Genomic DNA, 72,089 nt, shown 5'->3' on the forward strand with positions numbered 1-72,089 from the left:
AGGAACATGTTCTATTACTGATACCGTATATAGGACACATGTTTTAACTCACACAAAATCTAAATAAGCTACACTGGTGTAAAAGGCTAAACACTCTCATCTCTGAATCGCTAGTCAAAACTATAAACACAGAAAGAGGCCATGTCAGTAAATGAACAAGATGTCACAATGAACAAATAAAGTCAATAACAGGCTTTGAGCACTATCTGCTATAAACTCTAACACAAGATATTTCGTTTAATTTCAGTTACAGTCCGTTAGGGTGGTAAACATATTGCAAAATACATATCAACAGCATGCCCTACTGCTGAACACAGACCTTCTGTACTGTGCGGCCTTGGTTTTTATAACCCAGTGTACACGACAAGATAAAGAAGAGTTCATCCTAGCATCCATCAAAGAGGTCTAGGCAGTCATGTCTTTAGGTTGCTCAACTGATACATTTTGCATCCTCAGCAACAGATCTCTGGAAAGTTCTAAGACTGTGGCATGCAGTAAGAGAACGGAGTGAATATGGGTCAGCAAGGACCAACTCTGTGGTCTCCTAAGAAATCAGACAGGAAAGAGGGCAGTTTCTACTGCTGATACAGGGATATATGGAGGAGAACAGGGGTGTTTGAGCTTAAAAAGCAACATATACACCTTGTGACTATCAGAAGAATATTTGTACATATTTTAGTATTTCAAATTCAGAATGTGACAAGGGACTACAATGTTCACTCTTTCAAAGTTAGCAAGATGGAAAAAAATACGTATACTAGGTGACCGGTAGGAATTTATGACCAGTTTTACACTTTGGGTAAAAAGATCTTTATTTTACATGAATGAAAAACACTTACAGGTTGATTTTTTGTTCAGCAAGAAGCACATGAAAACTATCCTTTCAAATAATGGCCACCATCAGTGAATTCATGCTGTCATGAAATCAGCAGTCCTTTCTGACACATCCATTGATATAAACATCATGACAAAACGAACAGAAGGCTGGAAAACAAACCCCATGCCACTTTAAGATGTGTCCCAGTAAACGTGCGGAAGAGAACTTCAAGATATGAGTACAAGTTTCAGATTATTTTCGAAGTGTTTCAAGAGAATTCATAGACGTAAACATGAGTATGATCACTTCTGCTGTAACATGCGCTTTAACTACACCATTTGGATATAATACCATAAATAAACGGGACCGCAATTTACATAGTGCAGACTTTTGCGGCCACAGTTAGGGAATAATTGGATGGCATCCTAAAAATTTTAACTCGTGCTTTTCATTTTTGACATTTAGTGTTTAATTTTGATCTACACATATTGGCCAAAGTGATAAGAGTGTAAAGGAGCATTATGGTGGTCAAAGGGCTGTAAAAGAGAGGCTGTGACACTGGAACAGAAAGTAGATGTCATAAAGTGCTTTGAAAGAGACAAAAGAATGTGTCCCAAACTGCATATTCTTTCATTGTTTTCATGTGCTTTATCATTTACAACAGACTTCTCTCACTGCGACCCTTATTTTTAGTATGTGATTTATCGATTTGGTGTTTCATAGGAACACATCTATCGCGTTATAGCAGAAATGACCTTAACATAATTTGTAGCATATCTTCATGTAACGCACTTTCACAGAAGAACTCCCTCAATCTTCAACTGCGGGATTTATGGCTGTACAACGATTGTTCTATGAAATTACCTTGCATTAAAGTACAGTCTGCAAAAAACGAGCCATGTGTATTATCCTGCAGAAAATCAGCAAAAAACTGTTTTTGTATGAATTTCACAGAGTCAAAGAACTTGACCTAGCCCCAATCCAAAACATCATTTATAGTGTCCTCTTGATGGTCCATTAGGATGTAGAATTATAGCATGTACATTTTTAGAGATGCAATTAAAAAGCGTATGTCCTGCAGAGAGAACAATAATAAATGGCTGGGTTTCAGGAAGTTCAAGTTACTGTGCATTTTCTAGTTTTAAGCTCACAAATAGGAGGAAGAATTTCATTCACAAAATTTTGGAGTAAAGATTTTATAAGGAGAAGACAAACCCTCAACATGGTCAAATCAAGTGCTTCCAACAAAATACATTCCACATCTTGGAGACTTATTATTATTGATTTTTTTTTTCTTTTGTTTTCCTGTTATCCATATGATCATGGGTATAAGAGGGTGTGGCAAATTTGCAGCCACTTTTAAAATCCTTTAGAAAAATGTACAAACAGGTAACAAACATGAAACACCACTTGAGGATCAATACAAAACGCACAAACAACACCGCGTCTGTAGAACCATGCATAACAAAGAGAAGTCTTTCGAAAATAAAACTGTAGTAAAACTTGGCAAAGATTCAATATATGCACGTGACTGGGGGACCTGTCACCAACCACCAGCTCTGAGGGTCCACGTCAATCGCCCACCTGTATCAATGTGAACTACCCTCCAGTGCTCAGTGCAATTGTCATATAAATGTTTTTATTTTCTCTAAAAAATAGCATTCATTACATGTGCCAGACTGCAACAACAGCTGGTTTAACAAACGTTTAATCATTATTGCAACAAAATTACTTTTAAATACATCTTCAGTTACTTATGCAGAGAGTTTGGAACATGGCAAGATTTCCACCTCAATGATTTACTTGATGATTTTCTTTAATTAACTTAAGTTATCATTAAGCCATTACAAAATACCGAAAGAAAATCTGTACTGCACAGATGGCTCCAGGACACTCTATGTGCAAGTGAATTATATTTTTTGTTTAATTTCCTACAAAAATATGGACATTTTGTATATACACAATGTGTTTTGAAATGTGACTTTCAATACAATGTACAATATATTGGTTACTGCATTATGATAATGTATAGAAAAAAAACAATTAATAAGACTGTACAACCTTCAAGCAGTAACATCTTCAAATCCCTGCAAAACGCCTTTGCAGCTTTTTCTCCACTGCTTAACGGCCTCTTCTTTGGGCCAAAAAACAACTAAATGTATCTAAACTAAAATATCACATTAGCAAACTTCATCTTCCATACAACAGCAGCGCTCACCAAAATGAAACAAATTAAATCAAAACATTTAATTTGTTATGATATAACTGTTAAATGTGTACAATTAATTACTGGTGTAATGAGACTATGCTGAGTTAAATTATGATATGGAAGTAGGTTAAAAAGTAACTAAAACAGTGCACTACAATCCAGTAACAGGTTACCAAATCTTAAATTTACATTCAGTTGCATGCCAGAAGACATAGAGGCTACATTATGGAAATTTAATAAAGTGTCATTAATGGTGAAGCTCAGCTCACATTTTACCATCATACTAACAAAAATTCGCTGCACAGTAACAAAGCAAGACTTACATTACTTTATGGGCCATTATTGTGTCCTTATCTGTAATTTCTCATCATTTATGTTACTAAAATTACTCAAACATACAGAATTGAAACTTCGGTAAATACCAGAACACACATGCTATGCTTTCATCAGCCAATGACTCGATTGAATACTCAGAGAGTGCAGAACAAAATATCAGTAATATATAAACCATCAGTTCATTCCCAAGCTTTCAATGAAGTTACAGCTTATCATAAAATGTCAGTAAGTGTCAAAAAGATCAGTATTTTCACCTTACCCTTAACTGTGATAAAATTCATGATATTTTATGGGAAGAAATAAGTAAACATTTCAATGCCAGTAAAAGTTTTATGTACTTTTGACAAAAATAAAAAAAAATATGGAACATTTTACATATAGCAGCACTCTAGAAACAGACACAAAACTTTGGAACACTATGAATTAGTGCAAAATAATTTTGAGAACATCTGAGAATCTGCATCACGTTTGTAAAATGTATCACAGCTTGATATGAATGCAACCAGGCAAAACCTGATCGAAAAACTCAGATATGAAATAACATATTCGATGGCATTTCTTCTTTGTAAAACCACTTCAATTATCACTTTGCTGCTTTCTCAACAGACAAATTGAGGAAATTTTTGGATATTTTCTATATTGAACTGTAAAATATGACTCAGTGACAACCTATCAGAATCATTCGTTCAGTGAGGAATAAGAGACCCTATCCCAGTACGTTATGGCATCTCCATTTACAATGAACATATTGAACATACTACACATACAGTATATGCTTTCTCCAACTGCAAGCATACCGACAAATTATACCGCAAACAAATGTTAATAATATGTCCTATTTCACGTAAACTTAGACTTAACACTCGTTACTGTAAAACACAGAAAAGCGTGAAACACAGATATGAATTAAGGGAACAATAAACAATTTTTCACATCAGGCATGTCATGTCCCTGCTGTCCTTACAGCATACGACTCGGCTAAAGTACACGGGATGATACCTATGAAGACTTGAAGACTCCTATTAAATGATATACAACCCACCCCTCAAAACATGGATACAAAAGCTGGCGTGAAGAACCATCTGAGCCTCAGTGGTGGAGCTGTTCCAACATCCGCATTGCTTCATATGCTGGTGATGACCCCCCTACCCACACGCCCGGGCACCGGCTCAGCTCCGGCGCTACCCTCAAAGCCTTTTTGAGCATCTGAGCCATGGAAACCACGCGGCGTGGAAAGTAGACCCTGCCATGAGGTGCGAGAGAAGAGACAGCCGTGGCGGCAGTGAGGGTGGGAGAACGGCCTGGAATGCTGTGGGGGTCTGAGACGCCTCCTCCTCCTCGATGTCCTCTCAGGAGCTCAGGGTCATATTCCGCAGCAGCCACTGCTGGGAGCGACTGCCACTGCAGTCCCGCAGGGTTGGCGCCATCTTGTCCTCCTCAGATGGCATGTCCAGGCACTGGTTACTGTTGACGTGCAGAAGAGTCAGACGCTGAGGGGAAAAAAAAAACAGACACAACGTAAGCTCATTTGGAAAGAAGTAAGAGCTCCCAAGTTCTGCTTTTCCATTAAAGAAATAAGTGGCAAATACATAGAAATATCCAAAATTATTAAGACCCTAAAATATGATAGCTTGGGCTTTATAAGCCTGCGAGACGTGGGTTGGTCATGCATTTTTTTTTTTCTCTCACTACCTAGTGTTTCCCAGGACAAGCACCTGTACATGTAGCTGTGATGTGAACAAAAGCTGGCATGATTTTCAGACACGGGCTGAAGCTTTGGACAGAAACTTGCTAAGCAGAGCGGCAGTCAGACAATGCATGGAGGTGTCACCCTCTTTCCCAAACTAATTCACAGCTTTTTATGATGAATACATAAAACATCGAAGTGGGTGGAGGAAACCCCTGCCACAGAAAATGGAAAAGACACTCACACTCACGCAAAATTTCTGATACTCATCAAAAATCCACAAGATAGAAGGTCACTCAAAAGACCCAAAGGAGCACTCACTGCCCACCAAATACTGAGGAAATACAAAGCGTCTAAAGGTTTGTAAAAGCAACGATTCAGCAATAGTAATACAACCCCTAAAATAACTTCAGTTTAATTTCAACCAAATTTAATTAAGAGTGAAAGCAGTGATGTAATGTATTATGAGTTATGCGTTTACAGAACAGTGAAAACTATACTAAACTACTAAATGATTGTTTAAAGGGATATGGCTGTTTATACTAAGTGGCTGTTTACAGGGATCTGTTCCGTAACTCTTATCTATAAATGAACATATTAGAGCAGGTAGGAGTTAAAGCTGAATAAATGTTTTTCTTTTTTTCTGTGATGATGCAGCCCAGTCTCCAATAAAAATATGATTGTGCTCTGCTTGAATAAATAATGTTTTTACTGTAAAATGAGTGCACTAAGATATGGACTGACACATTTAGATCTGCGCTTTTCTCAAACAGCAAAGAACTTTAATGAACACAGACCATGTTTGTATATACAGTGGTTAAAATGTCCTGTTGGGCAAAGAGCAGCAAAAATCCATGTAAATGACATCAGAATCCAATACAGACTGAAAACACTGAAAACAATTGAATTCAAATGCTTCTCAAATGCATTTATATCTGGACCATAAAATTAACTAAAGGATCTATGTTACCTGCTTGCTGATTATTTTAACATTTCAGTTTCAAGGACTACACGAAACAAGATTCCGAAAGTATTGAAAAAGAGAAACACATGTCAGATGCAACAGCATTTTAACTGTGTCTGACCATGTAAGGTCTGTAAATGGGATTGCAATATGCACTACGTCACATAAATACGAGTATCATTTTATGATTTTCATTAGGTTACTGGCTATTTTCTGTTCCTGCTCTGTTGTTATGTAATTATGGAAGACAACACTAACGACTGAAGGGGTCATGTAATTCCATGTCAATCCATGCACACAGTTTCAATAACTGCTAAACACTGGGCACAAGGCTGGGGGGTACACACTAGATGGGACGCCAGCCCACTGCATGGTTTATTCCATGTTAAACCAATTATTTCATTCAAGAATACCTATAGCAATGTTAAAAAACCGGATTTTTAAAGAATAGTGTGGCTATTATTTTATTACAGTATCTGACTAATTATTAGACGTTTTTTAAGTATTTGTACAATTTACTGATTAATCTAAATGAGATTCAGTTTGCTTGGTTTCAAAAAAAAGCAAGCCAAACATGTTTATTGACACATACAAATACATCATACAACAAACAAACATACCATCTACAATATATTGTAGATGCCAAGAGCACATCTACAATCAACAGCAAAATCATAAAAAAAAAAAAATTAAGGTCTCAGCTCCATCCAGGACATAGGTAGGGACCCACCAGGACTAGGGCTGAGAACCAGTGATCAGAATCAGTCACTCAATCAATCAATCGATCGATCAATCCTCTGGCTCCTAGAAATCACGCACATCTAGGACTATGAATCAGAGACTACAGAGTATAGTTATAGTGTGTGATCACAGCTCACACATAAGAGATAGCTAGTTAGCCAAAGTCTCCAGATGATTTCATGTGAGCAACACAACAAGTTAAAGTAGCCAGCAGAAAAGTACATGTTTTTACAGTCATTCCCATTTCTTGCCCTTCGACACGATCATCCTGTCGTGATGATCGCAACCATTTAGAAATTCCAGAATTAGAACAAACCTGCAATAAATTTAATGCAAAAATGTAACCTGTGATGAAAAAATATAATAGGAATATTTGCAAATGAAAGCCATGTCAGTTTTGTGGTTCTTTTTCACGGCAAAAAAGCACTCCACCTTAAAATTTTTGGTCGTCCATCTCCTCAACCTACAAGACTAAGAGTCATATTAAACTGCAGATTCCTCCTGAGTGTAGAAACAATATCTCATGTAAAACTGAAATCAGAAATGATCAAGTGATTTTCTTTATTTTTTTTAATTTATTTATTTATTTTCTTTTTTTTTTCTTTTTTTAATCAGGGCTCGGTGCGATGCTGCTTCCCGTTGACGGCAGTAAAAACCCTCTCATTCGCAATAAGTGGCTTATGAGGTATTCGGTGTGTGCACACAGCTGAGACCCACTAATTAAATGACAACAACTTCCAACAGTGGGCCCCACCATGTCAGCTACTTATCCCGTGACTGTACAGAAAGGGGCTGCTGACAAAGATGAGAAACGTCGTAGCGGCTCCAAACTCGTGGCCGACGCGGCGTCTTAGGGCAGCCGCAGGCAATGCAGCGAAACATCTGCATCTCCGTTAATGAAACCAAGATGCATCCTATACTGAAACTTATTTGCACAAGTTACTTTAATTAAGAAGCTTTCGGGAGGAGTTATACCTGCTAGCTGTGACACTATTTTTTTTGTTTGCAGGCTTTTAAAAGCGAGCTTAAACTGACTCGTGTGAAAGGAGGCTCATGTCCTAATAAATGACGAAGCCTCGGCTGACCTTCTCCACACGAGGGTATGATGGACGCTTTTCGGCCGAGCTCTCGCCACCCCGCCTGAACTGGCGGAGGAAGCGCTGATCCTGAATAGGCCACCCTTACATTCCAGTATCTCCGGGGCCACAGAAGGCCACGCAGAATACAAATGGCCCCAGCAGACAGGCCACGCACATCTCACACTCGCCTGCACAAGGTTTAAAATAAGAAGCACTGAAAGGTTGCTGTACTGAAAGGGCTGGAGACGGACAAGCGGACAGTTTGGTATTGACAGCAAGAGAAAGGCAAAATGGTTAAAGATAAAGAGACTGGCAGGCAGGAAGGCCAGACTGGAGAGATACACACATGCATATGCAAGGGCAGCGAGGCAGGTACTGACAAGGGCTGACAGACTTTTTTTGAAAATTTTTTCCAGTAAACAGATGTGGTCAGACAAAGATACAAATGAAGGCGGGTTATTGAAATTCAGTGCGTAGAGAATAAAAGCCTGTCTACGGTATAGGGAACACAGCTGTCCAGGGCGAAGAGGACATTTTCAAAAGCGGCTCTCGCTTTCTGAGGACCAAAAAAAAAAAAAAAAAAAAAAACCACACCATGAAAGCCCTTATTTTTTTTCCTACAATGACGGCACACTTCAAAAGGACTTGTAAACAAAAGCAGGCACATTTCAGTCCGGTACATAAATTATCTGTTAAAAATAAAACACACTTCTCTAGGGCTCATTCAAGTCAAAACGGTGTGTGGGATGAGCTACTGAACCTTCATATGAAATTAAAATATTTACGTAGCTATGCAGCATAAATGCCCAGCAGGACTTCGGATTTCGAGTCGGAGATCAATAAAGATCTTGCTTATGCACAACGATATTTCAGGGAGGCATCGATTGGGTTTATCTGTACTCCCGTCTTCAAAAAATATATTATGAAGTCACTTATATTTAGTATTAAAATTGTCTCATCATTCATTATCAATAACTGCTTGGCCAATGCAAGGCAGCAGTGGCCTGGAGTCTATGGCAGAAGCACGGGGTTTGAGGGGAGTGTACAGCAATCACACACACACACACACACACACACAGACTTACTACAAGCAATTTAGAGTCACCAATTCCCCTGAAACATATTTTTGGACTGTGGGAGGAAACTGGAGCACCCAGTGGAAATACATGGAAAGTCGACAGACTGAACAGGATTTGAACCGCCAGCCAAACCCTTGGAGCGGTGAGGCATCACCACTATCAGTCGTGCCACTGCGCTGCCCTACTATTATAATGTATGTAGTTTACACACTGTGTCCAGCAAAGGTTGACTCCAGCAGATTCCTACAAGCAGGGCACCAACCCGTGCTGATGCGAACAGCTAAAATGTTCAGCAAAACAGCCTTTTAGGACTGTTGAAGTTCTTAAGGCTCCCGGCCTGTAGGATACTACGGTACACTGCAGAGTATGCAGTGATTTATGCAGTGTATGCAGTGCTCCACAGCAGGCTCAGAACCCAGGCACTCCAGCTTCCACCATGAGACAAAGAGAAGCGCTAACACACACCGACATCAGTTGGCTCACAGACGCAGCTCTGCAGCCACGGGTCAAATGCTTCACACTGCGGTCTACGTGCAGAGCACTGAAGCGCTGCTGCACTTCTACAGCCACTTAAAGCACACAGCACACAGAATGCCTTTTACTGTTTGGGAGGAAGGTTGCCAAGCAAAATGTGCACTATAACAATATGCCGAATCTATGAAAAAAGGAGGAAAAGTCAATACCGTGTGGGTTCCTACCTCTGTGTCAATCACCAAGTAATTTGGAAAGTCAGACGATGTTAAATAATGACCACGTTGAATATTAATGTGATAAAACTCAGCGGAGGTGCCAATCAGACAGGAACATTGCCTCCAGAAATAGTGCGATTGAGACCAATGGCAAGCTGCTGCTGTCCACTCAAATACGTGAACCATTAATAGTCCGTTTTTTCATATTTTATGAAAGACTGAACAAAAAACTTATTGCAAAAGCTAAAGACAGGACAAGACATCGACTAACTGTCTAATTCTAACTTATGCATTCTGCTGACTAATTCCAGTACTCTAGTTTCCCAATACTTCATTGTTGTCCACAGATTTTAGAAGTCCTTCAACATAACGGTAGTACAACTAAGTAAACTGTATCAAAATATTAAACTGGAATAAGCTATAAGCAACAGAAAATACAGCAACTAAACTATATGAATCAAGGTACACATACTAGGAGAATTACATTTGCATTACATGAACAGGCTTACCTTGAACACAGATTTATCCCCACTTCCCGAAATACTAAATAAAGAAAATTACATGCAAGTTTGTACAGATATGTAAACTGTGAATAAACTACTGTGAATTGCTCCCATGTAGAGGATGAATAAATAATACATAATTATAGTGAATTATGATCAATATTGTGCTTTTGATGAAAAAGACGCCAATGTTCACTCAAGGAAAGCAGTAATATTTTGATTAAGCTGCCTATGATGCAAATGGTGCAAGAGACGCCACTAGGCAGATTTATCCAGATTCAGGGGGATAATTAGCTCAGATTTAAAACTGACTGCAGTACAAACCATGAATGGGGAGTGAAATGATCAGAAAATAGCCAAGTGCTGTGATTTGTTTAGGATAATTTAGGGGATATGTAACTGTGCTGCTGAACATGAAGAGGACTCATAATAAATAGGTGTGAGGAGGTCAAAGGTGCAGTGTACACACCTCCGTGTCATACTCAAACATCTGGTTCCCCTTCATATGGTGGCACTTGAGCATGACGATGGGGCCGTTCAGCCGGGAGACGTCCAGGCACAGGTCGTCCGTGCGAATCTCCTTATCCGCAGTGTAAGAGAATACCTGCGATGAGGGGAAGGTAGCAGGATGACGAACTGGTCAAGATTCCAGACACCGCCTTTGCAGCCCTAAAGGGCACAAAGCACCTGGCTGGAATGAGCGGTGCACAACATCTGGCCTCAGTGTTTCACAAGACTGCTCACCTGGTTCCCGCCCATCCCGTGACAGTTAAAGAATCCGACCTTCTCATTCTCCTTCCTGCCCATGTTATCCAGGCACTGGTTTGTCTCCACGTTTCTGATCTGAAAGCAGAACAGAAATCACACTGGAAAGTCGGCTGACCGGGCCAACCTCATTAATGTTTACAACCACACCAAGCAAGAAAACAAATCAGCCACCTGGTGAATACATCTGCTTAACCTGCAAATGAACGATGGCATGCCAAAAGAGCAGTCTGGTCAACACAAAGAGCAAGTGAGAAAGAAGTATTTAAAAAAAAAAAAAAAAAAAAAGGAGCGCAAGTGAAACATGCATCATCAACATGACCATTATTACAGTTGGTACTGTACTCCAAGCATAAACTGGTAACTTCCAAATATGTAGTATAACGCCAGCGTCTTCCGCAAAACACCAGAACAGTCAAAACCATTGAACATAATGCTTCTAGCTCTTTAAAAAAAAAAAAAAAAAAAAAAAATCACTATACGGGAAAGTAAATGGGGATAGCCCATCTTTAGTGTATTTTCAAAACAGTCTTAAGCACTTTATTCTCTGATGAGAGCCTCTCTTTTCAACAAATTACCCCCGAGACATGACATTCACATCTCGCCAGTATTACGCAGTTTCACAATTATAAACGGAAAAACACTTTTCACTCCGAACTAACAATTCAATTTCACTAGCAACACTGTGACTGAAAACACTTAATTAGAACCGCTGCTCAGCAATGCAAATGAGTGCATGAATCAGTGACTGTCTCTCACAAGGCCTCTCCCAAGTCACACAAATTCCTATTTAAGGATTTCCGAAATGAACACAGACCTGCCAAAGTAATATACTTCCAAGAATTGGGCACACCTGAGAGTATAATTGTAATAATCAGAACATTGGGAAATACCTGAATATTATGACACCATAATTAAAGAAAATCAAGGTAAGAATGAATAAAGATCTACCAGTTAGGGACTGTAGGCCAGATATTCTGCTGACCTGTAGGAGACTGCTGTACATGTCTGCTGAAATGAAGTCATATCTGAAGAAAATATTATTTCTTACAACTCTCCCCTTCTGATGTCCATGATACCGTGAAAGGTTCCCGCTCTCTCATGGGCTGAATTAGTTTCTTTGCTGTTGAACTTTCAACAACCAATTGGTGCTGGTTCTCTTTTTTAAACAGCTGTAGGCCTTAAAATGTTCACTTGTTACCTAAGAAACAGTTTAGCTTGGCAAAAAATGCAGACTTTGAATCAAATGGAGTGATTTGGACAGTCATAAAAATAACATCTCTAAGGTATCTGGTTAAGGTATTGAGTACAGGATACTCCATTTCACCTGTCAAACACAATATTTTTTCCTTTCACTTTTTCCACTGATAACACAACTGGAAAAGTGAAACAGCTTTCTACTTAATGTATAAATAGGGCCAAAGCCTTGTCTGTTGCAATTTATGGAAATACATTTTGCTCTACTGTATTACTCTAGTGGGGGGCACAGTAGTGCAGCAGGTTTGGCCTGTGCCTGCTCTGCTCTCCAGTGGGTCTGGGGTTCAAGACCCACTTGGGGTGCCTTGCAGCAGACTGGCATCCTGTCCTGGGTGTGTCCCCTCCTGCTCCAGCCTTGCACCCTGTGTTGCCCGGTTTGGCTCCGTTTCATCACAACCCCGCTTGAGACAAGTGGTTTCAGACAATGTGTGTATTACTCTAGTATTAATTATTTTTAATATCTCTGATGCTTTTTTTTCAAAGTAACTTACAATGTTAAGGCTACAATTATTTACCCATTTACAGAGCTGGGTAATTTTAAGGTAAGAACCTTGCTCAACAGTACTACAGGCAGAGGTGGGGATCAAACCTACAACCTTTGGGTCCAAAGGCAGTAGCTCTAACCACTACAGTAGCAGCTGTCCCTTTTTGTTACTACATACTGTTTAGCCCTCAAAAAGACAACTCCTATTCTTCAGTTTTACAAAGTAAAAGTTTTACTCGGCTTACTTTTCACAATTTAAATTATATTATAATACACAATATGTTATAATATGCGTTATCTGTGACAATATGAAGTTTTCCTCAGAGTAAGCGCAGATATTTTATCAGAAGTATCACTCCAGGCAGGTAACATAAACTTATACCCATTGATTATTAAACTGCCACGCAGATTCCGTTTAACTTTACATTATATTTGCTAAAGCTGTTCAGGGTTAGTTTTCTTCTCCCAGCCCCAGGAACCTGCCCCAGTTCCTGCGTCACTAATCCCCAGAGCAGCGAGTAAAATATATCATACTTCACCAAGCGAGAAGTATCTTCTCGGGATCTGGGAGTCGGGGTAGATATTTTCCAGGTACCAGGAGAAGGGTTTGCACTGCAGCGCCTCTCGCAGGGTTTTGCGGGACGAGACATCTCCGTACTCCACCTTGACCACACCTGACGCAAAAAAGAAGGGAGGATACTTTAAAAACACGCAGATTCCTTCAGCAGGAAGCTCCTCTTTAATAACCGAAGCAATCGAAATAGCAGCTGACGCATACCGTGGATGTATGAAACAGTAAGTGAGCGCTTCGCCACACATTTCACAAGCTCTCATAAAGCCACAGAGTTAATAACTGAAAATGGTTTGTAATCTTAAAATGTCACATTTTCCTGATCAGTTGGAGGGAATCAGTTTTCTACATGAATTACCTAATACGAGATAAAAATCATATTACGTTGCTGAATAAATTGGGGAAAATCTGTAAATTGTTCAGAGTAAGTCAGTAAAAGCATCAGCAAAGAAATACTACTACTATTACTACAACTACAATAATAATAATAATAATAATAATAATATAATAATGAAAAAACCAGTGGACTTAGAAATCTTTTACAGTATTTCATTGAAGTGAGAGTGAATGAGAAATCATTAAAAAGACGGAAATAAACCTGTGTGTGTGTGTGTGTGTGAGAGAGAGAGAGAGAGTGAGCCTGCATTGCCCCCTGTCCATTACACTAGGTGTAAAAGCAGACAATTTCAAACAGTCAGGTCACATCAGCAGATGAATAATGTATCATATTACCACACCTCCAAACTTCAAAAAGCCATTAAAGGTGGCTTGCAGGAGGCCACCAGGCCCCTGTGCGGGAAATCACAGGGAATTAAATGCCTGTTACTCACACCACCTGGCTTTTGCCCCATGCGGCATCTCTCCGGCCTAGATCCCAAAATGCCCTGCCTCAACTCCTGTGAAGAATGTAGATGCCAGCACTTTGGTTGTGTAGCACGGGACAATGGAACGGCCGTATTGACGGAACGCACTTGGCACCCAGTCCGGCATGCGTGATATACCGCAGTGCTGCAGAGTAAAGGAGGAGCACATGCACTGCTGAACGTGGACACCAGGGGGAACCACTCTAACACAACATTGCATTTCACAGCATTTCAGCACTGATGCTGCTGATGCTGCTGATGCTCAGGTTCTCATACTAGGACCTCTTTCCAATCTCATGGAAGTCCTGGAAAAGGTTAAATTACACATTTTCGACTTTTCTTTTTTAATTACAATAGGGATGTTAAGAATAAAGGAACAGTGGAAGCGGCACTGCCCATTCAAATTGACTTACCAAATAAATATGGAAATATTGAATATTAAAATATTACAATAGTTTGTTGAAATAATTTGTTTTCATTTTTCACAGGAGGCATTTGAGACAAAATCTTCCCTCAAAAAAAAAAAAAAAAAAAAACATTCAGGGTAATACCAGCATAGAATTAAGTTCCTACCTATCTGTATGGTAAAGATTCCAACAGAAGACTTTCTTAGTCTCTTAATCATAACTCTCATAACGCACTTCCAAAAAAGATAAAGTGTTTAGCATAATTGTGTCATAATCTTTCTGCTTGATTTTGAAATTCCTTACGGTGGACAATCAAAAAGCGGTACAAGTATCCATGTAGCAGAACTCTTTTGAAATAATTGCTCTTACTGCAATTAAAACCAATTACCTAAGGGACTGTGAGATATTACGCCTACATGGATTTCATACTACAGCAGGATTCGTGTGCCAATAGAAGGAGTAACTGGAATCAATACTAATTTCTATCCATTTGGTAATTTAGCAAAATTTGACTGCAAACGCATTATATGAAGAAGTATTCCAGAAAGTGACGATGATTCTTGGCACGCAGCTTTATAATGACTTTTCTACTTTGCGGAGAAGACAATGACAGATTATGAGAAAGGCTCAGAAGCAGACTACAACATCCATCATGTATGAGAACTTGAATTTCACCATAACAAAGAATCATTTGAATGTCTGGTAATAGACTTTGCGCACTGCTTTCCCTGGACTCCACTTGCACAATGTTGTAGTGTTCAGCTGGCGATTCAGATGTAAATATCCCCTTCACTTCGCAAAATATGCTTGGCATCAAGGCTACAGAACAGAATCTAAATGAGTGAGCGAGCCCTTTATTAAAGCCATTCAGCTGCAACTCCCATAAATCCACGAAAATAAATGCACTGCTAAAGAAACCAGTGAGTAATTAATTATAGAAAATCGTGTTTGAAAAGGTCATTTTACACAATTATGCAATTACATCACTGAACAGAGCAATGAAAATCTCACTCTTGTCAGTCACACTAGAACTAATAGAAAAGTTTGTAACACAGTGTGCTTAAATCGAACATGGTCAAAGGACTGACAGACAATATATATAATAAAAACATATATAATACTATATACACTGCATAATGTGTGTATATATACACACACACACACACACACACACACACACACACACACACACACACACACACACACACACACGTCTGCATTTTAAGCTATGCTACTCATTATTTACCCCTTCATACAGTTGGGTATTTTGTTCACTGGAGCAGATCAGGTTAATTGCCTTTTCGAATAGTAATACAGCAGGAGCAGTGTTTCCAACCCGGGCCTTTTGATTTCAAAGCAACAGCTCGCTGCCCTATTTTTACATGTTCACGTACAAGTGCCAAGGTAAGCTAAGTCTGCGCAACTAATGATCAGACAGCACTGTGTTTTATGGATACGGCGCCAGGGACGGCCAAAGAGGCTGCTTCTATGATGGCATTGTGACTATTTTAGTAAATGCATCCAAAGACAAACACATACTGCCCAATCACAGAGTGCAGTATAAAATATTTAAGTGACACATTTCAGCAACTGTGAGTTCACAGAACTAAAAAATAAACAGTTCAGTACTAACAAACTAAAGCATTCCATACTTAAGAGAATTTAAATAGAAGAGATCCAGTCTACGGTGATTCATTAAAAGAAGCAATTTCTCAAATAAGAACTTAATTGTTTAAAGCAGCTCTTAAAACTGCCTTGACAAATACAGTAAGCATGCTACTACTGAGGAGGTTTACCACCAGAAAATGTACAGGAATTACAAAAAAAGATTTAGTGTGACTTCTTTGCATTAATCCCGATGATTAAACTGGCAACACTTACCTTAGCACATTATTCATTTTCCCTGGAAGGACATTTAAGCCCTGTTTCCAAATATAGCACATTATGCAGCTTTTTGCACAATCTCAAGCTCAGGGAACAGTGTTCCACATGATGCCTGTAACACGGAGTGTGGAATGGCAGCCCTTCAATGTCAAGTTGATGGTCACACGTCAACTGGCCGATTTTACTTTGATGCAAAGTGATCGATTCTGAAGCATCTACACAGACAAATGGCTCCCCAGTTTACCAACAGAGCTGGGACCAGGAATCATTTCATCACTCCTCTCACTCAAATATTTCTGCTAGTTCTTGATGAATTCAGATCTCCAAAAAAGACCAAATAAAGTCTTCATGCAGGATATGAGCAGCTCCCATCAGTGCAATCTTCTGAACTTCAGTTGCATCAGGGAGCATTTCCAAGTTGGTATAGAAGCCCTTCTTGAATGTTCCTAATGCTCCCACCACTGCTGGTGTCACCCTGGTCTTTACAATACACATTCTACTGACCACAATTTCCAGGTCCATATACAGAGGTTTTCAGCATAATGTTTGCTTCATCTGGAATAGCTGTATGAATCAAAAGGCAGGTCTTATCCTTCTTATCATGCAGCACTCTGTGAGCACTCTGTTTTTGGATAGTGTACAATATGTGACTACCGATTAGTCACAAGTGATGGTTATTATCATTAAAAAAAAGTGTAGGAAGGTTATCAGGTTTCATGTATCCTGCGTTTTATGTACCTACTTGAGCGATGAACATCGGTGCATCAAGTGGAAAGTAAGACACTAGGTTTACTTAAGAATCACATGTCTGCAGCTATGTCTCCTTCTCTTAATGTAATGCACAAATTGTATTTTCGCTGAGATGTATGTCGCTTTGGAGAAAAGTGTCTATTAAATGAATAAATGTAAATGTATAATAATAATAATTATTATCATTATCTCATACTACTGCTACAAAGTCACTATCAATCAAAGCTTAATAGTACTTATGCACATTGATTTATTTAGAAGAACAGATCTCCACAAAGACTTATTCAATAGCAACTGTTCATTGAATAAACATTTTTCATCTTTTTATTGATCCCTCAAGAGTTGTAAACACTGTGGAATGTAGACAAATGACCTCGGTCCCAGATGCCTGCTCTGTTTCAGTGTTTTACTGACATCTATCGATTGCCAGCACAAACACAAGTTGCGTTAGCTCCACAACACGGAAATTTTAGAAAACAGGTAAGCAAAGACAAATGTATAATAAATGTACCGGAAAATGTTTGTGCCTTTGATAACTTGAAGTAGCCTTTACACTCGACATCTGCTTAAGGGTCAGAAGGGCACCTCACACCCAAACAGCCGACAACGGTATCTGACAGCAAGGCCCACCTGGCGAGATGATGTAGAAGAAATCTTTGAAGTCATCCATCCAGACCTCAGCTAGACGCCGGTTGTTCTTATTTATGACCTGACCCGTGCCGCCAGGGAAACTGTACGGCGTGGCCTTGCGGAACACATGTCCCACATGGGAGCATGTGACAATCTCAAGAGAGCCACCACACTGCCAGACCTGGAGAATGTGGAGGCAGGGAGATGTTTAGTAGCACATCCAGATCAGTCCTCAGCAAAGTCCTGAAATGGAAGCCTGACTACAGGACACAACGGCTGTGAGCGCTGTTATCCCTCACCTGCTGGATTCATATGTTTCATTTAGAAGTGCTACAAGAACTGCGCCTAGAGATAAACGAGTAATTCCCTACTGTAAAATCTGTACAACAACAATGACAATGTCATGTGATGACAAAAAGTATCATAACAGGGCATTTCAGACATAAATGTTTCATACAGTAAGACATTTGGTTGAAGGAATAAATGTAAAAAAGGAGCTTACAGATCAACGCAGAACACTATTATTGATGCCTTTGTCCAAAGCAACTTGGTGTGAGATAATCAACTTTACAACAGCTCACTCATTTATGCAGCAGAGTATTGTTACTCAAGCTATTTAAGGTAAGTCGCTTGACCAAGGCACATACAGCAGGAGTGATGCAGAGTGAGCCAAGAATGTCAGCGAAACTATTAAGAAGGAGGGAATTACCCTGAAGGACATTTCCAGGTTCTCTCCACCCCAGATATCCATCCCAGGGTCGTATGTTCCAATCTCTTCAAAGTAGGTTCTGTCTATAGAGAAGAGCCCTCCAGCCATTGTAGGGGTTCTGCAGGAAGGGGAAACATCACTCAAGCGCATATCAGAAACAGACAGGAAGCTGTATCCCTTCAGCAGAATATCAGCAATTAATTTATCTCTCGGAAAAGTAACAGCAAATTTTCAATGATGTCAGATTTCAGGAGACCTACTGACAACCCAACTAACTATAAAATTACATTATTATCGCAATGGCTTATTCAAAATGTCCAAAGTTTTAATACTATATAAAATGTGGTCCATGCATACCGATGCTTTAGGGCAAAATAAAGAATCTCCACATAACACTCTTGACTGATGCATTATGTCAGTTCTACCGAAGGTGTTCAATCATGCTACATTGTTTTGTACTGTTACTTGGAAGACACTGAAGTTTTGACAGTGATTTAAATTCCAAATTACACGTTTATCATTTGACTGATGTGCCTTCAAGAAAGCCTTGGGAAACAGCACACAAGACAGTGCAGACACTGTAATTCTCTGCACTTGATGGCACTTCATGCTCTTGTTCTGATGACCTTCTACATTCATGGAAGACTGAGCGGCTAGGTTTTTGTATACTGACCACAATTACATTGCACAACTAGCTAGAATGATCTAACAAGGGCATCAAGAACACCACCATAATGTTTTCTACTAGCAAGCTGAAACAGATTATTTATACTGAAAACACATCTTAATGCCAGGGAACTATACAAACAGGGGCTTTTATACATGTCCAATTTCTGTAAAACTTCTAATATTAAGACATGCTGAGACATTAAGTCCTAAAATTATTAACTAAATGTCTGATGTTTTGGCATATACAAATCTCATTCCGAAGCAAATGTCAGAGTGTATTAACAAGAACAGCATGTGTTTTGCTTTTTATCTCTCAATGATTTTTTTTTTTTTTTTTTCCTACAGCAGAAAAGCAACAAGGATCATAAAACTAAATGGTTATTCTTAGAAGAATGTGCTAGATCTTAAGGTTAAAGTTCCTTTTACATTTCTGACTCCTAATAACAACTCCAACTTTGTTCTGCACAAGCTGGGTCAAAATGAATATAAATAACATGCTAAGAGAAGACGCTTTGGACTTTCATGTATCACAGTAGCTTCCTTCTTGACAAGCTCATGTGCTGCAAGTTGAGCTCAAGAAGTGCACTTGCCGGACAGGGAGCGTCCTGTCCCCTTTCCGCCTGTCCATCTCTCTCTGGGGCACAGGGTACCAGCGGAAATTCAGCTTCCAGTTGAACCCGCCATACGTCATATCGGACCCAGCCATGTACTCGAATGTGTCGTCGCTGATGACGTCAATAATCGGGCACACCACAGCTTTCCTGTAGGGATGGAGTTTGCACAAAGCAGTGAAAATCAGAAGCAGCAGAGCGGCACCGGTAGGTGAATGTGGTTCAAGAAATCAATGGCTCCCAAACTGAATTTAAGATTGGCTTTCATATAACAGCCAGCATGGAATAACCTGAAGCTGGCCTGTGCTCCCCTGGGCTGGGTGAAAGTGCTAGGTTCTCATTGCTCACACATACAGTTGCGGTCCAGTGAGTGTTCTCTGGCTGCAGGTAGAATAATGCACACAGCACACTCCACAGTGGTCCAGCAGCCCATAGAGTAAAAATTAGCAGGTGGTTTCCAGCATATATGCTGAACGAGGCATTAGTATGGCACTTTAATGGGTACACAAAAGAACTGGGTAATTGGCAACAGACGAATAAACAGTTGCACTCATTCATTGTTGCAACGTAATAAACTCGCAGCACATTTACATTTATTCATCTAGCTGACGCTTTTCTCCAAAGTTACTTACAATGTTAAGGTATCTACAATTATTTACACATTTATACAGCTGGCTAATTTTACCGGTGCAATTTAGGGTAAGTACCTTGCTCAATGCTACTTCAGCTGAAGGTGGGATTCGAAGCTTCGGATCCAAAAGAAGCAGCTCTAAGAACTATGCTACCAGCTGCTCATTGGAAATGAATCAAAAACTGGTTCATCAAAGCTGAGGACAACTATTTAATACTTCAGTATCTCATTTTCACATTAAAAACATTTGGCTTTCTTATTGATTACACATACTCTATAAACACCATCAACAGGAGCACCAATTGGGAGTCAACACAGAAAGCAAGTGATGTTTAATAAACAGAGCTTAATTAATTTCAGCTGAAGAAAATGCTTTACAGCCAAAAATTATGTAGGCAGTGAAAATGCATTAACTAGAAAAAAACTGCTTGTTGAAATTGTCTAAGTTTTATGCAGCACTGTGTGTTCTGAAGCATCCAAAGCATTTACATTAATTCATTTAGCAGACACTTTTTTTACAAAGTGACATACATCTCAGAAAACAATACAAAAAGTGCATTCCAAGAACATAAGGAGACATTCTACAAAAGATATCTAGAAAAATACATTTTTTTCCTAACTCAGCGTAACACATGAAAGGAAAAGAAGTCAATTTGTTTACTGCTTTTCACCTAACTATATCTTCCAGTCCTCTACATGTACACCTTAATCATAGAGAGAAGCCAACAAAGGGCCATATCCGTTCTCAGTTTCTTAGCTTGTCTGACAGGCACCATACAGAGAAGCACACAGCCATTAACCGAGAGACACGGCTTTTAAAAGTTCAACGTCATTAAAAATCACCACCACGGAACTGGATTTCTTAACCCGAAGGGGCATTTGATCTGTCATTCCGTCCAGAATATGACACACAGCAGCACCCCGCATTAATACAGCTGTTACGAAAAGATCTGAAAAGAAAAAAAATGTACTGCAGAAATGTACTGCAGTTTACTAGGCTTACGATTTAAGACAATCCCAACAACTTTCAGGTTCTAAAAACTTTTAAGCTAAAGGTATGCCATCTCTGCTCTAGGGAGAGAACATAAATAATAGACAACATATATTGCCATAAATGTAAATAAAAGCACAGTAATTCTGCATTAAGTGATTCTCTGTGATGTCCTTTAAAACGTAACTTAGATATTATTGATATAAGATGTCAAGACTCAAGTGCTGTGAACCATCACCTGTCCTCTTTAATCCTGGCCAACAGCGGCTCCAGCCAGCCCGCCGTACATTCACAGTGGGCGTCCAAGAAGGTGATCACCTGACCCCGAGTAGCCGCCGCCCCCCTCAGCCTGGCCCGGATGAGGCCCGAGCGCTGCTCCATCCTCAGGATCCGTACCGGCACGTCCAAGATCCTTACATAGTTCTCCAGCTTTTCCTTCAAGAAATCTAACAACATCATCTATTAAGCGTCTCACCTATTCACCTGTGAGTTGGTATAAAACATTGCCCTTTACTGATCACCAGCTATATATAATTCTGATATCGCAATAAGAGACCTGGTGATACTAATACCAGTAGTGAGAAGTCATAATGTGGAGATAATTAAAAAGGCTGATAGTGGTGTGAAAATAACTGTTTTACATTAGCCCTAACTATAAAGTATCTAGTATATAAAGTCAGAAAGATAATAAAATTGAAAATACAAGTAAAGGCTACAGAGCATTTTTCTATTGATTATAGCTCTATTGAAGGTTTTCACAGAACCTGATAAATGAACTATTATTAAGCTTTAAGTAATTGCAACTTAGGAGTAAAAATTAAGAGTTAAGGAGTTACAAACAGTCTTCCAGTCCCAGACGTAACTTGAAGAGCCGGTGCACATTCAGTGGATCACTGCATTGCGTCATCACAGACCACGTGATAAAACCACATTACTGCTGCATCACTCATGTAATTTTGCAGCGAATGGCGACATCGCTGCGCTCAACTTACCTCTCTCGCTGGCGTCGTCCACCAAAAGGATCTCTAGCAGCAGGTGGCGGGGTGAGCGGTTGATCACGCTGTGAACGGTCCGCAGAAGTGTGCTCCAGGCCTCGTTGTGGAACACAATGACCACGCTGGTGTTGGGCAGTTCATCTGGGTACACCTTGGTCTTACAGCTGCAAAGAATCAGAGAGCATAGCTATGATGCCCCTTGACTTGGGAATTCGTTCGTTAGTGAAGGTGAAGCTGAGCAGTATCCCCTCAGCCTCATTTGGAGCGGTACACGTAGAGCACAAAATAAAGGACCCGCCTTCCAACACGTCTGGCTAGGGAAAGCTAAGGGGACACGAGACGCTTTCCAATAACACGAGGGACCAAAATAACATCGAATGGAAGACAAATGTTCAGAAGCACGGCAGTGGATTTAGTAAAGCATGCTGAAGATCATTAGTGCTGAAGGAGGCAGTGATGATGGAAGGTAGGACACAACAGGGTTATCCTGACAGCCACCCAGCCACCTCCCCCCCACCACTTTTTGCTCAGATAGACTGGCAGAACTGGGACAGGGGACCATGCTCACAGCGAACAGTTCACTGACTGCATGTTACTGTGTGTCCCTACCAAAGATGTCTCATTCTCAGAACAAGCCTGTCACTTAAATGGCACATAACGATCGCACTTAAAAATAAACCTTGGGAATAAGTTACTGGTTGAACTAATCAAGCGCTGAGATCAGTCTTCAAGAGGCACGTTGATGTAATTTGGATTAAAGCACATGACTACATATTGGCTCATTCTCAAATCCTTTCTTTTCCCCATAACTTAAAATGATAAAGTCTCTTTTTTTACACAACAACTGTAGTTAAAAGTAGGGTTAAAACTGATTTTTATTTATAGGTCACCTATGACCACTTACATGGACATTTTAAGAACAGCCCAGTCTCGTTTCAGGGTTGAACACAGAAATTTTGTCGACATAACACCTTTATTGTGTATCTCCAGCTAATCCTAGTTTTAGAGAGCAAACATCTCTCCATTTTTCTTTCGGAGTTAAGGCTCAGCAGTAGTTCTATCACTGGTTATTTCCCAAAGGACATTCTGTGACTCAAAGCAGTGGATGAAGCAGCCAGGCAATGTTTACCTCCATTTAGGCTTCAATTTCAAATCAACAAGCTAAAGTCCTTCGTTAGGACAAAATATATCAGCAAATACTGTCTTTAAATAAAGGAAATTAATAAAAATATCACACATCAGCCTCTGTCATGACAGACTTCCCCTGAATTCTATAAGATATGCCAGAGGAATCCCTGAGGGAAGAACTGTCTGCTCTTTTCTTTGGTAAGTTTTCTCTCCCCGGTTTCAGCTGCATCCAATATAAAGCCATTGAAAAACTGACTATATACACATCCATCCTAGAGTGTCATTCTTTTAATTAAACCAGAAAGCCTCTCCTCCGCCTGCAGGAACGAGACTCTTCGAAGGCCTTGCTGGCACTCGTATCATTTCACAGGCCACAAGGTGGGCTTTCGGCCAAGGGATGCCTTTTGGCATGGGGCACTGCAGAGTCGGAGCTGGAGCCGCCGGCCTTCTCACCCGTCCAGCCTGACGTCGGGCAGGCTCCTGTTGAGCGCAATCATGTCGCTGGCCATGAGGTTAAACTGGTTGATTTTGAAAAGCTCCTTCATTTTCTCCTGGTGCTCCTTGGGGATGACCACAGCTTTGCCCATCTCCCCGGGGCCTTCGTGGCTCCGCGACATGACTGCTGCGGAGAGAGGAATGTAGAGCCAGTTGGACGCTTCCCTTAAAGAGTGCAGACATCTTCGCACCCTCAAATCATTAATGCCACATAAAAGTGGATGAATAAAACATCTTGTATTGAAAAATTTAAAATGTGGAATGAAAGTGCATATTAAGGATTCTGTGAAATTAAAATATACACTTAAAAATGAATTCCTTTCCAGTTAATGAGTCATGTTTTAAAGTGTATTATTGAGATTGCTGTAATATCAGTTAAACATGTTTTAATGTCAGATGAAAAAGCTTCCAGGAAAATTATATTGGCACTAAATGAAAGGAATGGAAAAGAAGACTATGTTCACAGTCACATTGCGCACTGATAAATCATATAAACAATTGTTCATCAAGACAAACGGAATGTAGTATCACCACATAAATCACAAAAATTTTCACTATTTATACTATGAATAGAAAGATCGCACTGTCACACCGTCATTAAATGCTTTCAATATTTAAAAAATAAACGACCCAATCATCTGATGTATCAAATCTATAGTTTCACAAAACATTGAAAGGCAGAATCGTTAGAAATGGAAAAAAAAAACATTCAATTTTGCAAAAACTTTCAGTTCCATTCAAATACATGTATATACAGTTTGCTCTATAGTTGACACTCCTAAGGAATCTCTGAGGTCAAAACTGCTTTTTACTTATAACTGCACTTGTACAGTGCTACATTAGATTGTTACTCAATAGAAGCTCTTTCCTCCTCTGAAAAGATCGCACTGCACATTAGGAAAGCTGTGTATACACAGATCCTCTCAGGTTTGTACCATGGCAACGGGTACCATGGTCACTGGTACCAAGATAACCTAAGCTTAAGTCTCTTTCACGGAAAGGCATAGCCTTGAACGATGCGGAGCGCCATGTGATTAGGAGCTGAAAAGGATTACTGAGTAAACTGGCCTTGAAAGTCTGCTTCTCTGAGCCCTGTAGTTACAGTATCAGAACGGCCATGTTCAGACATTGACTATACCGTACAATGCTAACTGCATGTGAGCAGATGTGTGAAAAGCAAGACTATTCAGCTGAAACACTGTGTAATGTCTCCTGGGGCACCAGACTCACTGCTAGAACCACAGGTGGTGTTCCTGTAATTTGCTGGCTGTCAGAAGGTGCCAGAAATGACCATTGTTTCGCTACGGCAGGCAGGGTGGAATCGTTCAGGCTTCCTGGGTGTCAACATCTAAGCGGCACCATTGCTCTGTGAGGTACATGCAGATAAATAGTTGACCCGCAGGTAGAAAACAAAGCATCCATTCGACAGAGAGGATTTCAAACTTGTCCTACAACAGCAAGAACGTTAACACCGACATGTTACCTGCATGTTGACTGTCATTGTCTGCAAGGTGCAAAACATGAATACTATAGGGCGTTGAGTGACTAAGGGTCTGTTCACACCAGTTTGATGGAATACAAACCACTGACCACTAGGATCTCTTGTATCTGACATAGAGTACACGTACAAGATTGGGGGAACATGAATAGTTAGTCAGTCTTTATTCACATCATCCACTCCCATCATATGTAGGCCTACCACTTATTAGGCAATTCCACCTATCAGTAAGCCATCACCTCATTATGGTATTACAATAACTGTCTGAAGCAGCAAATTACTTTTAGTCCTTTTACTTTGGAAGGTTTATTTAACAGAGCACACTAAATTAAGAAAACATGTGGAACAAATGGAAATGCAATCCACTCCACCATGAAACTGCTGAAACCTTGTACTGGTGGACCCACACTCAGCTAACAGCTACAGTAGAGTACCACTGAAAAGTCTGAGAACACCTGGACAATACTTGCATGGGCTGAACTGGACAGAAGAGATAAAGCATAGGATCCCACAAGTGTTCCACATGTCTGGGAACTGCTGCAGAAGAGCTGGGTAGATGTGTTGGCTCATTTCCTGATCAAATTGTTAACCAAATGCTTCATGGACAAAAACTAGTGTCTGGCAAGTGTACTAAAACTTTTGACTGGTTCTGTATATGAGCCATAGCTGCTGAACTCATTAGACCCTCTGAATTTCACATCTTAAATTGTCAATTCTGGTAGTGCTTAGCTACAACAGCCTCAAGGACACAACAAATACAGTGGGGTGAATAACCCACCGAAGTTCTCTTCGATCCGTTTACTGGATGCACACAGGGCAGGCTGAACTCTGCAGTTTTCTCATCATTCTACTCCATTTTCACAAAACTTTTCACCATGATTTCTGAGTAAGTGCTATACCCACTGTGCCATTTTGATGATGTACATGTTCTTCCCCACTCTCAGACCAAGGTCTCAGACTGTGAAACCTGCTGGAAAGAGATCAACACACTTCATAGTCCATTCCTAGACATGTGGGTCATATACCTTCCATGTTTTATAGACTGCACTGTAAACTGTCCCCTTTTTGCATCCACTGCCCTATTTTTGACCGAGATGAACCTGGAGGCGCTAGAAGTCATAAGATCTTTATACTTGTTCATATGGATTTATAGTATTAAAAATAAAGTAAATGAAGTATGAAATACATCGAGTCCCCAGAGTGCAATCTGCTAAGCCTATACTACCCAACCAGCCAACAGCGCTCAAACAGCATGCCTCCGTCGCTCACCATCACGCTGATCCAATTTTTACAACCAAGTGCTCCTGCATTATTCAAGGCAGCGACCAGGGAATTGGCTGAGGAGCATGTAAAATGCATGTTCACAATATACCATCCATTGTTATGCGCTCAAAATCCAATACGATCAGTGAATAATAGATGAGGCAACTACGGAAAGAGGCTTGTCTGGAAAACTCCTTCACTGGGGGGATCTTTGCAGGTTATTCAAATATTTTGGCCATTTATCTTTGACGTGGTCATGTAGGTATTTTTTCGAAACCTTTCTCCAGTTCAACCCTCTTTTCAGCTAATCTCTCAAAGTCTCAGAGGGAAATCATGAAACACAGCACCCAAAAAGCTCACTTGAATTTTATTACACAGAGAAATGGTAAGTTTCTACCATCAGTCCTGGACCACCTGAAAACTCAAAATTTACAATTCTTACTTGTGGGTTCACTCTTGTCCCCCAGTTCAAAGACAAACAGCTTCTCCAAGCTTCCCAGCAACACTTTGACAAGCCATGATTTATTTACAGTTTGTTCTGTCCTTGTTCACTTCCGACTAGATTTCTGCAGCAGGGCTTGGACTGCTCAACTCCTCATCAAAGAAGAGCAAAAAGGAAAAAAACTTCACTTGGGCAAAAGCACTGATCTGCTCTGCCAGACAGCGCTTTCCTTTCCTTATTTCGTTCAGATGATTAGGTTATCCTTTAGTCACCGAAGGCCGATTTTTTATTTCTCAGTGCATCTCTAACAGTTAACAACTCTTCTCCAACTGGAGGGGTCTCAGACTCAGTTCATGGAGGGCTTTTCTGTATGCTCTTTTTCATTACCACTTAACTGAACCCACTAGCCAATTACACAACCACATAAACATGCACTTTGCTGTGCTGCCAAAAAACACTGCTACTGCATCCATATGTGGATGGAATTTAAGATATCAGTACTGCATTATTCTGGTAATTTACCTCTATCAGAGCAAGCCATCTCCACTGGAAATGGAGTGAATGGGAACACTGGCTACAGTGTTACAGGTATAGTAAACGACCAAAACAAAAACAGAAATTGTCTGTTAACATAAACATTCTAAGCCAGCATCCCCGACACACGAAAACTGTACATGTATATTATACGATATTGGTAGCATTTTACAATTCAGTCAATACCGTACTTGTCTAATTTCAAATAAATGAATAAATACATAAATAAATACTCCATTGTAAACTGAGATTGCACTGATTGAAGTACAAAAAATGAATAGTACTAACCACTATGTGTTCCTGCTGAGCTTCAGGTTCTTTATTTTATCTTTGATCACACAAAATCAACCGTAGGCCTGATGGCAAATAAGTTAAAATCTATATTTTTATTTTAAACAACATAATTCATTTTGGCAGAAAATGAGCCTTTCAGAGGCAAATAGTAAATGCTTAATGTCCTGACTTCAAAAAGTGAAATAGCTTTCATTTCAAATGCATTTTTCTGATTTTAAGAAAAAGGATCTTCAAAAGTCTAGAGCCTGTTAATTAATTTTTTGGAAATAGTTCCTCCATGGCCAGTTGTTCCTCCTTACTTACATGCTTATGCAGCTCTGAGTCAAATGTTGATTCAGCACAGTTGTTATCTTGCTCTAGCCTTTTAAAACAATATAACTTGTCAAACCTGAGAACACATCTTCAGTGCACAAAGATCAAGGAAACCTTCAGAAGCCTTAGAGTGTGTTCCTGTTCATACAGACTGTTCCCTCACTGCAACAACTCAATGGCAGAAACGTCTTTGGATCCAAGGACGAGTTGAAGAAGGTTTCAACAGAAACCTCACTCTTTTCCCTTCAGTGTCACTCATAAAATAAGGGTCAGGTATGCAAATGCTTATGTTTTACAAATGAGTATTAAATCTGACAACATACAGCTGAAAATGCGGTAAAACCTTAACAAAAGGCAGTATTATTAAGAAATATCTGAAATGCAAATATTTAAAACTAGAAATGAAAACGAAGTATGAAATGTCAAGTTTCTCAAAGAATGAGACAAACGTGTTAAAATTGAACAACAGAAGCCACTAAAGTGCCACAAAGGCAACTTTTTCATTACGGTTCATATTGGTTCCCAGTTTCATTATGAGTAACAAGCAGTACAAAGTGATTCAGATTTGAAGACAAATAGGACCTTACTGATTCAAACCAGAGAGAACCAGACATGAACAACATGCTTTTGGTTTTAAGAGGTGGGACAACCTGACTACTGACACTCAGTGTGGGGTATAAGTGGAAAACTGCTTAACCTGTGATGAGGTTTACATTCTTTCACTCCTTCCTTTCATTCAATATATCACTTTTATATTCACATTCCCATCCTGAGTGTGTCCCCTCCCCCTCCAGTCTTGTGCCCTGTGTTGCCGGGTTAGGCTCCGGCTCACCACGACCCCGCTTGGGACAAGCGGCTTCAGCCAACGTGTGTGTGTATTCACATCGAAGTGGTATGGCTGTCAAAAATTAAAAAAAAAAATCAAATATTGTCTGAATGCTAAAATAACTACCACGTGCAAGTATATGCAATATGCCAGAAATGTACACATATGCTTGCACTCCTTTATAATTTTACAAGGACCTTCATGTCGCTGGGTAGACTGTGAGATGTAAGGACTCAAAATGTGTAGCAATGTGTTTAAAATACACCCAACTTCAACTGTTATCCCTCATGCAAAGCAGTTGTGTATCTTTGGTTCATTTGTCAGATGTGAGCAATATCAAACCTATGAGTAATAAGTCACCTGTCCTCAAAGAAATAAGCTGACTGCTCCAGAATCATCTGCAGAGATGTAATGAATTCGTTTAACTTTTACTGTACAATCCTTGGTGCATATCATATTTTGTACTGATGTTGCTAATGGGGTTTAGTTATCATTTTTACTTAAGGGAGTAAGCCTAAGGGGAAGAGCATTTATTATGATTATTGATAAAGTTAACCTTTCGCAATGTAAATATGCTGATATACTCTGGAAAATTCATACGCCTTATATCATAACGGCGTAGAGCAATACGCAGCAGTGCCCTTTTGCATGTGAACTGGGAAGGCTTAAACTGTCATGACTAATAAAATCAGATTTTCAAATGTATTTAACCAGTGGACTAAAACAACATTAACCCCAGCAGATGTTCATCCTGGCCAACGAGTAAGTTTGCTAGAATAGCTGAATTCAGCCCTCACCTCAGCTTCTCGTCTAGCTTAATGAGTGGAAAATGATGTGTATTTTAACTTGATAAAAAAATGTGCATTTGCAGAGCCACTTTGCCAAGGTTAACATCAGTAAAAATGATTTCAGTGCTTTTTCCCTGAAGGATTTATTATATTTATTTTTTGTACAAAAAATCTGTAGCACTTAAAATACTAGTGGGTTTGGAAATCCAATTTGCCGCACATTGGTTACCAATTCAACATTTGGTGATTTTTTTTTTTAATTTTTTTTTTTACTATTTTGGGATTTGACATTTTTTGTTTTGCCTTGTTATGAAATGTCCTTGAATATTGGTTTGCATTTATTAATAAAATGAGCATAAAAATGATCTAACCGTCATTCTGGAAAATTCTAGCATAACAGAAAAAGCTTCTCACATTTGCCTACTTCTCTAGTTTCTTTATAAGTCATTATGAGTCACTTCGCCAATTGTCTTTGGACAAAGGCATCAAATAAATAAATAAATAAAACCAATGGACTGATGAGGCAAAATTTTCGAGGTTACAGCCCAGGTAATTTCACTGTAAAACCTCTAAAATACCACCCAGTGTTAATGTGAATTCACTGTACTTTTCTGCACTTTGGAGAAAATGAAATGAATAAATGTAACTGCAATGTGACCTAGAGATCACACAAGAAAAAACAATGACCAAATTAAAGAGAAGGAGATAAACCAACATAAAACATCCACAAACTACCAAATCAGGAAAACTTTCCAGCAATCCAATTTGCTGATTGTGGATGTTATCAGATACTAATTTCCAGAACAAAAAAAATAATAATGTATTCCGACATTTCAGATAGCTGAAATAAAAATAAATATGGCATTATTAATACCAATACCCTCATGTAGCAAGTAAAAAGTTTCACAGATAGCTAAGGACTAATCCAGACTTCCCTGGGCACTGCTATGACTTATACCTCATTTCAGCTAATCTTCCCATTATGAGGCAGCTTTCCCAGGAGAAATAGCAAACTTTAATCGAGTAGGGTTTCCAGGAACAGGCCGCTCTACACCAAGTAATCATCTTCAAGGGTTCCCAAAAATCGTTTTTTCAAGAGTAGCAGAAGGCTGGGAGGCATCACCTTTCTGGTGTGCTATGAACTTCAGCCTTTCCATTTAGACTATCACTGGCCATAAAACTTCACTAGAAGAAGCAGAGGGATGATAATGATCATCATCATCATCATCATCATGATCACAATTAATGAAACAATGATGATTATTCTCAAACATGAATGAAATCATTAGGCCTTTTAAGTAGTTAGTTATAATTACACACATTATATATAGTTCGGCAACTGCTGAAAGGAAACAAATATCTCTGTCTGACATTAGCCGCACAGCTACGTACCAGGGTGAATTTTCTGAAACCAGAAAGCTGAGAAAACAGTAAAGGAAACTGTGATCTTAACATAGGTTCAAAATTACCACCCTGTTTCTAGCCAACAGGAACTGAGTGCATATATCTTAAAATCTGTGTTAGAGGATGGCTGCAACCAGGGCCTTTCCAGAAACCATGAACACCATGAACTTTCATGCTAACCTGCATGATCTGCGTTTCTTGAACGCTCTGGAATATAAAAAAAAATAAAATACCTTGCAGCGCTCCATAAATTGCACCTACGCTTGGACTTCAAGAAAACAGTATCTCGGACATTTTGAGGGCTCTCATTTCCACCGACTGAGCGATGGACCAAACATCAGAGTGACCCACAACAATGCAACTTCACCAGTACTTTGGAGTCACAGAGGCGATGACTGCTCCACTCCTTCAGCTTACACCTAGCTCTGCTGCATGGCATCACGTAACAGCTGACCTAAGCGAGATATGAATCTGAGAAGCACATGTCAGGAGTGTGTCTGACAGAGCACTGAACACTAATAACAAAGTGAAATCAGAAGAACTTTTAAAAATTCCCCACATGCCAATAAAAGGGTGCCACAAAGGCGGCGAGCTACCTCTCAAGGCAGGAAGCAGGGATCGGTCCTTCCGGTCATCGCACTTGTTGCATTCACTGAAGTAGAGGAGCAGGAAGACGTCCAGCAGCACCCACACCAGCGAGGTGGTCAGCACCACTTTGCAGTATGCGAATCTGCGCATGGTGTCCAAGAGCGCCTCGCAGGGTCAGAGGGCCAGCCCGGTGTCAGCAGAGTGTCCCCTGACTGAGAGGAGGCGCTCCGGCGATCAGGCAGGGGCTCCGCAGGGCGATGGGGCATGGAAGGCGGAGGAAGGTCATTCCACTGTGAACAACGGGGAAAGCAAGACGTGGGAAAAAGATGCCTGGAGGTCTTTGGCAGCCGACTGCAACGTTAACATTACACGGCTGAGCAATAACATCATCATCTGAACCAGAAGCAACGCGAAAACGAGAGAACACTCACTGAAAATTGAGCACTTACTGACTAAGAGACATGAGGAAATACAAGTTTCTTCAGCATCCACTTCCTCCCACAAGAGTCACAGCACACCTACTTCCTTTAACAGTTTACCACAAAAAAACAGAACTTAAAATTAACCCCTAAGAACATGTTTTCTTATTTTTTTTCACTCAGACTGACAAAGAAAACGCTACAAAACATTGAAGCGGTGGCGATGGGAGTGGCAGCTCTCCCATAATGAGCACTGCTGCTTTCGATATAAACAGTGGTTCGGTGACCATTGTGGGGCATTATGGGGGATTAATGACTTCCGTGTTGCTCTGTGGTTGAGAGCTTTTGGCCGGGTGTGTGTGCGCACTGCGAGAGCTACTGCCTAACAATGCAGAGGCGCGATAAGGCGTGTGTTCCGACGCTTCCGTCTCCCGAGCCGTTTTTCCGTAATGCCACCGACAGCACGGTCTGGGCAGGCTGTTACTATATTTCTCTGCAACTAAAATAAATACCATATAGTCTACTGTTTTGTGTTTTATTATGACTACAGTTGTTGTTATTTCAAGTGTTTTATATCATTTTTAGATATCAAAGAGAGTTGGGGTCTTCGGGATGGCCTGGGAACCTACTCTAATTTCCCCCATAAGGAATACTGGGAAACGGGCTCCCACTATCCACCTTTTCGTTATCCACCCCATTTTCAGGAACACACTGGGGAGGATCGCGGCGTACGCCCCTATGCTGTACGCAAATCTCAATCAGCTGTATAATGGCCGACATATGGCTTCAGTTGAGTCCTCAAAATATTTAAATCCCTTCGCTTTCAGTAGAAGACAATCTGAACTGTTTGAATAGCTGAGCTATGAAAACCAAGGACACACTGTTGAGTGCGAACATAACTTGATAGAGATGTGGACACAGACACCGAAGCCCTAGACTCAAGTTTCCATGGTTCTACTTTCGGACTTGTATGGAATGCATCTTTATTTAGAAATTAACACATTTTATCTAATCAGAATTTTAGAGGCATCAATTCCTATCCAGAGCAGCACAGCTTTAGGAGAAAATTAAAACTTTGAGCTCCATAGAAATACCTTGTGAAGAAGAACAGGTATTCATCAGATATTCATGGGTTCACATGCCTTTGCTGTGAGCCAACAGACGGTTACACTCAATCTCAAGAATAACTGGATCTGTAAATTTCTCAATCTGTCCACTAAACGTGCCCTTCCCTAGGCAACACGATCCAAACTAAAACCCAATCTGAAAAATATTGTAAAAGTAAATATTAAATGAGTATGTTTTGCTCACATTCTTCAAGCACAATGCCAGCCAGGTGGTATTTCCACAATCTACCGTTAGGAGATCTATCAGTCAAACCTATGGCCTAACCATTCCTGTAATCACCACAGAGGTGTGGCTATATCACAGTTTCATATTTACATGAAGCCATGTTGATCAGCTCATACTCACAACCAGAAGAACATGCCTTGCTACTTTCCACCACTGCACACGGAAATTCAGAGTAAAACGAGTAAAATGTTGTCAGACTGTTACTGCCAAAACACTGAAATATTATTATTATTATTATTATTATTATTATTATTATGATTAACCTTCACTCAGCTGACACTTTCACCCAAGGTGACATTCAGCAATACATAATCAGCTTTACGACGACTTACCAATTTACACAGCAGGTTATTCTTACTATATCAGCTCAATGTAGAGAAGGATTTGAAGCAGGGACTGTCAGATCACAAGGTGACAGAACTACATAACATGACACAATGCAATATGCTAGAGCAGAGCCCTGTGACACTCCTCTGCCATGCATTAGACAATCCATTAGTAGTTCCTCTTTCTAAAAAAAAAAAAAAATGTAGAATTATACTGGTAATGTAAAATTTAGGAAACATGAAGCACTTAGAAGGTGTTCACATAAAGGACTGGGGGGGAAAGGTAGGAAGAAAATTCAGCAAAACATTTACCGAAATGTTTAGTGCTACCAGCTGAGTCAAAGGCAGGTCAAGCAGTATTCCATAAAAAGCTGCTTTTTTTTAATCCAACCGGCTGCATGGAAGGGCATCATGCTGTGTGAGAAGACAACTGATAACTGAGAATGAATAATTAAACTGTCTGACCAAAGTTAGCATTATAAAGAAGTAGAGTTTTTCTTTGCAACACATGTTAACCATTAAAAAACTTATGTAAAAAGGGCTGTAAAAACTGCTCCCCAGTCTATTAATCCCTAACCCTAACCTTTCCCTTTCCTAACCCTAACCCTATCCTGACCCTATCTGTATCACTAACCCTAACCCTATCGCTATCCCTACACCTGCACCTCACATCGTTCCTATTTTTAGAAAAGCACTACAAATAAATCTTATGCAGAAAAAAATTATTCAAACCAAAAAAAAAAAAAAAAAAAAATCACATCTACCAGTAAAATTCATAGGTTTAAACCTCACTGCTTTCGTCGATACATTTTGACTATATTGTAGTTAAGCCTAATTTGCGTCCATAACACTGAATGCTGTGCTGAAAAAAGACAATTCTGTCACAACTTATAGGAACACTGAATGTGTCTTTGCTCTAACATATCAATAATGATCTTACAATGAAATTCCAAACATTGCGTTCTGAAAGATAGCTGAAAACATGCATAAAATGATACTATCCGCATTTTCAGACATCCATTAGTACTGCCATTGAAGTCATTTTCAGCACCCGAAAAAGGACCAACATTTACCCATTTGTACAGCAGGGTAATTTTTACTGTATCAATTCAGAGTAAGTACCTTGCTCGAGGGTACTACAGCAGGAAGTGGGATTGAAACCTGGGTACTCTGAGTGAAGGGTCGTCGCTCGAACCATTACGCTGCCAGCTGCTCTCTACAAGATCAAAAACTGTTCGGGATGCTGGAAGTGTAGGACAAACAAAACGTTCCCCTTCAGCCTCCTGAGCACCAAGGCACTCGCAGGGCACCGACACGGAGAGTGTGTCACAAGTGTTCAGGCATGACTGTGAAAGGTCTGTCATGTGGAGATCTTCTCGATACACTGACGAGATGGTTTCAAACACTGAAAGCAGGATCAGCGAGCTGTGTGTGTGTGTGTGTGTGTGCGTGCGTGTGCGCAGACTGCACGTGCCGACAGATGGACAGACAGCTTTCGGTCACCACTGCAAGGTATATTTCACATTTCCAGTGACTCAAAAAATCTCTATTAGTAACTTTTACTTATCGCACGCCTCTTTTCAAAGCAACTGAAAACTTTAGGTAACTTTACAATGATTTACCAATTTATGCAGCACAGCACTGCACCAATTCAGAGTAAGATCCTTGATCAAGGGTTACAGCAGTAGGACGTAATGTAACGTAAGGTATGTAGGAGAGGGTTTCAAACCAACAGCCTTCAGAATACAAGACAACAGTCCTAACCATTACACCACCTTCCATTCCCCTCTTCGTCCGACCCTTGGTCTGAGCCTTTTTTCAGTTGATTAGATTACCTAACTTTCACACTCATAGTATCTACAGAACTGTCCACCCACAGCCCACCTGACAGCTGCAGGCATCTGCATTCTGATGATGCGTTTAAGTTGACAGAGGCCATTAAAATCCAATAACGTTCTTATCACAAGTATTCATCCCATTTCAGCACATTCATTCTGCCGCTTTCTGAAGACAATGGATGATTCTCAAAGTCACATCTGAAAGGACTCTAATCACAGAGCTCTGATAACTCTCTTACGTGGGCTTCTGATGCGAAGCGTGAAGAAACCCCCAGCTGATGGACTCCCCTCAACTTGTTTCAGGAAATTTCTCATGGATTTCGATTTTACGACAACCTAAGGCTTAGGCTGAAATGAGGGAAGGAAAAAGTATGAAACTGGGAATCTGCTTCTCCGAGTTATGCTATGGAGATTCTGAAGGGCATTCAACAACGCTAAGACTTCGATACAAAATATCAAGACATCAAAGCCAAAGGGTACTATGTATAGCCACATATTTTCAGAGTTAAAACAATGCTGGTACAGGAACTGGCACAACTTACTTATGACATTTTAAAAACTGTTTTCCCAATTAGGCAACCAAACCGAATGTAAATGAATTTGTGCTGACAAAATATATTTGTCCTTCAATGTATTAATTTTAGTAGTGCATCATGTGTCCATCAATCTCACTCACCACCACCAGTCACACGAAAAATCATGCAGAAATGTTCGGTACTTACTGGGAAAAAACTCTCTCTGCCGGAAGATTCTTTGAAGCTCTGGATGCCAACAACGTGTTGCATATGTTTACGATAAAAAACGTATAAGCTGAAATCACAAGATAAACATGTGCATGTGATGTGAACAGACACAGAGGCGCTCGCAGTGCGTGACTGCGCAGGGGGGAGAAACCGCTTCTCAATCTCAGATCATGTACAAAAACAGGCACTTAATATTTCGCTCTATTTTCCGCCTTTATGTCCGCCGCCGCCGCTTTGCCCTGACGTAGAGTCTGGACGAAAAAGGGAATCCGAAATCAGTAATTATGTCGACTGCACTAGAATCGTATCGGAAACAGCGAGACGTCTCAGCATCCGCTCCTTCTCTGATAGCAATAACGGTAACCAGTGCTCGTGTCCGGGCGCAGGCGAACTTCAGCTTCGCGGTCCGAGCTTCTGATTGGCCGAAATGCATGTCAATCAATAAACGGCCCTCGAGCCGGTCAGCAAAGGCTTTTGGGAAATGAAGTATTTCTGTACTGAATCCAAGTCACAAGCCACAGCGTGAAGATATGGAAGATAATATTTAAGAACAAATATAGAAAAACATATACTGCCTAAGAAATCTATTGATCTTTTTCAGAATGCCGGAAGAAAACATAGTGTCCAATTTTACTCCTTTTTTAGTTACATAAAATGCGACAACAGGAACTGTAGCCAGAATAATCAATATGTCGAAAATATCCTCTGCTGATTAAATACAAATTTAATTTAAATCCTTCCCGTCCTCCCTTTAAACCAGCTTTCAGAGTAATTAATAATCACAGAATCCATTCTTGCTCCCACATTCATTAATCCCCTGGGAGCAGTAATGGTTGAGAACGAATTGTAGGTCTTATTTGTCTTCTCTCTTTCATATTCTCTTTCATATTTTCAACAAAAGATCTGTTGTCTAATAAATAAGATTTTGAACTTCAAGATGCCTCATATTTAAGCGCATCACTTGTGCCCTTGTTCATCAAACCGAATCACCTTCCACATGGATTTATTTGTCATCATGTTAAATTCAGGTTTTTGTGTTTTATTAAAATAAGTTTTTGTGTTTTGCAGTTTTTTTTCTCCAAACAGTGGCTGTCATGATATTTGAACTGACAAAAAATAACATTTATTTCTCATTCTACAAATATATGGCAGCTTTTAGATGTTCAATTCTTTAGAATAAATGACACCGCTCATAAATGTAAAAACAATGAAAAAATACAGCTACTATTTTAATTTCTGCCTCATTTAAATAAAATTTTACATATATTTCTGTACTAATTTTTCAGCATTTGAGAACACAACTTTTCATAAATACTGTAAAATGTACATCTCAGTTACCATAAATTAACATTTACAACAGTTAATTATATTGTAACTGTTAATTTTTGTTATTTGTTATTAATATTTATTTTGTACTGAAGATGTAATACATTGATGCTAACAGTGTTGAATTATGGTAAAATACTCATAGTAAATAACAGGGGTGTGGTGGTGCAGTGGGTTGGACTAGGTCCTGCTCTCCGGTGGGTCTGGGGTTCGAGTCCTGCTTAAGGTGTCTTGTGACGGACTGGCGTCCCATCCTGAGTGTGTCCCCTCCCCCTCTGGCCTTACGCCCTATGTTACTGGGTAGGCTCTGGTTCCCTGCAACCCCGTATGGGACAAGTGGTTCTGAAAATGTTTGTGTGTGCTCATAGTAAATACTTCACATCTGCACTAAGACTGCAAATTTGAAGACGTTATTGCCAAAAGTCAGATTGTTTGATTGCATCCACTGTTCCCTTTTTAAAATATTTTTAAATTATATTAATTCTGAAAATAATACTAAAGGGCTGGTTTTCCAGATACAGATTAAGCCAACTCCTAGGATGAAATGAACTTCAATTAGAATTCATAGTAGTAGTCTAGTTTAGGCCGAGCAAAACCCGAATCTTTTCTCAGAAAACCAGTCCAAACGGCTTACATAAATGATAAAATTATTCAGAAGGTCTAAAGTCTAATGCGCAGATTAATGGAATGTCCTCGTATATCTAAATGCATAAACTGTTACAAGAGAGAAATCAGTTTTCAGTTCACACATGCACATTCCAATTACAGTTATGTTGTAATTACACTCACGCTGTTCATATCCAAGGCTTTATATCGTAAGTGTTTCACTAACTGTCCCCTTTCTCACACCTAGCCCAAGAACTAAACATTTATTCAGCGAGGAACAAATATAACTGTTGCATGATATAAGGAAAGTGATCAGTGAGTTTCTACACTGCACTATGTTTTTTAAAAGTACTTTAATGACCATTATTACACACACACACACTGACAGAAGCCACTTGTTTCGAGCGGGATCGCTGTAAACCAGAACCTAACATGGGGCGCAAGGCTGAGGGGGAGGGGACACACCCAGGACGGGACGCCACTCTGCCGCAAGGCACCCGGAGCGGGACACGAACCCCAGACCCACCCCTTATGGCAGGCCCTGGTCAAACCCGCTGCGCCACCGCACCCCCCTGACCATTATTAATGTGAGTAAAAAGTTTAACGTGTATTTTTTGTATTACTGTGGCCATCTTAACTATGCTAATTTTTTAGAACTTGCAAGGTTCCTATGAACTTTTCCTCTGCAAAATACAAATAATGATCATATTCATAAGGAGCCTCTTTACTTTGGGATAAGTTGAGTTTACAGTAAAAAATCCAAAGGCGTAAACTGCATGTACACATGAGTGTACTTTTGAAACGGAGTACAGTACTGCAATGAAGGATGTGGAAAAACAGTACTGTGAGTAAAGTGCAATCCAGTCAAGCAAGGGGGTCCTTTTCAGCTGATTAGTCACCACTGCATTTCATCTAAACTGTCTTTGTGGTGGCAAAAATTCCTTCAAAACACACACACACACACACATTTTCAGAACCGCTCATCCCATACGGGGTCACGGGGGAACCGGAGCCTACCCGGTAACACAGGGCGTAAGGCCGGAGGGGCAGGGGACACACCCAGGACGGGACGCCAGTCCGTCGCAAGGCACCCCAAGCGGGACTCGAACCCCAGACCCACCGGAGAGCAGGACTGCGGTCCAACCCACTGCGCCACCGCACCCCCTCTCCTTCAAAACAATTGACAGCAATATTGGCTCAACTTTCCAACCTTGTTCGAAATGATTAATTTCAGAACAACCTCAGCAATAATCATATGGTGACATTTTCTGTCACACAGAGGCAGAGGCACTAACCATAACCCTAACCCTAACCCTAACCCTAATTTAAAGCTACAGAACACAATTTGTAAGTTTCAGCTGGGGTCCAGCTTTTGTACCCTGTCCTAGGGTAAAATCACTACAGTTGAATCAGTGCTGCTGAGCAGAGGAGTAAAATCACATTTAAAGTTTTGCGCTGTGATTTTGGTAAAAGGTGTGTGAATGTAGCACTAAGCAGATTCCCTCAGGAGCGTCGTACACCAACCCTAACAAACATGGTAGCGCGCGATACCGAGGCCGCTGCGGTGTTTCGCTCGGTGCGGAGGACTCACGTGGTCAGTCTGTGTGAAACAGCGCCCTCTGCTGTGCGTTGCGTGCGGTACGCGAGCTGTGTGCGGCGCTCACTGCGCGCTCGGGCCGCTCAGCGGGAGGAGGAAAAGCAGGCGGGTGTGGGGTCGGTACCTACAGAGAAGGCGAAGTAGACTTGGAGAGAAACGCATTTTTCCACAGCAATTTAGACGCTTTCATCTCACAAAAACACCCGCTGCTGAGTCTCCTTACTTTAGTACCGTTACAGCACAAAACAGCTATAGTTACAGGTACAGTACAGTTATACTTACAATACAGTTACAGTACATTTATTCATTTAGCAGATGCTTTTCTCCAAAGCGACTTCCAATGAACTCTATGCAGTGTTACCAGCCCACACACCTTATTCACCATGGTGACTTACACTGCGAGATACCCTACTTACGCTGGGTCACTCATCCATACATCAGTGGGACACACTTTCTCTGTCACTCACACACTGTGGGTGAACCTGAACATCTTAACCTGGAAGAGTGCACTCAAAATATGCTGCGTTAATCATTCAGATGTTCACTCGCAGATGACTGGCAAGACATTATAAAAAGGAAGGGCAGAACCCAACCAAAGGTCACAGGTTCAAATCCCTCTCTAGCTGTAGCACTCCTGAGCAAGGTCCTTACCCTAAATTGCTCCAGGAAAATTACTCAGCTGTGTAAATGGGTAAATAAATGTAAAAAAGTAGGTTAACATTGTAAGTTGCTTTGGGGGGGGAGCATCAGCTAAACCAAAAAATGTAAATACTCACAATGAGTTCAGACAGCAAGGCTTTATACCTCTGATGCTATATTGTCACCATGGACATATAAACAGAAAAATGAGTAAAAAGTCCATAATGAATGGATGACACTGTATGACAAATGTTCTGAAAGGAACAGATCTCTAGAAATTATATTAGAAGCCAATTACAAAAAAATAGTGAGGAAAACTTTGGGACACAGCATAATGTTAATATGTAACACTAAGTCCTATACTGTATCCATCCAGCAGATGTCAGTGAAAAGCTGAGGTTGGAACTAAATTCCGTTCATCTCGTGTAATAGCACTGACTCGCACAATGATCTCTGTTTTTTAGATTTACATTTATTCATTTAGCTGATGCTTTTCTCCAAAGCAACTTAGAGTGTGATCTTTTTCTATGAATATATAGTTATTCATATATTAATTGTTACGTGCTAGCTCCTCTATTATTATTATTATTATTGCTGTTGGGCACGGTGGTACAGCTAGAGGACCTAGGTTTGATCCCCTCTCAGTCTGTGTGGAGTTGGCATGTTCTCCCTGTGTCTGTGTGGGTTTCCTCCGGTAGCTCTGGTTTCCTCCCATAGTTCAAAGACATGTTCGAGTGGACAGACGACTTTAAAAAAAAAATCTGCCATAGTGTGCGAGTGACTGACAGAAAGTGTGTTTCACTGGTGTATGGATGAGTGACCCTGTGTAAGTAGCGTATCTAGCAGTGTAAGTCACCTTGGTGAATAAGGTGTATGAGCTGATAATACTAGAGTTCACTGGAGGTCGCTTTGGAGCAAAGCATCTACTAAATGAACAAATGTACATGTTCACAATGCTCAGAACAAATCAGCTGCTAATTTGCAAGTTTAATTCCTGTGCTGCCTCGTTTCCATTCAACTTCCACGGAGACTTGGGTACAGCTGCGAGGCCCTGATCCTGAATGCAATGTTCTACGGGCCACGTTCTCGCAGAGCGCCGCTAGGGGGCGCTGCTTGACCGAACACGTTCCCCGCGGAGCCCGGCGCGCTCTCCTTCCTCTGTGCCGGAATGGTTTCACCCGCCCAGGTATAACAGGCGAGACGGCGGGAGCGCAGCGCGCACCCCGAAGTGTACTTTCCGGCAGCAACAAGTCAGCTCGGGGCCCGATGACCACTGCGAAACGACTTGTCCCACTGGCTCCTCATAGCAGTGCAGCACCGAGCGCTGCTTCGCTGCTCTTTTCTTCGAAAGTGTAAAAGCCTGGTGAAAAGTCTGCACAAGTGTAAAAGTGGGGCGCAGAGCTGGGGAGCCTCGGATCATGAACTCGTCGGCTTTCAACCACTCGGACCCGGGGCTCTTCTCGAACCGCAGCGAGGGCTTCCTGCGCTGCTGCAACTTCTCCTCGGTGGTGACGGATGACGGCTTCGGCGGCGCCGCTCCGGACGAGCGCAGCCTCTTCATCATGCGCGTGGTGCAGATCGCCGTCATGTGCGTGCTCTCGCTCACCGTCGTCTTCGGCATCTTCTTCCTGGGCTGCAATCTGCTCATCAAGTCGGAGGGCATGATAAACTTCCTGGTGACGGACAGGCGGCCCTCCAAAGAGGTGGAGGCGGTCATCGTGGGGGGCTATTAGCGCGGGAACCTGGAGAGCGGGGGCTCAAGTCAGAGATACCCCCCCCCCCCACGCGTCGAAACGCGCGCTTTTTACGCACGGAGCGGCGCGAGGAGCGGAGACGAGTCCCGGGACAGTTCAGTTGGGGCCCCCAACTTTTAAGGGCGGAATCAACTGGTGATCCCAAAGAAGTGAGACAGAGTCAAGCGTGCGCTGCGCTGCGCTGCGGGGGGGGGGGCGGGTTCCTCCCTAATCCTATGGATGACCGGCGACAGAAGCGGGATCTCCCTGCCTGGAATCTCTGCGTGTCAGATTTAGCACGTGCGTGTCCCCGCGGCTCTGCGGCACCTCGGCGCGTGGCCGGCGAGAACGCCGCGTCCCTTAGGAATGTACGTACTGTGTGTGCGTTTCCTCCAGGATCAGCGCGCGAGAGATCGTGTTGGCGCGCGCGCAACCAACCCCCACCAGCGCGGGGGGGGGGGTCTTTCGGCTCTTTCCTCCCTATTTCTGTTATCCGGAGCGGGAGCGGAACACTTCTTGTGTGGGCGCCTGGTGTTGAAAGTGTTGAAACGCTACATTGTCGCGTGAATGTTTCAATTGAAACAGTGCAGAGAACTTGCAGTGGAGTACCGTACTCCACTGTACTGTGCTGTGCTGTACTTTACGTTACCGTACAATGTTTTGCTCAGGCGTGGCCGGCTGCCCGCTCATTTGAGCCTTTTGTCAGCCCTCATGATGAATTCACGCACGGATTATTATTTTAGTCCGCTTGAAATATAATGCATCCTGCAGTTCTGCAGGTTAACCCTGTGTTAATGTTCCTTTTGCCTTTACCTTTCAGTGTCCGCCTGTGTTACTGAAAAATAACAGTAGTCATATTATCCATTATTTTATCCATCATGAGTGTATTGTTCCGGTGCCCACTAGTGCATCAGAATGCTGTGTGTATTGTATGTACTGTATATAACTTTATTCTCACTATAAAAGTTCTGAAACGACATTGTTGTGAGAAGTAATAGCATGCAAATTTCTACAAAATCCAAGTATCTTTTCATGTTTTGCACATTTAAAATACCATTTTGGTATCAAGCTTAAAAGTACTGAATATTACTAAAGATTATGTAATTTATGATGTCCTTTGCAAGAGGTTTAGTGTACTCATTTCCTGAGCTATTTTGTTTTTTTGCCTAGTTTCATGTTTTCATTGTTTTCAAATACCTGGTAGAGGATGAAGGAAAAATGCGTCTCCAAGGCGGAGGAAATGCGATGCTTTGCATCAGAGAAATTCTGTGAAAAACTGCCGACCATAATGTTTATTCCGACTGACTGAAGCATGATCAGAAAAGACAGGCAGTGTCATTCACAGGGTCTTACAGACACTGAGATGAATTTGCAGCATGGTGTTGTGTCCCACACTCTGACCAGTCACAGTCACGAAATTCTGCGAAGGGATCGATCATTCCCAAAAAAAAGGTCCAGGATGTGCTCATCTGTAAATCCCGCAGTAACACAACAAAAACCATTGCTGTTTAAAAATGGTTACGTCATTGCAAGCTGGCGAACAGGAATAGCATTGCTGAAAGCTACAACAGCTGCATTTACAAACTACATTTTAAATTTCCCTGCTGGATACCTTCGCAGACCTACTCTTTTACGAATCTTGCAAATGGTCTTTTCCTTCACAAAACAAAGGATTTTAGCTGATGCCGTTTGCAGGGTCATTTTCGGAAGATCTACGTGAAGAAATATCATGCGTCATATAAAGCTGTTTTCATGATGCTTCGAAAGGAGACGACAGCCTGCTGTTACTTGCATTTCAATAAAACACAAAAGAGAGAAAGAGATCTGGTGTGATGATGATAGTTTTATTTCTTCATATTCTCTTTTACAGCACACTGACGATGCATGATGTCTCCATGGGTACAGCGAGGGGTAATTATCACAGCTGTCTTTTTTACATATAGATAGGTAGGCTGTTGTTTTTTCCCTTTGTTAAATTACACTCTAAAAGCCTTTTGTCTCTGCGCTTTACTCTTTAAGTGTGTCCTCCCTCTTGAAAATGAAGGGCCTCCTGCTCATTTCATATTAACCGGAGTCTGTTGTTCTTGTACAGTAAAGCAGTTCTCTTACTTAATGTGCCACGGATGAAATCTTGAGCAGATGGTGCTGAAATGAAACTCATTGTGGAATGCTCCACGCAGCACGTGTCATGGTAGACTAATTGGTCAGGCCCATCTCACTGGTACCTACCAGGTAGTGACTGTAAGAAGGACGTTCAAAGTTCCTGCTGCCTGACCGGCTGCAACTGGCCCTTGTCGTAGACTCAAGGTCTACAGCATCACCTGGACCTGTCTTTTCGGTTTCACTTCCGTACCCGTGATGCTCTTTTCGCCCGTTTTTACCCTGGATCAAGAAGGACAAGACGGCTAGGTTGCGGTGACGTTTGGAGACGCTGGGTGTTTAAACCAAAAAACGTGAAGTAAAGAAACACACACATACATTTTCTGAACTGCTTGTCTCATTCAGGGTCACAGGGAGCCAGAGCCTAACCTGGCAACACAGGGCATAAGGCTGGAGGGGGAGGGGACACACCCTGGACAGGACACCAGTCTGTCACAAGGCACCCCAAGCAGGACTTGAACCCCAGACCCCCTAGAGAGCAGGACCTGGTCCAACCCACTACACCACTGCACCCTCCCAAGGAAAGAAACACTGAAGTTGAATTTTAAAGTTAAGGATTATTAAATTAGTTTAGGTTGTAATGCTGTTGGTACTTCTGCCGCCAAGCTGTCATGCTTTCGAAACACTTTCACTGAACAGAAAACTTATTTAAGACATATAGACAGTATTTTTGTTGTAGTAAGCGGAAAGTTCTATATGCGTTCATAATCTGTAATAGCTTAAATAAATGTTACATTATTTTCTCCAAAGAGTTTAGTGTAAGTGGGGGCGTGGTGGTGCAGTGGGTTGGACCGGGTCCTGTTCTCCGGTGGGTCTGGGGTTTGAGTCCCGCTTGGGGTGCCTTGCAATGGACTGGCGTCCCGTCCTGGGTGTGTCCCCTCCCCCTCCAGCCTTACGGCCCGTGTTGCTTGGTTAGGCTCCGGCTCCGCACAACCCTGTATGGGACAAGCAGTTCAGATAGTGTGCGTGAATTTAGTGTATATGAATGGACTTTAAATAATGTTTTAATTTAGGGGGTTGTGTGATCATTTGCTGTGAAGGTGAGCAAATTGCATTATTCTAAATTAAAATTTGTCTAATACTTGGTTTTTTGGTAGTAAATATCAAACGCTCATCAGATTTTCCAACCTTTTATGTAAAGGTTTTCTTACAGTAATCATCTTGCCCGTGATATCAATGATGCCTTTATACTGTAATCAGCTTTTGTAAAACAGTGAAATTGAGTTGTTTACCAGATATGCAGCATTGCAAATTTGTGAATACCCTCTCCAAATGCAAGCATTCAGTGAAGTGCAATATTAACATTTTTGGATAACAACAGTCTTGAAAATGGGACTTGCGTGCTCTGATCACACTGAATAATCGGTGAGCAGATGCATCTTAATATTTGCAATTGTCATACAGGGACAAAAATATATCACAAATATATTTATTTTATTTGTAACATTTAAATATCAATTTTTTTTTCAGTCAGACGAAAAACAGATATTAATTTATGGTCTCCTAGTGAACAAGAAAAAGAATATCTTAAGCAGATCATTTGGCAAAATGTATTAAATACGCATAACAATTCAACTTAAATGATGTCAAATGAGGTTACATGCCTTTCAGACAGGAAAGCTGTTCTGTCTTCTACCTTAGGCTGTTAACTTCTTTCACTGCAAGCAGGATGTTCATGGGCGTCACGGCGCTGCAACGAGTAGTGCTGCTGTCTCACAGTGCCTGGGTGGTGCAAGAGAACTTGGGTTTGATCCCTGCTCAGTCTGTGTGAAGTTTGCATGTTCTCCCCGTGTTTGCATGGGTTTCCTCTGGGTGCTCTGGTTTCCTCCCATGGTCCAAAGACATGCTGTTGAGGTTCACCCATCATGTGTGAGTGACAGAGAGTGTGTTCCACTGATGTATGGATGGGTGACCCATTCTAAGTGGTGGATCTAGCAGTGTAAGTCACCTTGGTAAATAAGGTGTGTGGGCTCATAACACTACATAGTATCTGTTGTAAGCTGCTTTGAACAAAGCGTCTGCTAACTGAATAAATGTAAATATTGTGCAATATGATGTTCTTTGAACATGAAAAACATCTAAGGAGTTTGTACAAATCACTTTCTGATCCAATTTATTATATTTTGGTATTAATAATAAATGAGCAATGTGGCTTTATCTTTAATAGCTACTGTACTATAAACTGGGAAGGAAGAACAAGTTGTACTCATTAGTTGTTTAGCTGGAAGCTATTCTTTTCATATTCTATTCAAGACATCCTGCAGTGCTAACAATCATGTTATTATGTGTTTATGTTCTCAAAGTGAGTGAAATTGCACTGTGTATTTACTAACACTATGCTGTTAAAAAATCTAGTGGAGGCTATAAATTATACTGTGAATAAAACCCAGTCAGTGCTTCAATATCATTAACTTGCCCATTATGGAAGGTACCTGGAGGCATTTCGTCACTGATCTCGACCTTTTGCGTTGCAGCTCACATGACAGCTCAGCTCGTGGTGCTCATTCAAACACGCGTTCACAAACCGCAGAGGCACTAATTCACCCCAGCACCTTCTCTGTGGACTGCAGGTGGAAATAATGGAAGCAAATCCATATTAGGAGCTAAGGCCCTGGAGCTGTGAGGTAAGAGCTATACCCAGTGTGCCGGAGATGGGGAGAAAACAAGAAGAGGAAGAAGCGAGGAAGAAGATTTTCTCTTCATTTTTTGCTGCAATCAGTGCTCTTTTTAAAGATTTTTTTCCTTTGTTCTGGCTGTGACTGGATGCCTGGACATGGAAATGACCATGCTTCCCGTAATATACTTGGAGCAAGTGATGGTCTCTGTCACCATGTTGTAGACCTTTCATGTTCAGATCTTGCCCCTTCGGCTGATTCCTCAAACATGCAGGACATAAACAGAACACCTGCTTTGCGCAGCCTGTAGACAGGGGTCCATTTTCCTATTAACATCTTACACCCTATTAAATTAATAGTTTACCACTAACATATTCCACGCTCTCTTTTTGCAGGACTTAACGGTTGGTGTCTAAGATATTAGAGACCGATTCTGTTCACTGAAGCCGCTGATCACAACGAATGATCCGGAAGGGAAGGACTTTTTCGGCGTGTAAGAGATATGCAGACAAAGAAACTGTATTTATCTTTACTCATGACACTCCTTTTGCATACTCTTGCAGCCAAGAGTAACTGGTTCAAGGCACAGCTGACCTCAATGACCTTTTCAACATGCAGCCCAGTGAGATATAGAGGCCGCATATAAATAATCCATCATCTGAAACCCGCTTGTTATCTGTGCAACATTTGATGGAAACTGGTAACATCACATGCAGACAGGACATTTTCCCCACTGGAAATATTAGTTCTCACTTTATCAACTATAATGTCCACAAATACTATGGTGGCTATTTATAAATTTCTGATTTGGTAGAACCCAACTTCAAATTTATTATGGAGGATTATCTCCAGGGGAAACATAGCTGCAAACCGTTATCAGCACAAAACAGTTTTGTGTCTTGAATGCATATTATTTCTTGTCGCTCTTGTAATGTTACTGTGAACTGCAGTCCAACTTCGCGCTTTGTGACAGCATGGAGGACAAGCTGTCAGTCTGTTTTATCTCTTGAGAAACTGCTGTCCAATAGAAGAAACGCATATCACAGAAGGTAGGTCAGGGTACAGCTAAATTATTAAAAACTAAAAGGCGGAATATTTTCATATGTAGATATGGACTTCTTCTGAGACTGAAAAAGCAGCATAAAAATCTGGATCCTTTGTTCAAAAGACTGTCTTTGTAACTCAGTCACAAAAGAAAGAAAGGGTAATAAACAAAGATGTCATTCAAATTCAATTTGTAAATTAAATTATGCAGAATTTCCCCCAAAATGTACCCTAGAATATAATACATCTCATTCATATATACTGTTATACCTCCTACATACGGTATACCATCAGTTTCTGTTTCTGCGTTCAAGGGTAGATGAGCGTAGTGGTTAGAGCTGCTGCCTTCGGGTCCGAGGGTTACCGGTTTGACTCTCAACTACTGTTGTAGTACCTTTCAGCAACATACTTACGCTAAGTTGCTCTAGTAAAAAATTCCCCAGCTGTGTAAATAGATAATTAATTGCAGGTAGTTTAACACTGCACATTGCTTTGGAAGAAAGTGTCAGCTAATTGAATAAATGTAAGTGTCAATCATGGCAAACAACTGATTAATCAGATTATTCCAGTGCTGGGACACCTGCCACAAGTGGAGGGATCCAATTTTTAGTTTGTTATTATGAAACTTAACAGGCAAGAAAAGTTATGGCGTGCCTGTCAGATCTAGTTGAGTTTCAGTGGAGCATCAGTAAAATATAGCTGCACATGGTAACCCTTCACAAAAATTCTAGGCATTGGTTAAATTACTTTTGCAAAGACTCTTCTTTTGTACATCAACCTAACCAGGTTCCTTCTAGATGTACACTTGGTAGTTAACAAACAGCAACACACTTCCACCGAGAGCAAGAAAACTTAAAGAGCTTTCAAGCAGGACCGAGACGCTTGAGAGAAGAACAACTCAACATTTTCAAATCTTGATAGTGTCTGCACTGCAAGTGGCCGTATTATAAGTGCCTGCGATCTTGCTTTGGAAAACTTAACTACAAACAAAGAAGGAACGTGAGAGATGGAATCAGTTCCCTGGTGACAGAACAAGCTTTAGGTAATGGGCAGCACACTTGAACCAGATCTGTGCCATTGTTTGGAGAGCAAAGTAGTGCTCTCATTTCTGGACTAGCGCGACTGAAGTGTTGACACAATGATTTTTATAGCAGCCGGCAGACGGGATCATCTTCTGAGTTTAGTCTCAGCCCTTGCCTGACTTTGCATTGTTTTGAAGGCAGACGGGATTCTAGGGTACATTTCGGGGGAAATTCTGCATAATTTAATTTACAAATTGAATTTGAACGAAGGGGGTGCGGTGGCGCAGTGGGTTGGACCACAGTCCTGCTGTCCGGTGGGTCTGGGGTTCGAGTCCCGCTTGGGGTGCCTTGCGACGGACTGGCGTCCCGTCCTGGGTGTGTCCCCTCCCCCTCCGGCCTTACGCCCTGTGTTGCCGGGTAGGCTCCGGTTCCCCGTGACCCCATATGGGACAAGCGGCTCTGAAGATGTGTGTGTGTGTGAGAATTTGAATGACATCTTTGTTTATTACCTTTTCTTTCTTTTGTGAGTGAGTTACAAAGAGTGGCTGTTTGATACATTACTTGTACAAGATCAATATTAATATTTGAACACGAAATCATGGCAAATTTTTGTATATTTTAAATCTGAAACATCAAGCTCACGAATGGTTCGGGAGTTTATTTTCAGTGTAGGAAGTTGTTACTGAAACAACAGCTGTATTGTCATCATCATGATTGGATTGGATCACTTCCTAATTTATAGCATTTTAAATCTCAGAGTCTTTGCTATCAGTTGTTTCAGTTCAGATCCATTTGTGTTTGCACAGATTTAAAGACAATAATTGTTTGTTCCTAAAAAGTCAGTATTGTATATCCAGTGTTGAATATCTGAAGGCTATTTTCTGCTTGACTTCCCTGTGAATAGAATAGGACATACACACATGCATAGACTCATTTCTCACTCTGTGGTCTACCTTTTGGTGTCTCTTGCACTTGCTAGCTGAAAAGTCAGTCAGTTTTCAATAAAAAAAAAATCAATTACACCTGAGCAAGCCGAGCATACTGTGACAACCTGCGTTACTGGGGAGTGTCGTGTTTGAGAGGGAAAAGCAGTTCATTGTAAATAGTTGAGGATTGTCTGGAAAATGTGAATGAAGTGTTCAACTGCTGTGGGGATTCATGGGGAAAATAAGGGGGTGAGTGTCTGTTGGCCACTGTGAGAGAGAAGGAAAAGGTGTAGGTCCTTGAGGAAAAGGGGTCCTTGGACCCAGAGCGGTGAACATTGTCTGTTTGCCCTTCTTCGCCCCATTAGAACCCGGAGCGCAGCGCTCTACGATACATTTGTATGTCCATGCCACTATTCATTGTGCATGTAGCTCTTATAAACACACACACACACATTTTCAGAACCGCTTGTCCCATACAGGGTCACGGGGGAACCGGAGCCTACCCGGTAACACAGGGCGTAAGGCCGGAGGGGCAGGGGACACACCCAGGACGGGACGCCAGTCCGTCGCAAGGCACCCCAAGCGGGACTCGAACCCCAGACCCACCGGAGAGCAGGACTGCGGTCCAACCCACTGCGCTACCGCACCCCCCATGCTCTTATAAACATTACCGAAAATATCCAGTGCTGATGTGATATTGATCTCAAAATCTATTTCAGTCTTAACAGCAGACAATTTGTGAATCTATTGACTCAGTTATAGTCTTTATCTTTGCTGCATCTACTTGCAGTTTATCATTATTGCATTGTGGAGTGCATGATGTTTTCATATTTAGTGCTCAACACTTATTTTACTTGAAACATTTTTGGCCAGGAAAGAGCATGGAGTTAATGTTACACTTATATATGTCCAAAGCAGATTTTCCTCGGCATATTATGCTTTGGAAAGTCCGTTCAGGGTCAGCCACTGATGGCACATAGAGCAGCAACCTGTACATATTTACACACACACACACACACACACACGCGTTGTCTGAAACCGCTCGTCCCAAACGGGGTCGCAGCGAGCCGGAGCCTAACCGGGCAGCACGGGGCGCAGGGACACACCCAGGACGGGACACCAGTCCGTCACAAGGCACCCCAAGCAGGACTCAAACCCCAGACCCACCAGAGAGCAGGCCCTGGCCAAACCCGCCGTGCCACCGCACCCCCACACATACCACAAAATTTTAAACAAAAAAACTCTGAAGAGCTTACACAGACTTCATTCCACTTGGCACCGGAATGTGGCACTAATGAAATACAGGGGACTGTGCGATGCAAGTACTAACATTCCCTGATGTTTCTCACACTTCACTGCAATCCTGGTGCTAGCCATCTGTGTGACGTTAAACACTCCTCATGAAAGGCTTTATAAAAAGCAGTTAAGGCATTGCAATATAAATAGTAGGAACCAAGAGCAAGCCCCAGAGTTTATCTGCGCTCTCCGGCATTTACCCTCTGTCGCACATAACTCTAGACTCTACTGGTTCTAACCTTTACTTATATATATTTCATCACTTCTATTGTGGGGCAATACAGCAGCACTGTGACCTTCGTTCAACTTTAATGAAACTGTTCATTTGTGGCAAACTCTGGGCTTTGTGGGGACTCATGTGTTACGCTGTCTGCTGAAGGTGCTTGTTGTGTATTCTGCAAATGGCGTCTTCGTCATGTTCGATCAGCCTGCTGTCGTTGATGGAGTATTTACAGTGTCAGCTTCAACGGAGCCTAATGACACAGAAAATAAATATGCTATGGATCAGTTTTCTTGTTGCAATATGGGTAACTATTAAAGGTTCCACTGCTCACTTGAATCATTCGGTTCTGAAATAAATTCAAAGGCAGGTTTACTATGGTAAAACAAACAAAAAAATTGTTTTCTGCACATACGTACGATTTTATTGTTCTTTAAGGCACCCAAAGATAGCGGTTGACATCAGTGGACTTCATTCCTTATGCGCCGACATTATTCTCATGCTCTGTGGAGACCGTCAGGGTTCGTGAGAGGCACACGTCCCTTAAACACTTCCTTCTGTCCCCCTACACACTCTGTCAGTTCCAGAGCTGTCATCCTTACTCCAGACACAATCCCACATGCATTTTTTATGAAACAGCCTGAAAGGTCTCTTTTTAGGACAGCGAGACCAAGAAAATTCATGACCCCTCCCCTCGGCTCCCTCCCAAATGCTCCAGTTCCAAATACAGCCACGACGGCCTGGCTGGTTGGCTGCGACGGACCTCAAGCGGATTGTCCAGGAGTAGAGCTTGGGCAGTGCATTTGGACAGGTGAATTCTGGTTCATTTGTAACCACCTCTCAATGTTTTTTCCCAGAAAAGGACCTTTGAAATTTTGAAATAAATTTTAGTTTAGTTATTTGTAAACACCGAAAAATTAATACTCAGATGTATCTATGTAGATATTTCTATGCTGTAAAACAAGTGCATTGTGTATTTAATCATTTTTTTTTGTTTCTAGACACTAAAGTACAGGTTTTATGGGTTGTTTGCAAAAATTAAAAATCCAACAAAATGTCACCATCAAGACATTGTGTCCACAAGATGACATGAATGGAATGTGACATGAAGTCAAAGAGGGTCTTGAAAATATTTTGGCATAAGCCTTTCATTGGCAATTCCTAGAAAACATGGACACCATCATCCTGAACACTTCTTTACACTGTCACAAGTGCTCTGCTTGACAAAGGTTTGACAAGTGCAAGGGTTATGGGAGATGGGTAAATGTGCTTTTTTAAACAGCCAGCTGACAACATGCGCCCTCTGGACTGGATCACTGCTCAAGACAGTCTTCTCAGAAAGAAGAAAGGCCTTGAGATTTCCCAGAATAGGCAAATATCATGTTGCTTTTAAATGGACTCATTTTCATTGGACCCTACGCAGAAAAAGCACCAAGGCCATTACGGAACCAATCAAAACCTTGGCTTTTCGAAGCAAGGAGCTTCCCCTGAACTTGTCCTTTGCCAGTTAGACCTAGGCACCCTAAAGGAGCCTAATGCCCGTGTCACGGTTTCCCCACGGAAAGAGGCGACGGCCCCAATTGCAAGTGCTCAAGTGTTTATTCAAGGGGCAGGTGAAATCTCGTGGTCTGAAAAACAGGCAAAGGGTCACCGAAGAGCAAACGTGGTTTCAAGGAAGATCCAAAAGACTCAGTCAGGAAACGAGCCGAGAGTCAGAAAACCGGGGAGACGATGACACGGAGGCAGACGAACAAAGGAACAGGGAACACGGAGGCAGTCAAGGAGAATAGGGTTGTACTCAGTGATCATAGTATGCTGAAAAGTAGGTACCGCGATCCATTGCGTCCAGAGCAGCCCGTTACACTCCCGTTCCTTGATCAGCCGCAGGTGTCTCTGGTTGCGAGGGAGCGGGGGGCGTGACAGCCTGCTGTGTCTGAGAAGAGAAATATTGGCCTAGCAAAGGGCACGTGGTGTCCCAGCCACTTCTGCAACTGTCTCACAACTATGTTCTTCATCCTCAGGAACTCAGAGGACCAGAGCTGACAGCTGTGAAAGGAGAAGAGTGACAAAGTGCCTTCATCCTGTCCAGCACCAGTTGAAGCAGGAAATCATGTATGATGATCCCATTTGCTGTTCTGTACTGTACTCAGCTAGAACGCTCCACTTACACACATGGTTAAATATGATTTTTTCGTGGCCGTTGTCCACAATAATTCAAGATTGGTTTTACCAGAATATGAGAATATTGATGTTTAACTCACTTCCTGAGGATGCACCATTACGTTTAAAAAGAAATTCTTTAGGTCAATGTTAAATTTTAATGTCTCATTGGACACTATAGTTATGATATGTTTTGCACGACAATAATCAGTCAGGACCTCTACTAAATGAGTAAAATGACACATTTTTTAATTTTTTAAAATAATTTTAACAATCATCTTATTCTTGTATAGATGGATTTAAATTACTTTTACTTTTGCAAATAGAGGTACTCTGTTTATAATATAATATAATAATATAACATTCAGACTTATTTTTGTGGACTCAGCACATTACTTTTGCTAAATGGAGAAACATGTTGTATTATAAATATTATTCTCCTATTGTACTTTTAAACCCACATTTTATTAGTCTATAAAATGTCATTACCTGCAGACACTGTCGCTGAAATCTGTCCAGACAGCTTGGACCTTGCTGGCAGTCGTCTCCTGGCTGGCTCACCAGTGCACTCCAGCTGTCGCCTGCACTCAAGCAGCATACACATAATAAACATCCTTTGGCACAAGCCGAGTGAGAAGAGGATTCTGCACTCAGTGAAACGCACAGCACACACCACCGACCAAGGGTGCCGTTTTAGGAACAGAGGAAGCAAAACAGAGCGGGATTAGTGATTTTAATTGAATAACCCCGACAAAGGGCATGCTTGGGCTTTTAGAAAGCATTTTGCTGTCGCTATGAAGGAAAAGGAAGGTTACTTTTATATATTTTTTATTATTTTTTTATATATTTTATATTTTTCTATTTTTTTCTTTTAAATATTACTATGTGAAATGTCCACTGTCATCAGAAAGGAGTATTTAAGGTCAGCTTTACCTGCTTTACTTGTGGTGCAATTGCCACGTGGTGCCTTTTATATTTTAGCAAAAGAAGAAAGCAAGTGCAGAAAGTAAGCAAGCAACCATCTGCAGCAGGCAGCATAGTTTTTAAGGACATGACCTTTTAACCTGAAGGTTGCTGACTCAAAAATCCCTCCTTGGTGCTGCTCTAGTACCCTTGCATTGCTCTAGTGGGTCAAATCTGGTCCACTGATTTGGAAAAAAATGTCAGCGAAGAAATGAATTAATAATAATTTCACTTTGCATCAGTGGCTAATGCTGTAATGGCAGTGGAAAAGTTCATTTAATACCTGTTAAGAGTCAACACGTGCAGCGGGGAATTAACGGCTGCTGACCGTGCAGTCGTTCAGCAGCGATGGAATACACTGCCTAGACCACTGTATGATCAACAAGGAGGGAGATGTACTCACACTGCCTGCTGGCTGCTTCACACCTTACAAAGCTGTACCACTTGTGACCAGTGAACTGAACTCTGGGTGGGTATTCAGTTCCAGAAAGCATGGTCTACTTTTTATGAGTTTTTTTTTTTTTTTTTTCTCAAAAGTAATACATGATTTAACACACAATAAGAGGTTTTCAGTCCCAAGCGTGTCATGAATTTTTCACCTTGTCCTTAGAATACCGCAAATACTACCTCAATGGGAGAGTGTTGAGTCTACTCTACATGTTGGCGTCAGTCCAAAGAATATCAGCCAAGCTGCAAATTTAGTGACACTGTCTACCCGGTGTTAATCAAACCTATGGCTGGGTAAACCACTTTATATGCCAGTTCGTGTTCCAACCAAACTTTTAATTAATTAGACTTGACTGAGCTGAATCCTAAACTCCTTCATTAATTACCCTCTGTAAGGTCTTTGTTGAGGGAGTGTGTTAGGGATTTCTTCAGTAAAGATTTTAAATGCAAAGACTGTCTCCTGCATGTTTAGTAAAAGGCAAAATGATGACGCATAACAACCAATGAATACTGAATATTCTCTTTTTGCTTCCACTGGCTTGTGGAAGCCTGAATACATAGAACAGAGTCACACTGCTGACAGGTTTGGTAAAGTCACAAATAAAATATCTATGGCACTGACAGATATCCATAATTGTAAAGGTGTGAATTGGCACATGTGCTATATTTCCATGAAAATAAAATAGCATTGCTCTGCTTCACTCAGAACAAACTTCATACAACCTTCAGATCTGCCAGTTGATAAAAATGTCTTTTACTTAGGATCTCTGGGGATGGCCCACTCCACACAGGGATTTTGTGCTTAATGGTCTGCATGGGCCAGGTTCTGACGTGGTGTACAAGAAATTTGTCTGAGCGCTCACAAGTTGTGACTTACTGAGTGTCTTCTGAGTTGAGTCTCAGTTTACCAGGGGCAGCTGGCCTCCGCAATCAGAGCCCCATTAGCGCCAGCCCCTGAGCACCGTGTTACCGGGTTGGGCTCCGGTTCACCGCAACCCCACTCAGGGCATGAGGTTGTGGACGGTGTGCGTGATTGTGCTGCTTTTCTAATGTTTATACCAAAAGGAAATTGAAATTGTATTCTGAAATATTTTTTCAACTGACAGCTTTAGCTAAAGCAACTTACAGTGTTAGACATTCAACAGTGATTTACCCATTAATATGGCAAAGTAGTCTTCCTGGAGCAATTCAGGTTGAGTACCTTCAAGGGCACTAAAAAGGAGTGGGATTCAAACCCAGGGTCCTTGCAGCAAGCACTACACAACCTGCTATAAAATTGTATAGAGTTGGATACTGTGGTTGAGCAGTTCTGTCAAAGAACCTTAGTCATCTGTACTACAGCAGAGCCGTGCCTGGGGCTTGAACCACCAACCTTCGTTAACACCTCCATATATTAATGCAAGATACAGAAATCCATCTGGGACCAAGGCAGGTAGGTTAAATATGCATGCTATTAAGTTAATTAGATAATGAGGTGTTCAGGGAAATGTTTTCACAGTCGAGGAGTGGATCCTGCTTGACATAATGTCTGCTGTGCAGAATTAAAAAGATAACAGCTGGTCAAAATAAGCCTTAGAAGAATACAGTTTTACGGTATATTACCTGTTTTTTTATTATATGAATCTCATGCATTTCTTAGGCTATGTCAAGTTCTCATAGAAATGGCAAAATATACGTATTTGGACTGGGATTCGTGAGACAAATCAAGTTACTGATATTGTGAGATTTATTTGTGAACTCATGGGGTTCTGGGAGAAGAAGGTGAGCCTGCCTTCTTCCTTGAGTTGTATTAATTAACGTCTGTTGTGCGATTAGCGACTCGTCCTTCTCCAACTCTGGCAATCACGGCAGCTGGTTTCCCTGTGGAGCTGACTGTCCTTCCAGGCTCTGTGATGCTCATCGTCCCTGATGCTCAACAGTGAAGAAGCTGTCTTAAACCTCCAGTGCCCTTCTCACCATTACACCACTTTCGCTCCTATTCTAAAGAACAGACGCTAAGGGAAGGTAGTCACAGCTTCATACATACATACGTACGTACACAATTTCAACACACATGTTGAATATATATACACAACTATTAAATAAAATGTGTGCACAGCAGAATGCAAAGTGAACAGAATAAATCAACGCAGGTCCACATATCTACATTAGATATTGCTTTCCTTTGGCAGAGCCTATTATATCACTCCAGCAGAACTAACATCATGTGCTATTCATATAAAAATACAAATAACCAAGAGGCAGCAGCACAAAAGGGATCCAGTACAAATTTGTACTGCAGTAATTATCCCATGAAAATAGTTTAGAATGAGACTTTTCAGAAAGAATGTTACCACACACACACACACACACATTTTCTGAACTGCTTGCCCCATACGGGGTCGCGGGGAACCGGAGCCTACCCGGCAACACAGGGCGTAAGGCCGGAGGGGGAGGGGACACACCCAGGACGGGACGCCGGGCCGTCACAAGGCACCCCAAGTGGGACTCGAACCCCAGACCCACTGGAGAGTAGGACCCGGTCCAACCCACTGTGCCACCACACCCCCTCACTGGAATGTTACCAAGTAAAGCATAATCCTTTTCTTAAACATAGCACCTAGGAGTTACAAACAGCAAATGTAATCACTCTTTTATTTCACAGAGAAAAAAAAAAAAACTGTTTATCATATTGATTTTTGGTTGAGTTGCCAAAAATCTAAAACTGTGTAAAAGACAGAAGACGGAAGCAGAAATGTCTTAAAAGCTTTTTTCAACATTCTTTGACTTTTTAAGCCCCCGTGACACACAGTCTGCTCTAAATCATATTCTGTTTTATCCCTTTTAGTTGGATTTGTCCAAGAAATATGACTGAAAAGAACTTTTTGGTCTGGAAAATGGAACGCATTTTTATTAAAACAGTTAATGTGAGTTTTATTAAAGAGAACAAAATGTACATAGCACAAAAAAAAATCTCTTTGGTATATTTATGTGATTTTGTGGAATAAATTCAATAGAAATAACATGGTTAAGTTATTTAATGAAATGTGCATGTGAGCTGTACTCAGCTGCCTCATTTACCGGTGTTCTCCATTGACTCTATCTTGGCACAGCTTCATTCTACTGACATCAGTAGCTGCATGATTTAAAGCATACAATATATGTTGGCAAATAAATGTCAGTATCAGGAATCGTCTGCAAAATATTGCAAAGGACAGTTTAGCAACCTGTCCTCAACATTTTCTTCAGTTGTTTTGAAATTTAACAATATTTTATTTTCATAGTAGGGTGTGGTGGCGCAGTGGGTTGGACCGGGTCCTGCTCTCCAGTGGGTCTGGGGTTCGAGTTCCACTTGGGGTGCCTTGCGATGGACTGGCGTCCCATCCTGGGTGTGTCCCCTCCCCCTCCAGCCTTATGCCCCGTGTTGCCGACTTAGGCTCCAGCTTGTTGTGACCCTGCTTGGGACAAGCAGTTTTAGACTGTGTGTGTGAATTTTTATACTCAAATGTATCCAAGTATGTACCACACATTTTGTAGTCCCCACAAAATAATATGGTTTCCCCTTTTATCTTTGTAATTTATAAAAACTTTTAAAAAAAATCTTTTTTCTTTCTCGTAAAGTGTACGACTTACATTTTGCTTCACCAAGGCTTTAGCTGAAGAGCACGTGATTAAATTTCTAGATGGATGTGTAATACTAATAAACCATTTGAAGTGTTCTGGAAAATTTCCACTGGTGTTTCCACCTCCCTGAGAATCATCAGAGCTTTAATATAATGATTTGGCCTGTTTGTACACATTATGCTGTTACCCCACAGAAGGTGAGAATTTGTGCATTCGCGTGACACTTCCTGAATCAGACAGCATCGGTGGTCTTGGAGGTTGTCTGCTGTGTTTCCGGTTTGTGACTTTTCCTTCGGGGTATATCTTTGACAGAGTACACAGGCAGTTTAAGACTGGCAGCATGAATGTTAGCAGGACAGCTCTGCCGTGGCAGCAGCGCGAGATCACAGAGTTCTCCTGTGAATCCACTGTTATTTTGCCCACAACGGCACCGGGGCCCAGCAGCCCATCAGCACAGCTGTGCTTAGAGACACCTCGTCTTGCCGAAGGTCCACGGAGGACCTGGCCTCTGCCACCTGCCTTCTGTCTTGTAATGCCTCTGTTTATTATTGTACTTTGACGTGACATTTCGGAAAGGCTTGGTTCTGAGCTACACGAATGTTTTTGCGGTAATACTCTCTCTGCACAGCGTAAAAGTGAGGAATGGGATCATTTTTAAAATTGGTGGGACCAAGTCCAGCTTTAATCATTGCAGCACCCATGTTATTTGTCGCAGAAAGAAGGTAAATCAATGTTCCGCTTTAATGCGAGTAAGTGAAATTGTGTCCCAGAACACAACGTGTGTGCAACAGAGCATGGAGATAAACATCAGTATGATCTCATTTCAGAGGGGTGCATTATTAAACCTTCAAGCCTTGGCTCACTTGGACCCCGGTGTCTCTCCAAGCTTCCAAACATTTAACCAAGTGTTAATTGGACAGAGGCGTAAAGTGGCAGTTGCTAGGTTACACATCACACCAGGACGCATGCATGTGCCAAAGGAAACAAAAAAATCATGAGAAATTCCAAAACAAATTCTGAAAGAAATAAGGCTCAAAAGCACAGCTTAAAATATGGAACATTATAAAAAAACACTACACACATAGTGCAATTCTAAGCAAGTTATGACCTCATATGAAATATGCCTCCAGTGCAGTTCCTGATGTGAAAAGTTGTTTCATGGAATGAATTCTTAGGCTGTTGTGCTCAGTAACCTATGTGAGAGCTCATATATCATTAGTATCTAACGATGGCATTTATTATTACTGCTGTTGCTGTTTCAACACATTTTTAAAGTCATTCACTATAGTTACTGTTTGTCCAGTGCAAGGTCTCAGTGGTTCTAAGCCTATCCTAGAAATGCAGGGCACGAGGCTCATCGGAGCATAGCCTGGAGGGGTTGCGAGTCCTTCACAGAATAGCCACACATACACAAACAATTCGGAATCGCCACTTTACGTGAAACATGTCGTTGAAGTGTGGCAGGAAACTCGTGTGAGGCCAGGAAGAACATGCAAAATCCACACAGATAGAGCTGGATCCACACCTATGCCCAAAGAGCCCAGAAACTATGAGACAGCAGCACTACCCACTGTACCACAACATGCCTGCTAAAGTGAACTGCTCTTCTATATACTTATTTACATTTATTTATTTAGCAGCTGCTTTTTTTCAAAGTGACTTCCAGTGAACTCTACGTAGTGTTACCAGCCCACACACCTTATTCACCAAGGTGACTTACACTACTAGATACACTACTTACACTGGGCCACTCATCCATACATCAGTGGAACACACTCTCTCAGTCACTCACACACAATGAAGGAACCTGAACAGCATGTCTTTGGACTGTGGGAGGAAACCAGAGCACCCAAAAACTTACACTGCATCACTCATCCATACATCAGTGGAACACACACACTCTCTCTATCGCTCACACACACTATGGGGGAACCTGAAAAGCACACCTTTGGACTATAGAAGGAAACCAGAGCACCCAGAGGAAACCCACACAGACACAGGGAGAACATGCAAACTCTACACAGACTGAGCAGGGACTGAACCCATGTCCTTCCACACCACAGCAGCGCAACTCGCTACGCCACCGTGCCGCACTTATATAAATGATACTTTATTTTTAAAACCAGGGTTCAGTGCTAAAGAGGTAAAAGATACATTTAGATTTTTAATTTTTAAGGGCGAGACACCCAGTTATTTCTCCAGCTGATGTTATTTTCATATTCACATACACAGACACACCCTCTTAAAAAACATTTGAAAACAATAAGGAAAAATCAATGTTAGTTAGAAATCCATGCCACTTTTTCACAGCCTTGATTCTCTATCATGTGTCCAGTTCAGCTGAAACCCAGTGACAGCGCAGCCATGCACCCTCAAAGTGTTAAACGGGACATATATTCTCTAAAAAAAAGAGACCAGCTCTTGGTGGGACTGGATAAGGAGTATATATAGACACAGAGAGTATAAAAAGTGCAGCATACAGTACATAGTGTGACTTGCCCAACGATTTTTATGATAATGATGTAAGGAACACAGACACAGTTTACACAAAAGGGCTGAAGGGAAAACTTTAAGTCACGCATAATGGAAAAAGGACACCAGAGAGAAGCACAGGTCACCAGCACTGTGCACATAGTTTAGTTCATGCATCTGTTGTTTTATTCTACCTTTCAGATTCAGTCTGCATGACTTACTTGTCAGCAGGTAATCAAGCCTGTCAACTATGCTATAAAGCATCGCGTTGTTTGTCACATCCAGGTCACCACAAAGCATGGTGACTGAGTTGGGTGCCACCACGGGCTGCCTGCTGACAAAGTGCATCATATTCCAATGCCGTGACACATGGTAACATTGGTTTGCTCTCGAACCAGTGTTAGTGTAAGCAGTGGCTGAGAAAATCCTGCTTCCCCTGCCCCTTTTAAAGCAAAGGACTGTGCAATCCTCACACTGCGCAATTCTTCCCATCAGTGAAATTCCCTTGAAAAGCCGTGTGCAGATATGCAGCTTTGCAGAAATTAGGGTGGTTCAATTTATATTTTGCTGCATCTGCTGTTTGATTCTCAGTAATATTTTTTGAGTGTGTCCGGGTTAATATAAGGACATCTGGTTATAACCGTCTTAATTCAGATTCACGCAGGCAATATGTGACTAAGGATTTTTTTTTAACTTTGTTCGGCCAATCATATTTAATAGAAAATATTGCCGGAAGAAAGTCGACAGACATATTTTGCAAGACATTTTTATGACGAGTAATATCACCATGTAGTGAAAATGTTAAATTATAGGTTCTGAGAAATCTTCAAATTGCAGCTGTCTCATAGTTTTTATGTTACAAACCAGAAGAAGCTCCGAAAGTAAATCCAGTTATTCCTCCGAAGAGGGAAACATCTATAAAGAACTGTCAGTCTTGCTGTCCGGAAAGTTCTATCACAATACTGTAGAGGATACTGACCCAGCCGGTCCCATATTACTTTTCTCACATGAGCGCTTTGAAGAATACAGACTTAAGATAAATCTCTGGAAGAGACTAATTGCCAAACTAGCATGATAAAAGGAGAGTTTTTGAAGATAAAACAAAACCAGTACACAATTATGATGAATTTCTGAAACCACCATCAACTTGATCTATGACACAATTTTGTCACTTAATATTACTCTAAAGTACATGAATCAGAGGCCCATACATCCTTCACTATCAACCAGGTATTCAATAAACTTACACCCCTGCAGTTTTTTTGTCCCAGTATTTCTTTGACTGACCCAGAGCCATCTTATTGTCACAGACCACTTTAATTAATTGGTCATAAGCATAACTTAAATTTTGCATATGTTTGTGCGTATGTATGTGTGTATGTATATTTCCACGTCTGATTTTGCGTCTGTTTTGCTTGTCTGCAGAGTCAGTATAAATTCTTCCCCAGACTGGGTGGAGAGCATCTTGTGTAACTATAACATGAGCTTTGTTAGAAGACAGCAATATTATCGACAGTACAGCTGTGCTGTTGCTATTGATGAATTGTGCAGTACAGGCTGCATGGAATGAAAGCAAGATGATATGAAATACTTTAAAAAAATATTTTTAAAAAAACTGTGAATCTACTTAAAGAGAATAAACAGAAGTGCTGTATATATGTTTATTGTACTGCCATGTGCTACACATTTTTTTAATACTTCTCATGTCATCTGTGAATGTAACCAGTTCATTTTGACAATACAGAATTAGAAATGAAACATAGAGAAATACAAAGGCTCACTGCAGTTACAGATAAGTCAAAACAGAATTGTTTCTATTTTCCAATTTGAACACAGACGTGATAAAATTATCTTTTCCTGCATTTTCCCTCCTGTGAAGGAAACTTACAAGAGAATAATATATGAATATGGAGACTGTGGAGATGTGGAGATCTACAAATGCAGTATATCATTTCATGGATTTGCAAAAACATATGTGATGGTATAAATTATTAAATGTAAAGAAATGCGTTTAAATATACATGTGATAGAAATACTGCAGTGAATTCTTCCTGCTTGTACCAAGGCTCCACCCCTGAGTTATGAGTTTGGTGATGGATTTTTAATTAGGCTCCTCTCACACAGCTCATCTCCTTCACCCTGTTCCTGGTAAAACCTGACAGCCCCAGTACTCGCAACATCAAGCAACCACCCTGGAGCCCTTTCCCAGCATCAGTTGAGCACGCTTAATTTTTGTGCATGTTTTTTATTTTTTTAAATCACTACACATGGCTAAAAGGCATATATGGTCAGCTTTGCTTCCAGGAGGATTTTTGTTATTGTTTTGTTAGGACTTTATTTGCCGTATTCGAAATATTCGGGTATAAAAATGAGTGAAAGTCAACACAGCAAAGTTTTATAGAGATACATTTTCTCATATTGGAGGGGGGGGGGGCACAGTGGGTTTGGCAAAATCCTGCTTTCTGGTGGGTCTGGAGTTCGAGTCCTTCTTGGGGTGCCTTGTGGTGGATTGGCGTCACATCCTGGGTGTGTCCTCTCCCCCTCCAGCCATGTTCCCTTTGTTGCTGGGTTAGGCTCTGGCTCGCTGCGACCCTGCTTGGGACAAGCGGTTTCAGACTGTGTGTGTGTCTATTTTCTCATAATGTGTCTGTGCTGTTTGGTTTAATGGATTCTGACATCATTAAATACGGAAAAAGCTTACCGTTCGGCCTAAAGTTCTGATTTGTGGTGAATTGAGCAAAATCTCTCTCTGGCTTGACGAGATGTGCCACAGGTTGTACCTGAGACCAATTTAGTTAGATTCAGATTTTTTTACTTGATTTCCTTAATGTGTGTTTCCAGGAGCTCCCATTATTCTTTATCAGTGACATGAAATGGGGATGTTCGCTGCGATGAAACCTTTCGGTAAGGCACAGGAGAAAGGTATACGCTGATGCGCCATGATTTTCCATTAGAAAATGTTCATTAGAAAGAATGGCAATTAAACAAAGCGCTACAGCACAACAAAGAGCCTATCATAGAAGGGCTGTAGGAAGGAAACGACTGTAACACAATCTCAGAAACACGGACAGCTTTGCTGAGTAAAATCCATCTGATACCTATAAAAATGAAGTTGTTGTATACACTCGCTTAATCGCCGAGTTATCACTAAAACAGATTATCTGAAGTTATATATGGTGGTGCGAAAGTGTATTCCAGCAGTCTCTTATTGTTCTGTCATCATCCAAAAATAAAATTCCTGCTTTAGACAGACAGCTGTGGATGAGGATGGTCAGGAGTGATGGGTCAGATAGCAGCACAGACAGCCAACAGAGTTATCCTCTGGAAGCTGGCCAGCTGCTAACAGTCTGAGCCCTCCCGCGCGCGCACACACACACACACACACACACACACACACACACACACACACACACACACACACACACACACACACACATACACACTGTTACAGCTCTGTGTCTCCCATTTCTTCATTACATTAACCAGCCTCGGGTGGTCTGATTTGACTTGTCACAGATCAAGAAGATCAAAGCTGTCATTCCCCGCTGCAAAATTTTCCGCACGTAAGCAAAAATAAGGTATCTTTCATGCAACATAATGACAGTGTTACTAGCACACACACACACATGATAAAAAATATTTTCACAACCATATTGGAGCCTTGCAACAGGGATGTTTAATGAATCTGTGACTTGGGATGTAACAACAAAGTGAAGAAACTGTTTTCACATCTCTTCTACTATAGCAGACCAGAATACAAATAATTTCAAAAAACGAATAGTCCTCTAAATTTAGAATACAGCACAAGTGGATTCTAACATGAGGACGTCTTGAAAGCCATTGTCAGTACCTTCAGCCAAATGAAAATCGTTACAGGCCCCGCAGGCCTCTTTCCTGGGACTCCTCCACATCCTCATGTTAGGGAGAGAACCGAAGTCCGAAAATGTCACTTAAACACCATCTGTTCACATTAAAAGAAATGAAGAAACCTGACACATGCCATCAGCCCTTCACGACTGGCTTGGTAGAAGCCGGCGCTACATATGTTGTATCAAATCAATGTTACTCTGAAACAGAAAAAACTGTTTTTAAGCTCAAATCTAATTTGCGCACATAAAATGCACCGTAAATAATTAAAAATATCACTTTCAATCATATTTCGTGTCACTGATGCGGACAGTTTTCAAGTGGGATTCATTCTCCATCCAGCCGAGAGTGCCTCATATCGTAACGTAAAATTGATCTGAAAAAGCAACAGTGGGAAATGATGGGAAAATGATGGAAAAGTAGATGGAAGATGTACTTTGACCTTGGCATCATTATGAACCATTTGAAAAATTGTCTTTCTCACCATAGAGGAGGAAGCGCAGCAGATTTTTTTTTTTTATCGTATAGTAAGGGCACGTTCGGAAAACATGGTAGCAAAGGGAAGCCGTTATGTAACTATAATCAGTTTCTCTGTCTGTCAGCTTGTTATGTGGACCTCTCCCTTCCCGTGTACACCTACAGAAATGGGAAATGATGAGGAAAACTATGTTTTCTCTCAAATGAAGGGATGTTTTCCCTGTAGTTCAAAGATTTTTATCCTATTTGTTCATTTCATGGTCTCACTGTTGTTAGCCCTTGCATTTTTCCATGATGATTGTATTACTGTATACCAGCTACATACTATATCTTAAATTACGCACCATATAGCTTTACATGGCCTATGTACAAATGTATAAGTACAAAATTCCATTGAATATTTCAGGTCCATTTTTCTTATGCAAGATTCTTCACTTAATTCATTTTTGTTTTTTCAGCTGAAAGAAAATCACTGTTTACCAAAACTTCATTGCTACAGAACAAATTACATATACATTTTTCCATTATTAAACATATTGTTATAAAAAATTATTAAACATAACAAACAAGTAAACGTTTATTGAGAACTTACGAAATCGGGGAGAAGTATATCTGACAAAGACGCTTTTTGAGACCCTTCTTAAATGCAGAGAGAAATTCAACAATTGTGAGGGAGGGGGGAAGTCATTTCACCACACCAAAGCTATAATCGACAACTTAAATGTTTTTGATTTTGGATATTTTGTGCGTGGGACCATCAAGATTGTAGCAGTCTGGTTAGGGGTTAGCGAGTGATCGGGTCTCGTAGATATCGGGCAGCAGGTCTGTTGATGGCTTTGTAGGCTGTAACCAGAGTCTTGAATTTGATACGGGCAGCTATAGGAAACCAATGCAAAGAGAAGAGGAAGGGGGGATACATGGGAACACTTTGGCAGGTCAAACAGGACTCGTGCAGCAGCATTCAAACATGTAAACAAAGTTTTTTTTTTTTTGCATTTAAAAATTCTTTAATTGCACCATTTTAAATAAATATTGTTTGAGAAAAAGAATCAGTCTTCAGATTTTCTCATGCTTTGTTTGCTTATGAATTCTTGATAAAATGCTCTAATGTTTTGTATTATCAGAGTTCAACGGTGTCATAAAACACTGTTCAGTTTTAAAATAATAGATAAATTTTAGCATCGATCTCACTGGCAGTCCAGCACACATCATGATGTTGGGCAAATGTGATACCATGCAGATGCATTTATTCATTGAATGTTACTTGGTAATGCATTCAGGACTTCTAGTTTGCCACTTTAAATGGAGGATGACACTTTCTGTACAGACTTTCCTCTGAACTATTACTACGGTCCTTACCGAGTGATGAAGATGTTAAAACGCTGCTACGGATTATTGGTGGTACACGCACTGACATCCACTTACGTAATTTTCATAATATATGGGCTATAGTTACATATAACAGGCTAAGGTCTGAGAATAATGTAATTACAATTGTGTATTGTGAGTGCTCATGTTTAAGTGATGCTTACATCTCTTTGAACAGAAATGTAGAGTGACAGACTGCCACCAGCAATTATAATGCTAGTCTTCTGAAAGCCACATGTGGAAAAAAGCCCCAAAGGCTGCACTGAATAAGTCTGAGAACAGAATTAAGAGTTAGGGCTGAATAATAAAAAAGTTTAGAAATTATTTATGCAGCTGCAAATTCACTTTAAGTAGATATTTAGATCTTCAACTGATTTGATCCATTCTCACTAGAGCTGTGCGGTAGTCTGTCTCCTGTTGATCATATTCTCTGATCTAAATCTCATTCAGGCAAAGCCCAAAGAAAAGCGTTTCTTTGAAGCCCACTTTTCAGGCTCAAACCCATAGTTTTTTTCTTGTGCGGTGTGAATCATTACATGCAAGGCTACATTCATGAACTGAGTATCACCTCCCCAACTGCACACCTTTTTTTCTCTTTAAGAGATATTTTTGTCCATTGTGATACTTGATTCATTGGGAGAAAGCAGTGCAAGGTAACGGTTAGTAAGGTCTCCTTTGATGAAAAGCTCCCAGGGAGGAGGCCAAACAAAGAATGGACCACAAAGGCCACCTAACTACGCATAAAACAACAAAGTGCACACTGCCCAGATTAGGGTTATCAGGACCCCCTTCTGCAGCCAGGATTGGGAGTGGCTTGGGATTGGTAAATGCCTGATGCCCAGACAGCCCACATAACCTGTTTGGGTTCACCCTGAAATGGTATGATGGAGCCATCTTGTGGGCTCACCACCTGCAAGGTGAAGTGTCAGACATGAACTGCATGGCCTCTCCTGGAAAAGAGTAGAAAGCTCTCTCCAGGTGCAGGAGGGACAACTGGCCCTGGTGAATGAGTTTGAATATCTCTGGATCTTCATCACTACTTGATGAAGAGGGGAAAAGGAGATTGAGATGCAGAATAGTGCACTGTCAGAAGTTTTGGGACACTGTACCAATGTGTGTTGGCAAAGCCTTTAGACTAACGTCTGGGCATCCTACTCAGTCTATGTCCCCATCTTTGTCTACGGTCATGAGCTTTGGGTAATGAATGAAAGAATGAGATCTCAGACACTGTACAAGCAGCTAAAATTGTTTCATTGTAGGATCATTGACCTCACTCTTTGTGATAGACTTTGGTGCAGAGTCACTGCTTCTCCAGATTGAGGGGAGTCAGTTGAGGTGATTCAGGCATCTCATAAGAATATCTTCTAGATGGCTCTTGCTGGAGTCATATCAGGCATGTTGGATGAGACCCACAGCAAACCTAGGACATTTTGGAGAGATCCCATCTCCTGGCTGCCAAGGGAACACAAGGGGATCCCCAGAAGGAGTTTGAGACTGGTTCTCAACCATGCACCACCATGAGTCTCTCCAAGCAGAAGGAAGCTGACTGATTGATTGACTAACTGAATACTGCTTATAATCAAATTTTTACAATGTACTAAAAACAGATTTTGCAAATTAAATTGTTGCAATATTATAAAAAGGGAATAATCATTTTCTTCTGGACTTGAGAAATGCCAAGCTGTTACCAGAAATAGCAATTTAATCAGTTGTTCAAAGTTCAGCTGTAATGAAATATCACAGGTAAAAGCTTAAGGAGATTAAAAGAAAGAATCTTTTCTTCTCCGCCTCTGCTTGCGAATGAGTGTCTCATAAAGGCAGCAAAAGCTATAATAATTTCAGTCTTCATTGTAATTGACAGGTTCTGAAGGCTGAGCAGGTGGCCAAAAGTGAGCATTGCTATGTGATTGCATGCGTTCTGAATACACCCTGGTACGGTAAGAATGTTTGCTGGCCAGAGCCCAGATGGCACTCCATTAATCATTTCCATGGATTCAGGATAAAAAGTGATGCCCCCAGCTTTTTATCAGCATTCCATCTTCTAGGCTTCGCTTTAAAAACCAATGAAAGCATTTTCCACTGAACTGTCAAAGTATAGAATAAGAATTGAGAAATATTAGTGACTGCCACATACTGCCCTGGTCAAATTAATCAATACATTTTTTTAATATTTTTAGTACACTCAGACAAGTACTTCAATGAATCAACCTGAATAAACTGCTGTAAACTGTTTCAGCTAATAATAATAACATGCTATTGTTGTTGTATTACTATTATTGTTTTTGTTGATATAGAAGTAATACCAGTATATACATACATACCTGATACTAAAACCATAAATAAAAAGTGTAAAACCCATAACGACATGAAATAAACTCCACGAGTTTTCAGGTAAGACTGACTCATACCGAGTCATACGTGTCATATGCACCCTTTGTTTTACGGGAAAAAAGACGCATCGCGTGTCCAACAGGTTTTAGCCTGAAAGGTTCATTGGTTCGAGTTCCAAAATTTCGTTCGAGTTCTGAGACATTTTTTTCTCGAACAACTGCTCGAGTTCTGAATTGTTCAAGTTCAGAAGTATTCAAGTTCAGTGGAACCTCGGAACTCGAACTTATTTCATTTCAGAAGGGCGTTCAAGTTCTGAAAAGTTCGAGTTCTGAATCAATTTTTCCCAGAAGAAATAATGTGAATTGGATTAATCTGTTCCAGACCCCCAAATTATTGCCTATTTAAACCAACCAGTAGTAGTTATGCAGAAAGAACATTCAGGATTGTCTGTTTTAGTTATAAATTACACATAATTCAATGGATGTTTCACCATGTTTTGGTATAATGAAGTTTGAGCTGCTAAGGCAACAGTTCCATAATGTAACAGAACTAAAAATTTAGATTGTGCTCTTAATTGGGCTCAGTAAACATTATTTACCTCTGAGTAATGTGGCAGACTTACCCCTTAGCAGCATATGGGTGCCAGTAGATGTAAAGGCCAAATGAATCTCATCAGAGAACCCATGTCTCCACACAGCCCCTTAGGCAGACATGTCATACCCTGACTCGTTCCAAATTTACGCTGAAATCCACAATATCCCATTTTGCGAACTGCAAATAAAACAGCAGCTGAGAGTAAAAAGGTCTAAGGTAATTCAAATATCGTGATGAAGCACCTGTTTGATCTCTTAGGTTCATTTAAGGTGTAAATGTTCATGCACTATAACTTTAAGATCATGCCTGGATAAACCTTTACAAGCAACTCCTATAATGTAACATAAATGTTTATATATGTAATCTCAAAAAAAATAACTAGGAAGGTGATTTGGAATCGCCGATACTCGGATAGAGTTTGATGCAGCTACTCGTGTGATGAACATTGGTGCATCTGGTGGAGAGAAACAAACTAACTGTACTTAGAATCACGCCCCTGCAACTAAGTCTCTCTTTCTGCTAATGTAACGTACACAATCTATTTTCTATGAGATGGTCGCTGCTTTGGAGAAAAGTGCCTGCGGAATGAATAAATGTAAATGTAAATGCAATGCAGATTTCAGTGTAGTGTGGTAGGATGGGAGAAAAGTCATTCCATTCCTAATTGTATTTACTTTTTGTTTTGTATTGTCAGAGGTTCTGCCTCTGGACTCAAAACAACTGTGAATCTCACCTCCTGCTGTGGTACCCTTGAGAAAGGTAATTAGTGTAAATTGTTCCAGGAAAAATGGGTAACTCATTATAAGCAGGTTAAAACTGTACAGAAAAGTGTTTTTGCAGAAAAGTGTCAGCTACAGGTATGAATATAAGTAAATGTTATTGTCGTTTTGAAAGCAGAGCCAGAGAAATAGGTTGCTGAGGAAGGAACTGTGTGCAACTGTGCATTTCTTGTATCAGACTCTGATAATTACTGAAATGGCCTTCGCTGTGCCCTGTAATCTCAATAAAATAATTTTTACAAAGGTGCACACATAGTTCTCATGCAGTTAGTTCAGCAGGGAGTATTCTGATTGAAGACAAAGTTTGTCACTCTGTGTGTCTGGAGAAACCCTGTTGTTGTGCCCTTGAGCAAGATATTATAACCTGAATTGTGCTAATAAAATAACTGGCAATAAAAAGTGATAAAGCTTTGTCTTTTTGCGTACAAACATCTGTAAGCGATAAAATGAGCCTAATAGTTACATTTACATTTAGAATTGCATTTATGCATTTGGTAGATGCTTTTCTCCAAAGCAACATACAAATCAGAGTAAGCAAAGATACATTTCACAGCGCACCAAAATTTAACATAAGAGAATTTATCGCAACATATTTGTTTGATACTACTTTTCCTATAACACATATTCAAGTAGTTACCTACAGGAATGACAAATGAGCAGAAAATTACTTATGGAAAAGTTACATATGGTGAAGGACTAACACATGAAGCTTGGGAGGTTCTTAAGGAAATAGGTTTGAAAGAGATGCATTCTGAGCCTCTTCTGGAGTGCTCAAAGGCATTCAGCAGTTCTGAGGGAGAGAAAGAGTTCATTCTACCACACTGGTGCCCAGATTGAGAAGCATATGGGTTGAGCATATGGCCAGAGGTGAAGGTGTGTAGCCCTCTTGCTGAGGTGTAGCAATGGATCAAGGTTTGATCCTCTTATATTGGTCTGTTAAATGAAGTGAGTAGATGGGTTATTATCATCTGCAAAGGCTGAAAAAGTTAATTTCCCAGAAAAGAACTTTATAAACATAAGCAGTACACGGACATTCATAAACATGTGCCTGTTACCTTCCCTTCAGCATTGTACTAGAGACAGGATGTGGACTCTCACAATCCAAACTAACAGCCAAAATTACAAATTAAGGAACTTTTCTAAATTTAAATTAAATTGCATGCTCATGCATGACCAACTTGTAGCGCTCTCAGAGTGTTGCTATTCTCACTATCAATACATACAGCAATGATTACAGCAAATCGCATATATAATTAATGATATAAGACAATG

The 72,089-nt window shown here is 40.9% G+C and overlaps 2 protein-coding genes across 4 annotated transcripts; one reads left to right on the plus strand and one right to left on the minus strand.

Moving 5' to 3' along the window:
- Window positions 1-3,685: 3,685 nt before the first annotated feature.
- On the minus strand, window positions 3,686-40,283 carry galnt13 (polypeptide N-acetylgalactosaminyltransferase 13). 3 transcript variants are annotated; one of them, XM_018741667.1, is made up of 12 exons: window positions 40,096-40,283; window positions 31,902-32,183; window positions 23,903-24,071; window positions 22,319-22,485; window positions 21,565-21,772; window positions 19,684-19,854; window positions 18,425-18,542; window positions 17,716-17,896; window positions 13,145-13,284; window positions 10,849-10,947; window positions 10,574-10,708; window positions 3,686-4,852 (listed from the first exon to the last, which is right to left on the minus strand). In XM_018741667.1, the coding sequence occupies exons 2-12, from the start codon at window positions 32,041-32,043 to the stop codon at window positions 4,712-4,714; spliced, it is 1,671 nt and encodes a 556-aa protein (XP_018597183.1). In that variant the 5' UTR covers window positions 32,044-32,183; window positions 40,096-40,283; the 3' UTR covers window positions 3,686-4,711. The 3 variants fall into 3 exon arrangements, with proteins under 3 accessions (XP_018597183.1, XP_018597184.1, XP_018597182.1); XM_018741668.2 differs by lacking the exon at window positions 40,096-40,283 and adding an exon at window positions 36,552-36,925 and having other exon boundaries at window positions 23,903-24,068; XM_018741666.2 differs by lacking the exon at window positions 40,096-40,283 and adding an exon at window positions 36,552-36,925.
- A 1,387-nt stretch (window positions 40,284-41,670) lies between these two features.
- rprma (reprimo, TP53 dependent G2 arrest mediator candidate a) lies at window positions 41,671-42,513 on the plus strand. The gene has a single exon (XM_018741557.2). The coding sequence runs from the start codon at window positions 42,159-42,161 to the stop codon at window positions 42,471-42,473; it is 315 nt and encodes a 104-aa protein (XP_018597073.1). The 5' UTR covers window positions 41,671-42,158; the 3' UTR covers window positions 42,474-42,513.
- Window positions 42,514-72,089: the final 29,576 nt, after the last annotated feature.

This window comes from Scleropages formosus, chromosome 12 (genome assembly GCF_900964775.1).
Source record: "Scleropages formosus chromosome 12, fSclFor1.1, whole genome shotgun sequence".
NCBI classification, from domain to species: Eukaryota; Metazoa; Chordata; class Actinopteri; order Osteoglossiformes; family Osteoglossidae; genus Scleropages; species Scleropages formosus.

Coding starts and splice junctions, on each gene's coding strand:
- galnt13 (XM_018741667.1), bottom strand. CDS start 32,043: ATGCGCAGATTCGCATACTGCAAAGTGGTGCTGACCACCTCGCTGGTG. Junction 22,486..23,902: donor CCCGACGTCAGGCTGGACGG/GTGAGAAGGCCG, acceptor GATTCTTTGCAG/CTGTAAGACCAAGGTGTACC. Junction 4,853..10,573: donor TGTTTGAGTATGACACGGAG/GTGTGTACACTG, acceptor TTTTCCCCTCAG/CGTCTGACTCTTCTGCACGT.
- rprma (XM_018741557.2), top strand. CDS start 42,159: ATGAACTCGTCGGCTTTCAACCACTCGGACCCGGGGCTCTTCTCGAAC.